The 72089-nt window shown below is 39.1% G+C and overlaps 5 protein-coding genes, 1 long non-coding RNA gene and 2 other non-coding genes across 8 annotated transcripts; 3 read left to right on the forward strand and 5 right to left on the reverse strand.

Moving 5' to 3' along the window:
• Positions 1 to 12101: 12101 nt before the first annotated feature.
• On the reverse strand, positions 12102 to 13716 carry LOC122032833 (zinc finger CCCH domain-containing protein 31-like). The gene is made up of 2 exons (XM_042592151.1): positions 13590 to 13716; positions 12102 to 12846 (listed from the first exon to the last, which is right to left on the reverse strand). The coding sequence occupies exons 1-2, from the start codon at positions 13714 to 13716 to the stop codon at positions 12254 to 12256; spliced, it is 720 nt and encodes a 239-aa protein (XP_042448085.1). The 3' UTR covers positions 12102 to 12253.
• Positions 13717 to 14192: 476 nt separating this feature from the next.
• Positions 14193 to 19152, forward strand: LOC122032069 (protein adenylyltransferase SelO-like). The gene is made up of 8 exons (XM_042591321.1): positions 14193 to 14580; positions 15811 to 15920; positions 16381 to 16437; positions 16519 to 16818; positions 17383 to 17633; positions 17728 to 18034; positions 18181 to 18454; positions 18711 to 19152. The coding sequence occupies exons 1-8, from the start codon at positions 14233 to 14235 to the stop codon at positions 18963 to 18965; spliced, it is 1902 nt and encodes a 633-aa protein (XP_042447255.1). The 5' UTR covers positions 14193 to 14232; the 3' UTR covers positions 18966 to 19152.
• A 4564-nt stretch (positions 19153 to 23716) lies between these two features.
• LOC122032400 (ribonuclease Y-like) lies at positions 23717 to 25108 on the forward strand. Its single transcript, XM_042591690.1, has 3 exons — positions 23717 to 23794; positions 23884 to 24356; positions 24422 to 25108. Exons 2-3 carry the CDS (start codon positions 23895 to 23897, stop codon positions 24926 to 24928), a joined length of 969 nt encoding a protein of 322 aa, XP_042447624.1. The 5' UTR covers positions 23717 to 23794; positions 23884 to 23894; the 3' UTR covers positions 24929 to 25108.
• Positions 25109 to 58090: 32982 nt separating this feature from the next.
• On the reverse strand, positions 58091 to 58579 carry LOC122032836 (CREB-regulated transcription coactivator 3-like). The gene has a single exon (XM_042592153.1). The coding sequence runs from the start codon at positions 58577 to 58579 to the stop codon at positions 58091 to 58093; it is 489 nt and encodes a 162-aa protein (XP_042448087.1).
• Positions 58580 to 60063: 1484 nt separating this feature from the next.
• Positions 60064 to 61027, forward strand: LOC122032748. The gene is made up of 3 exons (XM_042592061.1): positions 60064 to 60174; positions 60239 to 60492; positions 60558 to 61027. The coding sequence occupies exons 1-3, from the start codon at positions 60165 to 60167 to the stop codon at positions 60987 to 60989; spliced, it is 696 nt and encodes a 231-aa protein (XP_042447995.1). The 5' UTR covers positions 60064 to 60164; the 3' UTR covers positions 60990 to 61027.
• Positions 61028 to 62166: 1139 nt separating this feature from the next.
• On the reverse strand, positions 62167 to 65213 carry LOC122031868. The gene is made up of 2 exons (XR_006125889.1): positions 62923 to 65213; positions 62167 to 62588 (listed from the first exon to the last, which is right to left on the reverse strand). It is a non-coding gene; the product is annotated as an uncharacterized LOC122031868 (long non-coding RNA).
• Positions 63151 to 63290, reverse strand: LOC122033227. The gene has a single exon (XR_006126464.1). It is a non-coding gene; the product is annotated as a small nucleolar RNA snoR138 (small nucleolar RNA).
• On the reverse strand, positions 64921 to 65014 carry LOC122033221. The gene has a single exon (XR_006126459.1). It is a non-coding gene; the product is annotated as a small nucleolar RNA R11/Z151 (small nucleolar RNA).
• Positions 65214 to 72089: the final 6876 nt, after the last annotated feature.

Genomic DNA, 72089 nt, shown 5'->3' on the forward strand with positions numbered 1-72089 from the left:
AATTTCAACATATATTTGACTCCATACCCCTTAAAAGCTTCTTGGTTATTTTCTTTCTAAGTAAGACTCGCATGTTGGAAAGATTTCCACTACCAATGAACCCAAAAGTTCATCAGCTACCAATGAATCCTACTCAAGTATAACCTAGCTTTTAGATGCCAAAGATATAATTGGTTCTTTTCTGAAGGTTGCTTTCTCTTAAAATTAGAAGATGTGTTACTAATTTCCATTTGTTGCATCGTGGGAGTTATTGGATTATAAATTGTCAACCATCATACCAGAATAGATAATTTCCTTATTTTTCTTGATAACATCTTTGTTATCAAAATAGACACAATATCTATAATAGTTTAGAAACTGAAATCAGGTTCTTTCTAAACTTGGTACGTAAAGACAATTACTTAAAACCCATATTTTATTCTTATTAAAGGATAAACATCTCCCACTGCAACAACTACCACTTTTACAGTAGTGCCCATGTGGACGGTGATTTACCTTTCATTTAGTTGTCGGGTTTCCTGGAACCCTGAATTGCAGACATGATTAATGGCATCTTGTATCTACACTCCAGGTTCTGGTAGATAACACCACTAGACATGTTTCAACTAATGAATTAAATACACCTAAATTGTTCTTAGTTCTAAGAAGACAGTCTACCTTAATGTCCAAGTCCTATTTCCAATCATTACAATTGGGACTACTAAGTCTTTTTCTATAGTATGACTACTAGGGATTGACAAACATCCTAAGAATCACAAAAATATTTGGTCAAGATCAACTCCTTAAAATCTCCATGAATTTTGTATATACAAAATCGAAGAGGAGATTTTATTCATTAATTTTATTATCTCGTCAACTTTATTTTATGACGAATAAAATTAATAGTTGATCTGTCTTTGATCAAATATTTGGTCAAAACTCTTTGAATTTAAAATAACATTGATTCCTCAAACAATATTATTTAAATTCACCAACACCTCAAACACCGTGAATTTTGCATGCCACGTTAGTGTGGACGTATACAAAATTTAAACATTTGTAAGAGGAGGGTTTTACCCATTAATTATCTTGTCAATAAATCTTTATGACAAATAAAATTACCTCAAACACCGTGAATTTTGTATGCCACGTTAGTGTGGACATATACAAAATCAAACATTTGTAAGAGGGGTTTTTAATTTTATTATCTTGTCAACCTATTTATTTGACAAATTAATAGTTGGTTTTCTTCAGTCACACAAATAATAGCAGTGACTCCGATGGGGAGGATACTATTAGACGTGCCTAAGTGTATACCATTACTTGACACTAAGTCCATTAATAAGATTATGCTCCTTCCGTTGGGGAAGATCACACGCTCTTAATTAACTTCCTATAGTCATTCAAAATTGGAAGTCTGTTCTAGTGATCCACAAACAAGCTCATCCGTTATGGAGGAAGGCACTCAGAGCCAACGCGCAAGCTTGTTTGCATCACTTACAAACCAGTAATGGAGACCATGGGATTTAAAAATCCCTCTCCCACTTAGTTATTTATAAACGAGGAATTTTTAACTATACTAGTCTATGTATACTAACATACACACACAACACAATATAAAAGCAATAAATAGAAAATCTAATTTTCAACTATTATGGCTTTTATCTATTGCTGTCCTCCGTGTGTCACCAACCCTAGTTGCTGCCATCTTTGGCCACTGCCACCGGGTCTAGTTGTCGCATCCATCTTGCTCCTTATTCCGCTGCGCCTTTGGTCCTCAAAAAGTTCCACGCCTTGCAAGATTCGATTTGCGACATATATAGAATTTTTACATTTTTCGATCCTATATTCCTCGAAGGAATGTACATGTATCTAGATCAAAAAATAAAATCCTAATAAAACTAAATACAGCTCCTACTGTATTTTATAATACAATCATGCACACACAATAAAATGCCCTTGACATGTCCAAGGGTCCAATCAGACACATAATAACTATAAGCCATAATAGTTGGATCCTGCATCCACAAAGTTAGCACATCCTACTATTAACCTGCCTAAATTATGTATGACATGTGCATAATTAAACTAATACCAAATACACAGAGGCAAATCCCTATCTCTGATACCAATTGTTGGTTGCTACTCGGAAAGCCTAGAGGTTCCACTGTACAAAAATTTTGTACAAAGGTCTGAACCTTTTCCTAGCTACCATGTGTTCTTTTAAATTAAATTTTGGATCGCCTGCGGAACTTAACACGTTTGATCCAAAACTTAATCTATTTGTTCTTTTAGGTTTTGACTTGGATCTCCTGCGGAACTTAACACGTTCGATCCAAATCACCTAAGTTATTAATTCCATTAAATATTAATTTCCATAATTAGTTCCCAGTACTGACGTGGCGAGGCACATGACCTTCTTGGATATGGGAGCAACCACCACCGACTAGACAAAACCTTTTATAGAAAAATAATATTTAATTTCCTAAAATAACTTTAGGTTAACTAAAAGGAACAATCAAATCACAAGAAAAAGAAGAAAACATAAGAACACTACATCGAAAATAAATTCGAAATACTAGAATCGTAAGCCTCTTGTATTTGGTATTATTTCCAAAAATAACTAGTATGATGCGGAAAGAAAAAATACTAGTTATACCTTTTAGAAAGACCTCTTGATCTTCTACCGTATTCCTCTTCTAACCTCGGACGTTGTGTGGGCAACGATCTTCCGAGATGAGAACCACCAAGCACCTTCTTCTTCCTTCTAGGTTTCGGCCACCAAAATTCTCCAAGAGAAGTAGAGGTCCGGCCACCACCACTAAGCTCCAAGGGATGCAAGAAATAAAACCTCCTTTCTCTCTTTCTTCTCCTAGCTAGAACCGGCCACCATCAAGAGCTCCAAGAGGGATTGCCGCCGGCCACAAGAAGAAGAGAAGAGCAAGAAGCTAGGGCCGGCCACCAAGGAGGAAAAGAGAGGAAGAATAGAATAGAGTTGTTCACCATGAAGCCTTCTCTACCCCCTCTTTTATAATCCTTGGTCTTGACAAATAAGGAAATTTAATTAAAAACTTCCTTAATTATTTTGCCATGAAAAAGAAAATTTTATTTAATTAAAAATAATTTCCTTTTTACAAATACAATGGCCGGCCACACCATTCCACAAATCAAGGAAATTTTAATTCACACAAGAATTAAAACTTCCTAATTTGCTTTCGGAAATTTATAAAAATTTCTCAAATAATTTTTCCCTTCATGGTGGTTAATAAAAAGGAAATTTTATAAATTAAAATATTTCTTTTAAACATGTGGTTAAAAAGAAAGTTATCTCTAAAAATTAAAATATCTTTTAATCTACAAATAAGGAAAGATATCAAATCTTTTCTTAATCTTTTGTAGAAACTTATAAAAGAGAATATTTAATTTTAAACTCTCTTTTAAATCATGAACATGATTAAAATTGAAAGTTTTCTTAAAATTTAAAATCCTCCTTTAATCAACAAATAAGGAAAGATTTCAAATTTTAAACTCTCTTTTAAACATGTAGATGATTTACAAATAAGGAAAGTTTTTACCAAAAATTAAAACCATCCTTTTAATCTACAAATAAGGAAAGAGATTAATCTCTTCTCTTAATCTTTTGTAGAAAGGAAATTTTTAATTTTTTAAACTCTCTTTTAAAATCATGATATCCACATAAGAAATAATTTTAATAAAAATCTTTTTTAATATTCTAGTAGCCGGCCACCTAAGCTTGGGACCTAAGCTTTGGCCGGCCACCTACATGGCTCATCCACTTGGACTTGGCCGGCCCTAGCTTGGGTTCCAAGCTAGCTTGGCCGGCCCCATTGGATGGGTAAGAAGGTGGGTATGCGGTGGGTATAAATCTCTATATACTAGAGGCTACGATAGGGACCGAGAGGAGGAATTGATTTTGGTCTCCCGATGAAATTAAGCATCCCGTGTTCGCCCCGAACACACAACTTAATTTCATCAATAATAATTCATTCCACTAAAGAACTATTATTGAACTACCGCACCAATCCCAAATTACATTTTTGGGCTCCTTCTTATTATGAGTGTGTTAGTCTCCCTGTGTTTAAGATATCGAATGTCCACTAATTAAGTAAGTTACTGACAACTCACTTAATTAATATCTAGCTCCAAGAGTAGTACCACTCAACTTCATCGTCATGTCGGACTAAGTCCACCTGCAGGGTTTAACATGACAATCCTTATGAGCTCCTCTTGGGGACATTCTCAACCTAGATCACTAGGACACAGTTTCCTTCTATAATCAACAACACACACTATAAGTGATATCATTTCCCAACTTATCGGGCTTATTGATTCATCGAACTAAATCTCACCCATTGATAAATTAAAGAAATAAATATCAAATATATGTGCTTGTTATTATATTAGGATTAAGAGCACACACTTCCATAATAACTGAGGTCTTTGTTTCTTTATAAAGTCAGTATAAAAGAAACGACCTCTAATGGTCCTACTCAATACACTCTAAGTGTACTAGTGTAATTATATAGTTAAGATAAACTAATACATAATTACACTACGACCTTCCAATGGTTTGTTCCTTTCCATTATGGTCGTGAGCTACTGTTTATAATTTATAAGGTACTGATAACATGATCTTCTGTGTGTGACACCACACACCATGTTATCTACAATATAAATTAATTGAACAACTACATTTATCATAAATGTAGACATTTGACCAATGTGATTCTTATTTCTAGATAAATATTTATACCAAAAGCTAGGCTTTTAGTATACACTCTAACAACGATCATTTTTAGAATTAATCGTCTCAACAAGGTAGATACTTATGTTAAAAAAATAAATTTGGATATTCTAGCTTCATTTCTCAGTCAAGATGAAGAAGGATCGTACACAAATTTTTATGAAAAGAAAATCAAAGATATTACACAATCACTTAATGAAAAAACAAGACAGACAATCAACTAGCAGTGTTCACGATTCACCCCTTGCTAATTCTTGAACTTGATCACAGTAATAACATTGTCAATTTACATTAATATTTACGAGTTCCCAAAAACGTTTCTGATTGTATAGACACTCAGCCTCCAAAATGGTCTTAATCTCCTCGCAACTCTTCAAAATTGCAGACGATAGTCGAAAATATTTACAGAAATTGAAAATATTATGAATAGTAATCACACAATTGTAACATTATATCTGTACCAACTCGACTATACCCGTGAAGGCAAGTAATCACGTAATTGACTTGCTTATTGGTTGCAATGAGGATCTACATTGCTTCAAAATTTAGATGACCGAAATACTCTCATGAAAACCAATTTCTTCTACTTAGAGCACAAAATCATGTATCACAATTTTAGGTGTGACTAATGGAATGACATTAAAAAAAAATCAAAAAATAATAAGGGGGTTTTACTTCCATTGTCATATAAAGTTGCAAAACCAGAGTTGCCACGTTATGTTTATTTAGGAAAAGTTAAGATTTGAACCTGAAAAACCCAATGCATGGCTTCACTTCGCTTCTTATAACATGTTTATAGGGGTGCAAATAAATCAAGTCGCTCATGAGTTATTCGAAGCTCGATTTGATAAAAGTTCGTTTAAGCTCATTTAATGAGGCTCGTTAAGATAAATAAACTAAGCTCAAGTTTCATAATATTCGGCTTGTTAGCTCGTGAACATGTTCGTTAAGCTCATGAATAAATTTTTAAATAAAAAATAATAGTTTTGATATTGAATTTATAGATTTTACACTCTAGTTATGAAACATATAGATAAATATATTAAATTTATTTATTAGAATAAAATTATAAATTTTAATGAGAATATTATAATTTACTCTAAATATATAATTTTATTTTTAATAAATATTTAAATTTATAATTTATATTTATTAAACTTGTTTAGGCTCGATAAAAGCTCGAATAAGCTTGTGAGTCATGAATATATTCGTTAAATAAAGCTCAAGTTTGGCTCGATTATAAACATTTAAGAGTTCAATTTGGTTCGGCTCGATTATACCCTTACAGGTTGGAAGGAGTCTGTCTCTGTATAGCATTAATTATGTCTCCTTGGTTAAATACTGAACATCTACTCTTGATTGCTCATTATTCATCAAACATGATGCCTTTAGTATTGAAAAATAGTAGAAAGGGAAAAAACACTAGCAGGGAAAATGAAGAAATAAAACAAGATAATTCATAAGTAGATATATACTAGATTTTTGAATTAACAAAGTTTGAACACAAGTTTGTTGTGTCTACATTAAGAAGCTACAACTAAGATTTAAGCTATCAAAGTCTCGATGCAAGTTTTGCTATTGTATACGACCCTGACTGTCATAATCAATGATACTTAGTAAGAAAATGTAAGGACCCTCTAAATCTTTAAAATTGCTACACAATGTTAGTATTAATCCTAGTATTGTAAAAGGTTTCTTTTGTATCATATTTTATTATTAATAAAAATAAAATTGGTTATTATATTTACTTCAATTCAATGCCGAATAAATAAGTATAATAATTTCCTATAGTAGGAGGTTCTAATCTACAACATATCAGTTGGTTGAATTGATAGTGAGATATTATAGATATACATAGAACACTACTTTTAACTATTCCTAGTCAAACATTAATATGCAAGGACAATATTAATGCGTTGAGACTAGCATGTAGGTCAACGAATAACTTAATCTTATAAATCATGAATATGAGATATCAAGTTTACATATGAGTATATATTAGAGAATATATATTGAATGATCTGCCATGAGAATGTTTCATGGGTCATTATATGAGTATCATAAACATTCTCATGTGACTATTAGTATGAATAATCCTTAGACCTGAAGTCATTATAGTTCCCTATATAAGGAGTTGTATACTTTGGTATCGACAAACGTCACCCGTAACAGGATGGACCATAAAGTCGATCACTGGGTATGTAATAAGTTATGCGGAGGGATGTGAGTGATGGAGATGAGATCTATCCCTTCCATATGACGGAAGTGATATTTATGAGCCCCTTGATTAGTAGGACACAAGAATACATGGCCATGCTTAAATGAGTTAATATGCAATATTGAGCTTATTTAATTGAGTGTGTATACTTAGAGATCAAGAAACATAAAGATTGATAAGAAGATGACATGGTCTATGCCTCATTGATCAATCTAGATATCAAGGATAGAAGGATTGAGTCATGCAAGATAATAGACACGGAAAGGTTAAGTTGGATCTCGACATTCTTGTCACTTGGGTAGCAAAGATTCTTTGCTAGATGTCACTCATTGTTTATGTATTTAAATGTTGATTTGGATACATTGCCAACGTTATGAGAACCTATTGGGTTACATACAAAGAACAAGTCAATGGAGATATATTCTATGATCGATCATTGGATTTAGATTAAATCTAATGTAAATTAGACTCATTGAGTTAGACTCAATTGAATACAACTATTGGATTGAGTCCAATTTGAATTAGACTCATTAAGTCAATTGGATTGATGATTAATGAGTTGGACTCATTAAGTGATTTCATGAATTTGAATTCATGAAGAAAGAGGAGTGCACAACTTGAATTACTCATGTATTGGATGCATTGGATGAAGAGTGAACAATTTAAATTGCTCATGCATTAGATGCATTGGATTCATTAGATGAAGAGTGAACCATTTGAATTGCTCATGCATTGAATGCATTGGATTCATTGGATGAAGAGTGAACCATTTGAATTGCTAATGCATTGGATGCATTGGATGAAAACAAATATTAATATCAATTAAGGCAATTGACATTAAGGCATAAAACAATTTCATGAATCTATAAAAGGAGTTTTTGGATTCATTTTTTATGATGAGTTTTTGGTGTTCTTGCTCTTCTTCCTCCTCCTTTCTTCACTTGGCCGAAACTTCCAAGAAGGGTTGCTAGCAGTCTAGCACAACCTTTGGTTATTTCATTCTCCACTTTGTGAGTTTGTGAGACAAACAAGGATTGTTCATGTGAATACCATAGAGGTGCGACCACTTGATCGCACTAAGATCCGCATATAAAGAAACATTGCTATCAGGATTGCGAAGGGCACGCAACAAAGGTATAACTCCCTCTTATGTAGAAACTTAGTATGTGATTTTCCTTCGCATGGATCTTTTGAAGGAACTAGATATTTTCCGCTGCGCTTTTGCGTGTTTAGTACCCTAGTTCCTTACATAGTGAACATAATAAACCAACATTTAAAATGCCTTCTATAAACTGAAAAAGAAGAAGTGAACAACACAGAAATTCCGCTGATGTGGTGGTAAAGGGGTCTGCTCAGTTCGGATCAAAAGCGGGGTTAACTATCAACGTGGAGGTCAAAGTGAAAGTGTTCAACGTCAAGGAGTCAACAAACTCACCCTCGGGTGGCCGAGCGGAAGGCGACTGCAGTTGCCGACCGGAAACTGCGATGCCTGATTGGCAGATGACCTGTTCAAGCAGAACACTGGCTGGCTAGGAACACTACATCAAGATTGTCGGGCGCTCAGTGTGGATCGGCGGAATGTTAAGCAAACCAGATCGCTTGTCCAGATAGTATCTTCAACATAAGACATGGTCAACAGGTAGATCGTACGACCGAAGCTTCCACTGTCTCATCAGAGATTTGCACGCTTTGTTAAGGTATGATGTTAGAGATACTTTTCTGACAGGTCCTGTCATAATATGATTGGGGAAGCATGTCTATGCCTTGGGAAGCGTGCATGTCACCCACCAGGACACTATATAAAGGGAGATCTATACACCGGCGGAGGTACACACACACTATTCACTATTCATGTCTGTGTTACTGTTGCTCTACTTCATTCCATCTTTCCTGTGACTGACTTGAGCATCGGAGGGTTAATGCTAGACCTGACCCCGGGCCGGGTCTGGCCCGGACCCGGCCCGGGCCCGTAACCGGGTCAACGGGCCGGTTGCCCGTTGACCCGGTTCGCCGGGCCGAACCGGAACCGGCCCGGCAAGTTAACCGGCGGTTCAGCCGCAAAAATTATTTATTTATTTTTTTAAAACGGCTTGAACCGCCAGTTAATCGGCGGTTCGTAGCCGTTTGGAGGATTTTTTGGGTATTTTTTTTCAACGGTTAGGATCATTTGACCGTTTTTTGATCAATGACTATGATTTAGTGTCCGTTACTATCAAAACTCTATAAATAGAGAGCTCATTTCATCATTTTTCACACACATCTTCTCTACTCTTAATCTCATTTTCGTATTCTCTGATCTCTACACGCTTTCATTTTCAATTTTCAATTACAATGGAAGGAGGCCGCGGAGGTGCATCATCTTGAGCTCGGAAGGGAAAGCAAATAATGAATCCGCGAGAGGAGGACCCCAACATTCAATCCACCAATGATGAGATCGAGCATCTTCCGAATCCGACACCCGAAACACAAGGAAGTACCGATGCAATTACTTCTAAGGTTCGGGAACTTCCTCCTCTAAAGTCTTCTATTTTTACTAAACATTTTGAGAAGGTCACTCTTCCGTCGGGAGAAATGCGTGCAAAATGTAAGCACTGCAATGCTTCCTACAAATTCCAAGCCGGCAGCGGCTATGGGTCGTTTAAACGACATGTAGAAACGAAGCACCCGACGGAATATGGACTCGACCGTTCTCAAACACAATTATCAAGATTTTCTTCAACTAGCGGTAGTACCGATTCCAGTTTATTTTTATATTCGGATAATAAATTAAGAGAATCATTAGCTAAATTTGTTTCCGTAGAACATCTTTCTTTTAGTTTTGGATCTAAATGCACATTTGAAGATTTTTGTAAAGAATCTCTTAATCCATGTGCTAAACGTGTTCCTAGGACTACACTTACTCGTACAATTAAAAAATTAGTAAAACAAGGAAAAAAGAATTTAATTGATGAATTTAGTAAATTAGATAATAAAGTTTCTTTATGTTCCGATAGTTGGAGTGTTCATTGGCTAAAACATTCATATATGGGTTTGATTTGCCTTTGTATCGATAACTCTTGGAACCTCCAAAACGATTATTAGCTTATAGAGTTTTTGATGAATCACATAATGCTCATAATATCGCACAATTATTATGTTTAATTTTAGAAGAATATGGTTTAACTCATAAAATATTTTCAATATCATTAGATAATGCTAGTTCTAATACCGCTTGTATAGATGATCTAAAATTTGTTTGTCAACCTATTATTGGAGGTTTATTTTTTCATATTCGTTGTGTATGCCATGTTTTAAATTTATGTGTTCAAGATGGTTTAAAAATTTTAGAAAGTTATATTAAACCAATTAAAATTGTAATTTCTTATTTATGGTCTCATCCATCTATAATGAAACAATGGGGTAGGTTTTGTAAAATTAATGGAATGAGACCTAAAAAATTTCCACGTGATGTACCAACACGTTGGAATTCAACATACCAATTATTACAAGATTCATTTCAATATAAAGAATTATTATGTTCATTTTTTGCACAAAACATTAATACTAATATATATTTATTTTCACAACAATGGAATATTTGTAGTAGTATTTGTGAATTTTAAAAGTATTTATGATGCAACCGAACAACTTTCCGGTGTTTATTATCCGCTCAATTAGTTTTAGAAAATTTTTCTAATATAGTATTAGTTTTAAATGAACATATTAATAATGAATCTTTATCTCCTTGCATCTTAGCTATGAAAACTAAATGGGAAAAATATTTTTATTTAATTCTTGAAATTTATTTAATTGCATTTGCTTTAGATCCTAGATTTAAATTAGAAGTTTTACAAGAAATGTTAACTTTATATTATGATGCTTTAATTCCAATTAAAGATTCTTCTTAATATTATATATAATGTTAGAATTTATTTATATGATATTTATAATCAATATTATGCAAAATATGGAACACAAATTAATATTTCTGAAATTCAACAAACTACTAGTAGTAATTTAAAACTTACAAAAGCACAACTCTTATTAAAAGAACGGACAAAACGTCCACGGGGATCCTCAAGTTCCACACAGGAACTTGAGAATTATTTTACAACTTCTTTTGATTTTAATGAAGCAGATAGCGAAAACTTCGATATCTTAAAGTGGTGGTCACAGAAGGCTCAAAGCTTTCCCGTTCTCTCCGTGATCGCAAAAGAAATTTTAGCTTGTCCAGTGTCAACTGTTGCTGTGGAGCAGACGTTCAGTGCCGACGGCAACATATTAGATGAACGACGATCAACTTTGTCTCCCGACTCCTTGGAAGCCCAAGCATTACTGGACGATTGGACCAGAGCGGAGAAAAGAATCCAAGGAATGCAACTTTTAGATGACGAAGTTGAAGATTTTGATACTGAAGGAACAAATACGACAGGAACAGGAAATGGAAGTGAATGAAAATGTAAAAGGATAAAAAATGTAAAAGAACTACGTGGGCTTTGATTCCCCTAAAGGGATACGTAGGCAACTTAAATAAGTGCAAGCCCTTTGTTTAATAAATTTTAATTTCTAATTTTTAATGTTTAATGTTTAATGTTTAATTTTTAATTTTTAATTTTTTTAACATATTAATCTTGAACCGTGACGAACCGTGAACCGGCGGTTCTGAACCGTGAACCGTAACCGTCTTGGACAGTTAAGGTTAAGGGTCGACCTGCCTGGAACCGTCGAACCGGCGGTTCCGAACCGTCGAACCATCGGTTCCGAACCGTGGTCAGGTCTAGTTATCGCTGAGGACCTCCTCCCTGACTCGGCACTGATGTTTCCTGTGTTACAGCGCGGAGGGGAGTCTACATCCAATCAACCTAGAGGCTGCATCCCCTGCTAGTCACCTCTATAATTTTCAGACAGGAGTAACCCTAAAATCTTACCGTAATAATTTTACGTCTAACTCTACTTCACCTTGATAATTATTCTATTAATAAAAAACAACTACCATGATAATTCATGAATCATGATTCAGATATTCTATCTTCATTTCTCAATAAAGATTAAAAGAATCCTACACAAATGTTTATTAAAAGAAAATCAAAGATATTACATGATCACAAATAAAAAAAACAAAACTGACAGTCAACCAGTAGTGTTCACGAATCTTCCCTTGCCAATTCTCGAACTCGATCACAGTTATCAGTGTCAATGTACACTAAGATTTACGAGTTCCCTAAAACGTTTCTGATTGTATGGACACTCAGCCTCGAAAATGATTTCAATCTCCCCGCAGCTCCTCAAAATTTGCAGACAATAGTCGAAACTCACGGGCAATACCATGAAGGCCCCTTCCGCAGCTCGCTCTCCCCGTGAGCGAAATGACAACGATTGCCATAGCTGCAGAAACCCTTAATCCTAAAATTATCACAAATTTTGGTCTTGAATTTGCTTATATGCGGAGCAGGATTCCCGATTTGCAGTTTATCAGTGCTGGCAGTGATGTTGTCGATGAGATCTCTTACCATCCGACTAGCCTGGTCGATCTGGTCACGAGTTCCCTCCAACTCCATGTTTTTGAGTTTCAGATCCGACTCATGGTCCAGTATTGTTAGACTTGCTCCTGTCAGTTCACATATGTTCTTGGCATTGACAACACCCTTACCCAAGACGAGTCCCGCAAGCGATGCAGCGACACTTATCTTTAAGGTGGGGGTTGGATCCACACAATGGGGTGGAGGTGATGCAATCCGAGCACGGTGGTCAGGTGATGCGACTGGCTTGCCAAGCTCTTCTTGACCGTGCGCGAAGAAACATCTCTCCCCAAACATGCAGCCTTCCGCCGTGTTGTATTTATTGCATACAAGAAACTTACGGACAGGGCTTTCGGCAGCCGTCTGTTGAAGGCCGCCCAGAGGTGCTGCAAAATAGCAATTCAGTGTAAGAAACTATTTGGAATAACATCGACTGTAAATTAGATTGAAATTTCGGCAATGGCAAATTAAATAAATATATTAGGAAAAAAAATAGCGTTCTGGGCAGTCATTGAGGCAATTAGATTTTCAAAAATGTAGAAAGTAGTGCTAAGGAAAGCAGAAAGCTCATCGAATTTGTGGTCAATTTGAGAAAATAAATAGAATAGAAATAAATATATGCCTTAGTTTAATTTAGGATTTACCATTTAGGATTTAGGGCAAAGAACTAAACCCATCTCGTGCAAGGCATTGCCTAGAAGAAACTGATCCTTGATTTCATTCTTCAATTGAAGAATTCAAAAATGTATATTCGATGAAATGGCAAGAAGAACATTATCAAGAAGTAACAATTGTATGTTTGTCGATTTCTCAACTGACCAAAAATAAGCGTTATTGAACATCACGGGAAAAATAGCAAACTAAAGACGGGCGTTAAAACCGAGATGCGAGAGATAACATAGACCATCGCAGAGGACGAGAGACGCCGGGATGAAACAATTTGAAGTCTTCCTATTCTTGTACTCCAAGATCGAAAGAGGGGGGAAATGCCTTTGCACAGATAATGCAAGCCAGATTTCCTAATCGTATGACTAACCTTGACGACGCAAACACTGATTGAGAGTGAAAAGAACCCTAGATGACGGAACTCAAAGCAAAGAAAGGGCATCGCCAAATGCGGTCTATTAACCATTTCGCTGCGAGTAAACAAATAGACGGAAGGCGAGAAGAAAAGACTGTTCACCTTTTCTCTGATTCGAATCACCAACATTTCCGTCGGCGGAATCCGGTCTCTCTTTCTTGCTAGTCGCATCCATGGCGGCGACGACCGGATCTGGATCAAAGAGAGGAAGCGACGAAAGAATCGTTGGAAACCCTAGCTATGGCTTGTGGGGGATCTGGACGGCGGAGCAACAGCGTGAGAGGGGGAAGGCGACGACGGGGCCGCGTCGGTGAGAGCGGAGGAGAGGCCGGTACAGAGACTGGTATTTATAGCACAGATTTCAAATGAAGCAAAAGAATATTCGGATTCAGGTTAGGGCGTCACGTGCAATCACGTGAGCTAAATAGGGGGCGCCACGTGCAGCGCAATAATTTCAAAAGAACCGTAAAATTGACCGACCCAATCGACTCCTGTGTCCGGTTCAGGTTGTGATCACCCAAAAGAGCCCGATCTATTTCCTACCATTTTCAGCTGAACCGGAAATTAACCGGTCGATTCTAACTTCGAACCCTGGTTCAGCACGACCGCTTTCTTTGACTGCGTGACCTTCTTCTCCATAGTTCGAGACCAACTCCTACAAAAGGGAAATCTCTCCTTTCACCGCAAGGAGATGCTGCTGCGTTATCGCCTCCCGCTCTCTTCTCCTCTTGCCTCCCTCTTCCCCTCCCAGATCCTCCGGTCCGTTCGTGTTCCCCCTCGGCCAGCGGTCGGACTCGGTTCCTCTCTCGCTCGGAGCCGGCGACCCGATCGCCAGATCGGATTCGGAGCAGTACCGCCGAGGCGAAGTTACGTGGTTGTTGGATCGATGGAGTCCGCCACCGAAGCGAGGGATCCGTCCGCCGTGGTTTCTGATGGTGGCAGCGGCCGCGCGCGGTTGAAACTCGAGGAGTTGAATTGGGACCACTCCTTCGTGAGGGAGCTGCCTGGGGATCCCAGAACCGACACGATCCCCCGCCAGGTGAAGTCCCCTTCGCCTTCCACGGATTTACTTGTGCATAGTTTCTCTGTCATGTTCTTCCCCCACTCGAATCCGGGTTTCGGAGAGATTGTTTTAGATGTTAACTTGGGGAAAAAAATCCTTTTGGGAGGTTATAATATTACTTGATCATGGTAGATTTGGTGTATAGATGGCTGGAGATGATCTTGAATTAGTAGTTTCCTGACATCTGCTTGAAGGAATCGCGTGACTAAATTATGCATGTTTCCAATTCATGTTCAAAGTAGGAAGTTTGTTCATTTCCTAGTTTCTGTCAAGAAATTCGCACTTCGATGTCCCCATTGAGCGGGAGAGTGAAGGAGTGGGTTTTCTGGATCGAAAATACACGGTGGTAATTGTCATGGCCATTTCCGTTATTAATTCTCTGCAAAGTTGGGTCTTTGCTGCATGAACACTTGCGTAGTGCAGTTTGTTTAATGATCGAGTTTAAGGTTGTTACAGATTCCTTAGTCTGAAAGAGTGTCTTATTTATGAGGCCATAAGATAAAATATCTCAAATTTATGCCTCAATATGTGAGGCATATTATGAAAATGATATTTATGTTAGTTTAACTATGTTTTATTTTTCAACTTGAGGCTTTTAGAGAATGACTTAAGGTTGTTGTAGCTGTAAGGGTATGTTTACTTGGAGGGAATAGGAGAAAGTGGAGGAGGGAGATAGAGGACTGGGGAGTAGGGAGTGAGGAAAAAAGGAGAAACTTTCCCTCCTTTTTAATAGAAAAGGTGAGACATGAATGGGATGAGAGGATCCTCTTCCCTCCCTTTCCTCCACAATCGATGCCTTTTTTCCTTTTTTACTTCCACCATTCCCCTTTTTTTAGTGAACAACCAAGTGGTTCATCTCTATCCTCTCACTCCTCCCCTTGCCATTCCACTATCGTTCATCTTTCCCCCACCCTTTCAATTTCCCTCCCCAAGTAAACATAGCCTGAGTAGCCATTATCTTGCAGTGACTTTGAATGACATTGTAGATGACTTGAAACAAGCCACAAAGGTGGAGTTAGTAGTTTGTTGTTTTTAGATGAAAAACAATTTAATGTTTTTTAGATTTAGGATTCAAGAACACTTTCATAGTGACATTGTTCAGCAAAATTAGTTCTCAATCACACTTATTAAAAAAACACTACAATGTATATCACCTGTTCATCATAGCAAATTCTATTAGCTAATCCCTTCTCCAAATGTTTTCAGGTGCTTCATGCATGTTACACAAAAGTATCTCCATCTGCTGAAGTTGAAAATCCGGAACTTGTAGCTTGGTCAGAAAGAACTGCAGAGTTGCTTGATTTAGACCCAAAAGAGTAGGCATCTTTATTGAATTCCCTTTGATGCTTAAGTTACATAAGATGCTGTTCTTTCTGATTCATAAAGTTGGATTTTTTTTTTTAAATTCATGCATTCACTTTTGCATTTGACCTATTCTGTAGATCCAAATTTCTTTTCCTGATTCCTATTCCAAAATTAAACCCCACCATGTGCCCCCTTCTTTCTGGTCAGTACTGATGCTATGTCTCAAGACTTTCTTCCACCTGGACATTGGATCCTGTGCTCCACTGTAGTTTCTGCATCAACTGCCTGTCTAAGAATATTATGGCTAGCATATGCTTATGTTTTCTTTCAGTCTTCAAAAGATACATGGGAACCCTATAGTCTTATTCTTTTAGCGATTTAGATGGGGCTTGCCTTCTAGTTTGCATATTGTATGACTTGACATTTGATTTGTTCTTTTCATCGTGATTCCATCCTCTCTCTGGTTGCTAGGTTCGAGCGGCCTGATGTCCCATTAATATTCTCTGGAGCATCACCTTTGAAGGGAGGGTTAGTTGTGAACTATACACTTTAATTGAGCACCTCTCATGCTTCAGCTAATGAAGATGATATTAAGTTTATCTTTTGTAGGCTACCTTATGCACAGTGCTATGGGGGTCACCAATTTGGGGTGTGGGCTGGTCAGCTAGGGGATGGACGTGCTATTACTCTCGGAGAGCTCCTAAATTCTCATGGTGAAAGATGGGAGTTGCAGCTCAAGGGTGCAGGGAAGACTCCTTACAGTAGATTTGCAGATGGTCTGGCAGTACTTAGAAGTAGCATTCGTGAATTTCTTTGTAGTGAGGCTATGCATGGACTTGGAATCCCAACTACTCGTGCACTCTGCCTTGTTACTACCGGCAAGCTTGTCAGTAGAGATATGTTTTATGAGTATGTCACTGCTGCAAATATTTACATTTGTTTTCTCTTAGCTCTGACATTTGATCATTATTAAGAATTTGTAGTATCATAGATTTTGTAGGTAGACATTAACATAGTTGATTTGATTGTGTTGATAGCAACCTACATTATATGATTATGATCATGCACTTCGAGGTAGCAAATATCATAAGCATTGATATATCTCATTAGAATCATCCATTTAATTGAATTTGCTACATTCAACTTCTAAAGGAGTCTATTGATATATACATTTAGACATATACTGCTAATCGAGTGCTTTTGCCATTCAGCTTTATAATTGAGGTAAGAGCGATAGCACATGATTGATTAGTCATACAATAGCTCTATACCTATGAGTGCTATGCCATCAAATGATTGGATTTTGATAACTAAAAGACTTAAAATCCTCAGCTGTACTTAGTGTTCCCACTTGACCTGGACCTGAAATTACTTTGTATGTATATGCTAAGGAAATTGGAATAGTAACACTTTATTGACAGATTGTGACCTTTTGTTATTATATCATATTCACTTGTGCTGTGGATGTTGCAGTGGCAATACTAAGGATGAACCTGGTGCGGTTGTTTGTCGTGTCGCTCAGTCCTTCCTGCGTTTTGGTTCTTATCAGATTCATGCATCCAGGGGAAAAGAAGACCTTGAACTTGTTCGCACTTTGGCAGATTACACAATCCGCCACCATTTTCCTCACATTGATAAAATGAACAAAAGTGATGATTTGTCTTTTGAGGTCGGTGGTGAGGGATCATCGTCGGTGGTAGATTTGACATCCAACAAGTATGCAGGTACTAATCTTCAATCCAAATTTGTCGTAGTTATTTATTTCGTTTATTTGTACCTAAAAATTCATTAGCTTTGTGTTAAATGGTTCGATATCAGCTTGGTCAGTTGAGGTTGCTGAGCGTACTGCTTCTTTGGTTGCAAGTTGGCAGGGAGTTGGCTTCACTCATGGTGTTTTAAACACTGATAACATGAGTGTGTTGGGTCTTACAATTGATTATGGGCCCTTCGGTTTCTTAGATGCTTTTGATCCAAGTTATACTCCGAATACTACAGACCTTCCTGGGAGGAGGTATTGTTTCGCAAATCAGCCTGATATCGGCTTGTGGAACATCGCACAATTCACAGCTACTTTATCATCTGCAAAGTTGATCAACAAAGAGGAGGCCAACTATGCCATGGAAAGGTGATTTTTCTTTTACTAGAAGATTATGTTTGTGATGATGTGCTTATTCCATCATCACCATCTAGTCTTGTTTGTCCCGACTAACTTGAATTTCGAGTTGCCGTATGAATGTGATCCTTGTTGACATAATTGCTCTTTTTTTGCAGGTATGGAGATAAATTCATGGATGAATACCAGTCCATAATGACCAATAAACTAGGTCTATCCAAGTATAACAAGCAACTCATAAGCACCCTCCTTAATAACATGGCCGTCGACAAAGTTGATTACACAAACTTCTTCCGGTTGCTTTCAAATGTCAAAGCAGACACTACCATTTCAAAAAATGAGCTCCTTGTTCCTCTTAAAGCTGCTTTACTGGACATTGGCCCTGAGAGGAAGGAGGCATGGACCACTTGGGTGCAAGCCTATATTGAGGAGGTATTGTTTTTGTGTCACACCTTTTCACTACTTGAGGCATTTCTAACATCATACTCTGCAGGCATTCCATTTCTCTTTGAACAGATTAGGTCCAATAGAAATTGTTATAAGTGTAAATTATTGAGTTTGATACACTGACTAGTCCTCTTGTTGATTAAGGGGTCGAGAATGTGGCTTGCTTACCTAGTCTCTATGTTTCTTTGATTATTGGATTACCTTGTAAAACTCTTTCCTTACTGCTGCTTTCTTTCTAAAGTTGGTTTCAAGTGGTGTCTCTGACGATGAGCGCAAGGTCACAATGAACTCTGTCAACCCGAAATACATCCTCCGCAACTATCTATGCCAAAGTGCTATTGATGCCGCCGAGCAAGGTGACTACGGAGAGGTACAGAGACTGCTGAAACTGATCGAGCACCCGTATGATGAACAACCGGGAATGGTGAAGTACGCCCGGCTGCCTCCGGCATGGGCTTACCGGCCTGGTGTTTGCATGCTGTCATGCTCATCTTGAGGGTGGTGGTAAGTTTGTATATATAGTTTTAAAAGGGTTATTTTTTTCTTGATGATAAAAAAAAAGGTATATCTTCTCTTTTGTAGTATTGTTTACTTTCACTTATGCTTTTTAGTTTCTCTATTGTACTAGGGACCCCTTAAACTTGTATTTAACTAAGATTTATCAGAAAAAGTGTTAATTTAAATTTACTCGTCCTTATTTACTCTTGCCTTTGGGTTGCCCTATCTCACCTGGGATTGTGTTTCGTTTCATTCATTTTGAATACAGTCAAATCAGTTTAAATAAAGTGATAGAAACTTAGGACTACTGTGGGATGATTTTGGAACAGATTGGATGAGCTGGTTCGGTTGATCAGATTAGATGTCCGAATGAATGGGGTGGGTGGTTTGAGCGACGGGATGAGGTAGAACAAGCGAACAGGGAGTAGAATGGGTGGATTGGATGAGTCAATTGATTCAACCCATCAAATTGTCTATTTAATATTGTTACTGATTTTATTTCTGAACCAACCTCAAAACATTAGCCTTCACCTGAACAGGAAGTGGGCTTGGTTGGCTAGTTTGAGTTGTGTCAGACATCCGGACTGTGCTTGGCTCAGCTTGAGTTAGGCTTGTTCTGGCATGGGCCCGAGGGTCTTGACCCCTCCCCCCGTTACAGACCGATGAGCGTGCTTGGCTGGGCATAACAATTGCATCACTCAAGTCTAGGTTGAACCAAGCTTTTCCATTGTAATTTGGGTCATGCCGTGTCGGGTTGTGTTGCAAGCATCCTTGCCAGGCATGTCCTTGAGCTCTCATCTTTGGTAAAGTTGTGGCAAAAGATGAATATATCGTCCTCAACGTTTTCGTCAATTCGTCTTAAGGTCAACACGGAGGAGGTAAATCACGGACGGTTACTAGCTTTTGGAATAGTGACTAACACATAAAGAAGATAGTTATCTCGATTTTACCGAGATTCAAATCCTAAATCTCATTATAATAATACCTCATACATTGACCACTAGATTCATCCGAGACAATCTCATCTATGGCAAAGTGCTGCTTCGAGTGGTGGATTTTCATCACTTGAATTGCGAAACAGCACAACACAATTGAATTGACTAGGTGAGAGTTTCAGGGCTGTGTGTAATATTTTACTAACATGCAGCAGAAATCGGTCAAGCAAAAAAAAAAAAAATCTTTAATAATAATAATAATTATTATTTGCAACTGAAACCAGTTTCGAACTACCTTAAACATAATTAAAATGATTAGACAGAAAAACCTGAAGGATACATTGACAATTTTAAAAATTCAGTAAAAACAATTTTAGAAAATTTTTTACCAATTCGAATGTGACAAATTAAAATTCAAATAAAATAAATCAATTTTTCCTGGCTTGATTGGTGGTTGTACCAATTCAGAGCAGAACCTGCTCTTATACTACTTGTTAGATCGAGTGACACGTGAGAGGAGGGATAAATTATGTGTTTTTGAAAACTTGTTCTTTTTTAATTTTAAAACATGAGTACACAGCGGAAAACTAAGTATGAAAATGAACATAATAAAACATAGTTGATTTTATTTGGTTAGGAGCCTTCGGCGACTCTTACTCTAAGACTCAAGTCCCGCAGACTTATCCACTAAAATATCTCTTCCGGTACCTCCGGAAGAGGGGATCGAGTACAAAGAAAATAGACGAAGTGTAACACACTACGCTTCCCTTTTTCAGTAATTAAGTATAAGGAAATAACTTCATTATCGACACGTAGGGATCAAAGTGAAAAATGCTCGTGTGTCCATGTCGATTTGCTTGCTGCGATCAGAAATCCTCGGAGCAGTAGTCGAGCGCAGTAGCCTCGCAGCAGAGTCATAGTAGGAAGTTGCAGCAGCTGGAACTTCAAATGGATGTGCAGTAGCTCGTATATTAGTTGTGTTTTGAGCTCTTATAAAGGCCATGGAATGTGCGTTTCATAGCTATTGAAGAAGCCTTCAAGATGGTAAATCTGATCCTAATTTCGCTATGCCTTATCAGTGATAGGGTCCAAAATTTATCCCTTGGAATGCACCTTCAAGGCATTGAAGGCGCCTTCCATGAACAGTACGAAGACACCTTCGAGTATTGTTCATCCAAAGATTTTTTGCTCCTTTTGCTCTGCAAGTTGTGTTAGTCCAAATCTAAAACATTTAACCTGCAAAACACAGTTAACATAGTGATAATAAGAAGTAATAATTAGCTCCCGTCTTCCGAAGATCAAGAACTAATCAAAATCTCATATTAGAGATCTAAAATGGACCTAACTTGAACTGACGCCTACTGTCCCTCAACCAGGATGCGTTCTCACTTAATCACTCTCCTCTAGTGACTTACTTTTAATTACCTGCCAAACATCTGACCCTTCAGATTTGTTTGGACTTTCTTTGGCCTTACTTAGTATCTGACCAAGCTGATCTAATAGGACTTGTCTGCAACACTGAGTTAGCATCATAGATATAATATGGTAAAGACAAAATAATGTTAGCATTATTAATAATTTGCTGGTTCGATCGACCGCACACGGTCGACCAGAAATCAATTGATCACATATTATCTAGGGTTGCCTTCCCCGAGGGATGTTCAGCTTCACTCATTAGGACTTCCATTACCTAGCTTCACTTATCAGAATTTTCACCATCTAACTTCATTCACTAGGGCCCGACTTCGCTTACTAGGATTTCTATTACCTAGTTTTACTCACTAGGGTCCAACTTCACTCACTATGACTTCCACTACTTAACTTTACTCACTATGATTCGACTTCACTTATAAGGATTTTCACTATCTAGCTTCACTCACTAGGATCTAGTTTCATTCATCAGGACTTCTTCTTTCTTAACCTCCAGTTAAAATTAGTCACTCAGTAAACTTCTTATTTGCTATCTGTTAATTTGGGCTTATCATTACTAGTCATTTAGTCTGATAAAACTTTTCTCTTTTAAATATTAAATTATACTTAAATCAAGGTCAATCTTGGTTAAACTGATCAAATTAAAATATATTCTTAAATATCAAAATCGTTACAATCAATACTGGACAGAGCCGTTTATACTAAATTACATTGGATGATAACGTGTCTTGCAATAAAATAGTTAATAATGTGATCGTAGAATTTTTAATTATATCAATATGCTTTCATAGATGACACTGTCCTATGCTAATTTCGGATGCCCCATACGTACGATTGATCCACGGTCATATATAGATCCAATAAATTATAAAATCAGATAGAAGTACATTAGTAATAATCGTCACTTACAAAGTTATTCTCAATGATTACGTCATCTCTTGCTCCCTCTCTCTCATTATCACTTCTCCATCATCCTAATCAGAGAACTCATCCAAATGATACGAAATGGATGACGATGACACAAAGAATCTATACATCATCAGATATCCCAAGACCATCCAGTTAAAAGTCCTCCAGTCAAATCGTAACTTTCGCTTCTTAAACATAAATCATTGCTCAACAATCACTCCGGTTCATCTACCTATCCTCGATCGGTGAATAACAAACTCACAGCCTAATCGACAAAGCTGTCATCCCATCAACACACAGAAATCTAGAGGAGAAAGCAAAAGTAATCCAACTTTATCGTGACACTTGTCAGTCGATGTAAATCATAGGTTTAGATTTTTTTTTTCCCTCAGCGAGGATTGTAAAAGGGAAGGAGGAGGGGGGATGTGCATAAAGAAAAAGAAAAAAAATAAATAAAAACATTAAATTATTGATAAAAAATCTTTTATTTTAGTTATTTTTAAGTCAAAATAAATAAAATTTTATATTGTTATTTAAAATGGAAAAAATTCAAATTATTTTTTAATGTATTAATTAATAAGGATAAAATTAAAAAATTTATTTAATTCTCATTATTTACATTGATTTAAATCAAACACTAATAATACAATCCTTCCCATTCCCATAAATCCCATAATCAAATTTATTATCATTCTAATTTACAAATCCGAACTCATTACCATTCCAATTTACAAATCCGAACCAAACATCCACTTATTTTTTTAAATTTTGATTAAAAAAAATAATTAAAATATTTTTTTTAATTTTCTACTCCTAAGATTTAGACCTAATTACGTTATAATATTCAAATTAAAGAAATTCATGATTTTATCCATTCAATTCAGACTTCCCAATTAATTTCTATTCACCGTTTTTAAAAAAGTTTAAAATAAGAAAAATTTAAATATTTAGAGAGTATTTTACATGATATATTAATATATTTGAGAGTTATATAAATAAATATTAATTTTTTTAATTCAAAATTAAAAAAATAATAAAATAAAAATAAAAACATTTCACTGATTTTCTGCGCGTATGAGTCTATGACGTAAGATTAATATGGTTCATTATATATATTTCCCTCATCTGCTATTCTATATTATATATAATTAAATTTTAATAAATTTTAAATCCAGAAATTATTAATAAAAATAAAATTTAAATTTATAAATTATTAATCATATATATATTTTTAATATTTTTATTTTTAAAATCAGAACAACGAAGAAGGGCTCTCCTCTGCTCCCGAGGCCTTCTCTCTCCATCGTCGGATCGCTTTGCCTTTATGGCGCAGATTGCCTGGGTACGTGCGCCAAATCTCGTGGATGCCGAAGCGACGCCGCTACTCGATCCGACGGTGGAGCCAACGGGGTCGCGAATCAGATCAGACGGCCAGCGGAGGGGGGAGTGGGTTTATTAGTGCAGGTGAAGAAGACCCTCGCCTTCTCAACGTTCTCTGCTTCCTTCCGCCGCCCCGCTCTCTGCTTAGGCTTCCGGCGACCCTGCTACTCCCGTAAGTTTTCCTTCTTCTAGTTTGCTTTTGCCATGGACTCCGACGAAGTCGGAGTTGGATTCTCTGATAATTACTTGTTTTCCTTGCAGCCCACACACTGATGAGGGCCTCCCTGAACAAGCATCTGATGAAATGGATGGTAGCCCGAATGACTCCGCCTTTGAGAATTATTTCTGTGGAGTCGGTTGTCCCTGTTCGACCGGCTCCCGACTCGGCAGCGCCAGTCCCACCTCTGCCTTCCGCCGCCGCAGCCGAGCCGGAGGCCATCTCTTCGGATGGGCCACTAGAGGGCCTCCGAACCCGCAAACGTAGTTTGAAGCAGAAGCAGCCCATGGCTCCTCCGGCCCCTCAAGGGCCGTCCGAACCGAATCCAAGTGATGTCGCCTTGTTGTCCAGTATGTTCGTCGCGGGTGTCTGTTCAGGGGACGATGTTCCTCGGCAACAAAGGTCCTCGCCGTCGCTGAATGGCACACTCGGCCAGATTCTGCCCACTAAGGAGGAAGCCTCGAGGAAGAGAACTCTGCCGGGCATTTGCGACTCCATGAGTCTAAACATGGCTAAGGTAAGTTGAAGAGGCGCCGTCTCTGTGTTTGTCTCTGGGCTAACTGGGTTATGTGGATGATACAGCTTTGGGCCGACCAACGGGAGCTGGCCGTCCGACTGCCCAATTTGTGTCGCCGATATGGTGAGATGCAACGCCGCGGCAATGAGTGCGAGGCCGAGAAGCTAGAACAGGCGAGGGCCGAGTCTGCCTCCCTGGGGGTCCGACTCGCAGAACTCCAAGCCAAACTAGAGGAGTCGGAGCGACGGAGGATGAGGGCGGAGGAAAAGGGGGCGGAGGAAACGGCCCGAAGAGAACTGATGGCGGCAGAAGTGGAGACGGCGAAGGCGGAGTTGGCGAGCTACCGAGCCGGCGAGGAGGGGCGATGGGAGAATCTGAAGAAGGCCTTTATGAAGTCGGAAGAATTTTACAACATAGTCGGCGCCAGGTCCGCCTCCATGCTTGGCTACGGCTTCGACGGGGCCATCCGCCAAATACAGGAGGCCGGGTACTTGCCTGCAGGCGCTCCGCCTGCGTTTCTGAGTCTGCGGAAGGTGGCTGACTCCATCCCCGACGATCAGATTGATGATTAGGAAGCCTTGGCCGCGGTGCAAGGATGTAAGACTAATGAAAATTTTTGGGAAAAACAGACCTTTTGCGACCGAGTAGCTTCTACCATCAATTTTTTCCCTTTTAGCATGATTGTTCTTCGGATAGATGGCCGAGGCGAATGTCACCACTCTTTCGCATCCTTGAAACTGACTATCGTTATCAAAGGTGGTATACTGAACTGACAGACTGTAACGGTAGTATCCGAAATCTAATGGTTAATTAAGATAATTCATTCTATTTAATTAAGAATTTATTAATATAGATAGTTTTAAACTAATTAAGTTAGCTGATAATTATAAAATTTAGATTAATCAATTATATCAAGAAAATAGTATATAAATATATAAAAATCAATAAAGGCTTAGTATTTATATAATTCATGGTATAAATTTTTATATAGCTTATTTATCAAATTAATATAGAAACGAAACATATATTATATATAATTAAATAAAAATATAAAATTAATATATATATATATATATATAGGTTTGATATGCTGGGCGACGCCTTGGGCGTAATCGTGAGCGACGCGCAGACGTGGTATTGCCAATTCGGTTTCCTCACAAATAATATATATTTTAGTTTGTTAATCCACATCGTTATAGTCTACAAAAATTGTATAATTGTATAAAGAATCACCGCGCTGTTGCTTTGCTTCTAAATGTTGCATCAATGACTTCACAGGAAACCGTTCTTGTAACAGCTCATCTTCGATTGGTCGTTGTAGATGGTCGGAAGGAATTATGTTACGACGAAATTATGCTGGGCTGACGGCTGCAACAACTGCCTGCTCTTCGTTGGACCTTTTTTTGCTGCTACAAAGTGTAGCAGCTACACAGAGAGATAGCTGCTACAACGTGTAGCAGTTAACTCTCCGTGTAGCTGCTACACCTTGTAGCAGTTAATTTCGTAAAGTCGTCTTTCTCGCACCCCTATTTTCTAGCAGAGGGATTAACCTAGAAGCCATAGATTTCGTATTGTGTATATCACCATGTTCAAAAAAAAATTTTTGCTCATAGGTTTCCGTTGCCTTCAGCGCCCTTGGTTTGTTGTGCTGCTTCAGATTGCGAATGGCTATTTCAACTCATAACTACTACACCTTGCAGCAGCTATCTTAGTAAGTAGTTTTTCTATTATGCCTATTTTCCAATAGAAATTAACCCAGAAGCCATAGATTTGCTAAAAAAATGATTTAAAAATATTTCTGCTACTGCACCACCTTTGCTTTGCTATCATGCTACACTTTCCGAATGGCTACTTTGACTATATAACAACTTCACCTTGCAGCAACTACTTCGACTCATAATTGCTACACCTTGGAGTAGCTAACTCCCTATGTGTAGCTACCATAACTTGGGGCAGTTAGCTCATTTAGTCATTTTTTAGAAGCCATATTTTTGTAGCATTATATTAACTTGCTAAAAAATGATTTAAAATTATTTACGCTGCTACAGTGCCTTTGATTTTCTTTGCTTTGCTGACATGCTACACCTTGTAGCAGCTACTTTGACTTATTACTGCTATACCATGTAGCAGCTAACTCCCAATGTAGCTGCGACAACTTGTCGCAGCTAAATCGGGGGTAAATATGCTATAACGACGTAACATCTCTTTTTTCGTTGACGCTTCACCAAGATATGACTCTGCATTTTTAACCAATAATTGATCATAGCAATTGTAATTTTTTATATAGATCAAGTAAATGAGGTATCTTACATTTGTTGTAGAAACAAATGTAGCACGGTGAAGCACCTATTCGTCAGAAGCTGCTACATGTTGTAGCATATAATGGTCCAAATAACCTTTTCTTATCAATTACCCTTTTTGCAAATATTGTGCAAATATATATAGTGTCCAATTATATTTTTACCCTCACTGACCAAGTTTTAACCCCTATACTCGCCGTGTGACACATATTTCGAAAGAATTACAATAATAGTATATCGGTGCCCCACGGAATCTTCCTGAATCAACCTCAGTGCGACGATTTGTTTCTCATCTACAGCTGCACCTTCATCATAATTACTGTGAAGGGTTTCACATTCAAAGCTTCGCCTCCTTTGATAGGTTGAATCTTTATGGTTTTGAACCATCATTAGCTGCTACAATTTGGTTTAATGTCTATAGTTCGTTAATGAGTGATGATTTTACTCTTGAGTGAATCGAGGGTTTTAAAGACATGTTTATCTTTTCTGTCGTAGCTACTGTAGTTTAACTGCTACAATGTAGGTAAACTCTATTAATTGATACGTTGTGGTTAAACCCTACACCACGATTGACTTATTGTTATGGTAGTAGCTATTTGACCATAACTGCTACAACGTAATAAGTACCTATGTTGTATAATATACTATTCAGATTGTACTACCTAAGACAAAGAATATACATTGTAATGCATCTAATTATGGTATAAAAATAACAGTTTCATGTATTTTGAAATACAGAACTAAATGGCGAGCCAGAGAACTGCAGCTTCCCGTGCATATCGCAAGAAAGTGCACTGGAAAAGTAACTACCCTCACTTCAAGGGGTTTATATCATCACTACACATGAACGACCGACAGATGGAGATGATCAATGGATCCCCATTTGCTTGGGCAGTAGCCATGCCTGAAATTGTAAATATACGAAGCCTTATTCAAAATATGCTTGACAATTGGGATGTGCAAGCCAGATGCTTCATCTTTCATAATAAGGAGATTAGTTTTACTAGGAAAGATGGTTCATTGATTCTGGGACTCCCAGACCAAGGCATTGAAGTAAATCTGCAACAACATGCAGCCACCTCCCCACTATTTCTTCGACACTTCCAGAATGTGGAGTGTACACAGAAGGAGCTAGAGAACAAGATGATCAACCTCAACAACCAACCTCCCACTGCTGAAATTGATATTCTGTTTTGTCAATTATTAATATTGTATTTCTTTATTACTGTTTATTTACTACTACTAGCAGTATATCTAGATTACCAGTACAATCACTAATAGATTACGTAGATGATTTTGCCAATTTAGATAGGTATAATTGGTGTAAGGCTGTATATGACTATATCAGCCTGCAGCTGGGGGTCATTGGTTCGATGCTTTCACTAAGGCTGAAACCTGAGGGCCTTGCGGGAAAGCAAGCTCCCATGCTCAGAGGGTCCGCACATCTCCTTGCTGTAAGTCTCTAAATATAATGATAGTCTCATAAGATTAACGCAGAAAGTATCATATGTTGATAATTTTCATTATATTGCAGGTCTGGATGTGTGAACATGTCAGAATAATGGATCCTTACAGACAACATGCCCTTCCAAGAATATGCAAAGGAAAGTGGTCATGCTCCCGGGTGGAGACAATAAAGTCTAGGATCGCAAAAATACCGCCTTCCAATATAATTGTTGATTTGCAAGCATCGGACCTAGAGACACACCTACTCTCAAACGATTCTCTAGAGGATCTTGTAGAGCATATTGATCACCAAATTGCAGAGTTTTTACAATTAGCTTGTGAGGGTAATTCTGATCAAATTCCTGAGCAATTTCCTGAAGAGGCAGTCTATGCTCAAGAAATTCCCCACCCAGTTCCTGCACAGGCAGCAGAATTTATGGAAAAGCATCATCGAGTTCCTGAGCCATTTACTGTGGGATTTGTAAAAGAGAAAGAGGCTTGCACAAAATGTCAAGCATGGGAGGCTGAAATTTCTTGACTCGAGTCTGTGGTTGAGGGCAAGGACCAGATCATTACCCAGATGGAGGCCACAATTAGTGAGTTAACTGAGGAGAATAAAAAATGTGTTAGTGATTTTGAAACTTCGATAGATTGCAAGGACAAAACGATTGAGGAAAAGGACAGAATTATTGGAGCAAAAGATAAATTATAGCAGAGCAAGAGAAGAAAATTAAAGATCTTCAAAGTCAGTTGCTTGGCAAAGATATAGTGGCATTACCTGTTAAACAGCCAATAACAAGGGGAAAAAAGAGTGCTAGAAAGATAATCACACCCTCAACTACAAAAGAGATTAAGTTAGTGCACTTGGCCAAAAGAATTAAAAAAGTCACTTTCCGAGATGAGCATGAGCTAGAGGTTGCTAAGGGCAACAGAGAGGAAAATATTGAAGTTCCTGGTAAAGTTCAAGAGGGTTGTAACTCATCTACTGATGTAGCGGCCACAACTTCATCATCTAAACAATTGCATGCGCTTGTCAAACACAAATATAAAATCATAAAGGTACGATTTTGGTTGGTTTAATCTTATGTCTTTTACTCCTATATCATATATAATTAGTCTCTCATTGATATGATGTTCTCCATGTATTTGATCAGTAAACGAAGACATATTTAAAAAAAACCAAAGATGTTGTGGTGGCAGAGGCATTGTTGAAACTGAGTCAGCTCAAGTGAGTTGAAAGTTTGTTGAGTTACACATTTATCGTAATGCAATTATATGATGGATTAAATGTGTATACTTATATTGGTAACACGAGGTTAAATTACTTTTGAAGTGTATTATTAGTTAATTGCAAAACTAACATTTCAATTTGTTGAATAAAATCAACCATGGTAGATATAGAAGTTGGTATGACATATATAAATTCAGTAACTGCTCCAGTTGTAGTAGTAATAGACACTATTGTTGTACAACTTAATTTTGTTAGGATCGTTCGTACGCGGCTAGAGAGGGGGGTGTGAATAGCCGCCCCAAATTACTCGTTTCTTCCTACAATTCGTTATCGCAGCGGAAAAATAAAATAGAAATGAAAGGAAGAATATCAAACCTTAACACAGCGATGTACGAGGTTCGGAGATGATGCTCCTACTCCTCGGCGTGTCCGTAAGGTGGACGAACCCAATCAATCCGTCGGTGGATGAGTCCCCAGAAAACCGACTAATAAAAACACTCCTTCTGGGTGGAGAAACCTCGCCACAGAAACTTCTTGCAACAGCAAGAAAAGAGTACAAGGAAAACAAGAAATAAAGTACAATACAAATGTAAACTTTCTTGCCTTCTCTTCGACTGGAAGAAGCCGCCGCTTCCAAGCGCCTACAACAGCAGGTGACCCAGCCAGAAGCTCACGCGAAGCTTCAAAGCAGCTCAACAAAGCTCAACAGCAAGCTTAGCAGCACCAAGAACAGGAAGAAAGAAGAAGAGATATCTGTACAACAACAGCCCTCGACCCCTTTATACCTGCGAAGAAGAAACAGCGAAACAGCGAAGAAACTAGCCGTTGCGTCGCAACGGCTAGAACCCTGATCGGTCTGTGGACCGATCAGGCAACATCCTGATCGGTCGACCGATCAAGAGACCGATCAGCAGGTTCCCCGATCGGTCCATGGACCGATCAGGGTCTCTGATCGGTCCACGGACCGATCAGAAGCTCCCGATCGGTCCGTAGACCGATCGGGCTTCTTGCTAGTTGCCATCGATCTTCTTCGATCGGTCTCGGGCCGATCGAGATAACCATCGATAGCATCGATCGATCGCGATCGGTCACCGATCGGATGAGCCATGTATCATTGGATCGATGCGGCCGATCAAACTTCGACCCTAAACCTAAGGCTCCCATACCAACATCCGGTCAACCTTGACTGTTGGTACATCCCTAGCATTTGGTCACTCCCTTGACCTGCGCACTCCCGCTAAGTGTCCGGTCAATCCTTTTGACCCACTTAGACTTTTCCCACCGGATGTCCGATCACCCTTGATCCATCTGGATTTTCTGCCCGGCTTCACTCACGGGACTTTCCACATGCCTAACATCCCGTTAGGACTTTCCCACTTGGCTTCACTCACGGGACTTTCAATCGCCTAACATCCAGTTAGGACTTTTTGGCTTCACTCACGGGACTTTCCAACTGCCTAACATCCGGTTAGGACTTTCTCGTTCACCTAGCTTCACTCACTAGGATTTTACGACTTCACTCACGATTTTCCAATGCCCGGCTTCACTCACGGGACTTTCACCTTCACCTAGCTTCACTCACTAGGATTTTCACCTGGATTCACTCACCAGGATTTCCCGACTGCCTGGCTTCACTCACCAGGACTTTTCCCCGTGCCAAACTCCCTGTTTGGACTTTCCCCGTGCCAAGCCTCCATACTTGGACTTTCCGCGTGCCAAGCTCCTGCTTGGACTTTTCCCGAATCAGGTCAACCAGGTCAACCTTGACCTAAGGTTGCACCTACAATCTCCAAACACCTATTCTTGTCAAACATCAAGAATACAACTCTCTTCTCATCAAACATCGTCAAACATCAAAACACAACTCGAGTCAGGTCAACTCGAGTCAGGTCAACCTTGACCTAAGATTGCACCAACAAATTTATGGACATGTTTCATTTTTTTATGTAGGGCTACGACAAAGGCAATATGGTCCAACGGAACGATTTCATTGGATATATCATCTTTCCTATGTGTTTTTGATTGGACTATAGGCACAGATGGCGATTGCATCAACACATATTTTGCAATCATTACAGAGGAAGCCAAAACCTCTGGCATATCGTATTGTCCATTTATATTTTGTGCTGCTGGATTTGTTGTGAGTATAATGTCAACTCCTACTACCTAGTTTTTTATTCTCCAAATATGCCTTTAATAATACTTATTTGCTGGCACAAGAAATGTTTGAAATGTTGTCTTATGAGGCATTTGGGCTATCAGCAATCACTGACACTAACAAGCCTCTCAGGTATATATTCTGTCCATTAAATAATGCAAATGACCACTGACACCTACTTATAATAGATCTCCAAGAAGCTAAATACATGCACTATAACTCCCTTAGATCCTCAGAACTATACACCTCAATGTTTAACAAATCTGTGAGTATCTGCCATATTGAGTAAATCATAATCTACCGGATGTATGTGTGTATTGGTTAACAACTTCATACTCGTGCAAGTTGATTTTTTTAAAAATCTGGACCCATCCTACTATGAAATGTGGTATCCAGGGCTGCAGTCCTTAATGTCAAGAGACTTTGAGGTATCTACGATCTCGGGTCCAACACAAGTAAAATCGTAAGTACATATGTTTATTCATAATTTTTATACGTCTCCATACTTCCGCTAGCAATTATAATATTAACAATGTCAAATTAACTCTATGTTTCAGGTTAGATTGTGCATTTTTTTTAATGCGATACGCTGAGAGTTTAATGTACCGGAGGCCAACAGATTTTGAATAAGCTGGAATGAGAGAATTTAGTTTTATTGTTGGTCATAAAATTTTAATAGCAAACTCTAGATTAATGACAAGGTGGGGGTGTAAACTTGTTGATACACATATTAAAATGACATTATGATTCCCATAAAATAAGCCTAGGATGTGTAAATGTTTTGTAATATACTGCTGTCTCATGCCTTGCGAAGCTAATGCAGGGTATTGAAGCCAAAGATTATGTATATGCTGATAGATATACTGTGAATCTATTAGGCAGTAGCTGCTAGAACGTGTTGCAGTTCATCAGCAGTAGCTGCTATAAGGGTCAAATATAAGCTGATTATTCTAATAAAAATCACCGGTAAATGTACTGTAAAGCTGCCTAGTCCACCTTATAGCAGCTAACATGAGCTGCCGCTTGGTAAGTCCTATTTATAACAAGGGTGCAGCAGTTACTACATGTATTGTGAAGTTGTCGAGTCCACCTTGTAGCAGTACATATAGAGCTGGTAAAAATAATGAAAATAATATTGTTATGTATATTAGCTTGGTAATAAAAAATGTTAAATTATTTTAATCAGCTGTACCTACTACAACGTTGTAGCAGGTATTGATGTAGTTGTTGCACGTTGTAGAAGCTACATCATAAAATATAACGCTAGAGTGAATGCTACATGTTGTAGCAGCTAATCATAAGTAGCAGCTACAACGTGTAGCAGCTTGTCGCCAATAACTGCTACACATTGTAGCAGCTAGTCTTGTGTTGCTTCTATCTGTCGTTGCAGTATCTAGTGCTTTACATTACCGCTGCTAGTCAGTTTGTATGGAATATAGTTTTAGTAAAATTTTTTATTAAGCCATTTTAAGCTGCGACATGTTGTAGCAGCCTTTGAACATTAAATGAAAGGTAGAATTTAATACCCGACGGTTAGTTAATCCTTGTCTTTACTATCTGTCGTATGATCTTTATCTTTTCCCAGTTCGTAATGGGTTGTAGTGAGTGTTTCGATGACCCATTTACTCGAAAAGATGTGTCTGTTTGACTTCTCTTTATCAAGCAACAGGCTTTGCAAGCGCCTCTCTTCCTATAATTAGGTGATTAACCTAACTGACTCTTCCATTCCACGTTGCCTTACCTTTGGTCCACATTATAGCTCTTACATTATCATGTCTATCTTTATCCGGAAGATGAAACCCACTATGGGTGGGGTTAAAGAACCCCCCTATCGAAGAGGATTCAAGCTCTTCGTCTTATTCACCGAATATATCATCTGTATCAGTAGACTCGTCTACTTCCCGGTTGGTATTATTCAATCGTCTTGTATATTATATATATCTTCCTTACCTTGGAGTCAGAAATTTTCAAAAATATTCGTAACAAGTATATCAGTAGAGCCATGGAACATCATGTAGTTTGTGGCTATATTAAGATTCTCACATAACAACGGAACCAGGCGAGGAAAGAGTTAGAAGCTGCCCTTTTTCGAGAGAAAATGAACCAAACTGAACTTGTGCAGCTACGACAACAACTGTCCCAAGTCAATGGGGCATTAGATGACGCTACAAATCGTGAAATATCGTTCTTCGTGAAGCTCAGGCTCACATCTCTATATTGATGCTGCCTTTTACGAGAGAAAAAAGAATAAAATCGTATTTGTCCAAATGCGACAATAACTATGTCTATTTAATGTATCACTAGAGAATGCTATAAAGCAAATGATTTACGGAGTAGTGTTTGTATTAACTTTTTTTGCTTAAGATAATGTTTGTCTTATGTTATTATCAAACCCAACTATAGTCTCCAAACTTGTTTGTTTATGCTGAACAAGAGTTGTAGTCCCTCAATCTCAATTTTGTATTTAGATCACATAAATGAGCTTTACGTTTTATCTATTTGCTTATAATTAGGAACAAGCTGCTACATGTTGTAGCAGCTATAGCAGCACATTGTTGCATTAGCATCAAGGTTATCGAAGATGTTACCACGTGTAGCAACTAATAAACAGTAGCTGCTACATTATATAGCAGGTAATACGGATTAGCCGCTACACATTTGTGGGCAAACTAGCGACACGTAGATCCCACATCGTGTAGCAGTTACAGCGGATTAGCTGCTACAACTCATAAGATTGTAGCATTGGCATCTAGTTGTCGGACGATGCTACCACGTGTAGCAGCTTCTAAAGAGTAGCTCCTACACTGTGTAGCAGTTACTACGGAATAGCTGCCACATCGTGTAGCAGTTACTACGGATTAGATGATAGATCGTGTAGGAGCTACTCCAGATTTGTGAGCTCCCAGAACATGTAGCAGTTACTACTCCAATTGCAATTAAGAAGCCCCCCTTCTCTATTAAAGATTATACGGTCAGTAATATATTGTAATAAAACGTATTTATGCAAACTTATCAATTAATTATATATGACCTACAACATCCGTTCCATTGATCCGTCACATCCATAGAATGACCACTCATAGCTGTCATTTATGAGAGGTGTGACAAGTCATACCTGTCATAAACCCTGACTTTTGTGAGAGAAATCAGAAACTTGCTTTTTCAGATGACCAGCTGTGGATTCGTGAGTACAACTACTCCAACATGGACTACTCAGCGCCGTTGTTTTCCTATATAACAGAGGTAGCCAAACTCATTGCTTAACATCCAAAGATAAAATGAGTAGCTTATAAATGGGATTGGCGGCATTTCCTCACACCACCTTCACCATTTATTTCATGGCATCTAGTCTACATCTTCAAGTGTGTATTGCTCTTAAAGCGGGAATGAGAAAGCGGCCATGTTGCCTTCCACAATCTAGTGTATGCTCCCGTATTGCTAAAGGAATTTCGTTAATGCGAACAACATTCTATGACCCGGATCAATGTACGTGCCTGGGTTTAGGCCGCTCAGGGAGCGGTCTAAATTCTGTACACTTTTCCATGTCTGCAAAGCTCGGTCATTCACTGTGGAATCGTCATGGAATAACAAATAGATTCTGTGCTTGACGATCTTCTCCCAACCCCGAGCAAGTGACTTGAGGGAAATGTAATATTTATTTGACAATTTTATGTTTTCTATGGATTATCTGTCATACTGACAATAAATGTATTAAACCAATTTTATTTCGTAGCTATGTTGTGATATGTTTATGCGGAAAATTAACACAGATTCATTAATCAATATAATACACATGAACAAGGATCAAGGAACATTTGGTCCTAAATTGTAGCAGCTACATTATAGCTGCTACACCAATGTAGCAACGGGTGGGGATGGCGAAATGTAATTATAATTAAAATACTTGATGGTGTAGAAGTTACTGGTCAGCATCAACAAATGACTTCATGTTGTAGCATATTATCTATCAGTAGCTGTTACAACACAGCTTGCGGTATTATGCAAGACATCTCAGATCTTTACTAGGTCAATAGCGTATAATCCGTATAAATCGGATGTGATGCAAGACATCTCTTGGGAGAATCTACTATAATGTGTAGCAGCTTATATGAAGTAACTGCTATACGATGTGGCAGCTCTCGAGTATGTGGTTTCTTAGAAAATGTGTTGCAGCTAGTCCGTAGTAACTGCTACACTGTTTCTACTCTTGATAAACTGCTACATAGATGCACCGCTAGTCGGCAGCACTCGTGATCCCCCACCTGAGTACCGAAATCTGGGGATTTGAGATATGCTTCTCTGCTCAGTCGGCAGCACTCGTCTTCTCCTGCCCGGTAGATTTCTAAAGCTGTGGTAACGCGAGAAAGCCCAGACTGGGCTTGGGATAGTTCAATTTTCAGGGCCAACAGTTTAGCGGCTTGGGACTCCAAAGTTTTGTGTTGCTCTTGTAAGAGGGTTTCTTTAGACTTCAGCTCTTGAGTCAGCTGATCTACCGCTTGCTTATGGAGATTTTCAGCTTGGTTTTTCTCTTCGCGGAGATTTTGTAGCTCCTGAGCGGCGTTCATCAGAGATTGCCTGTGATGAACATTGGCCCTCTTCAATGTCGCTATCTCATCCCTCTGTGCTCAATTGGCTGCCGCTGGATTATTCAGCTGAAGCTTCAGCTTAGCTACCCTGTCCTCCAGTATTTTGTTACGGTGATAATGGAGATGAAGCGTTCTATTCAGCATAAGTGATTCAGCATGAGCCTGGGCAAGGAAAAGAATCTTTAGGAAGAGCAAAGTAAGCTATATATTGGGAAAGATTGAAGCTCACCTAGACATATAGCTTAGCGAACCTATCCATCCTATCGGGGGCAGAGAGATTCTCCATTTGCTCAATGCTTTCCTCGCAGCAAGTGACCAGTTGACCCTCAGAGTAAGGATGTTGGTAGGAGCATCTTGTCGATGCATTAATCTCTTATCAGAAGGTCTGGTGGCGTAGTACCGATGATAGGAAGGACCTTGGGGCTGGGACGCTTTTGCAGCAGCCTCAGGGGGATCAGGAGGAGCTGAATGGGAAGGCCCCGGTTGCGCTTCATCAGATCGGAGGGGAACGGATGCATCGGCTGCAGCTCCATGGGCTTTGGGCGATGGGGTAGTAGGCAAGGTTGGGGAAGCCGGTCGAGGAGAAGGTCTGGGAGGCACAGCAGAAGACACGGGGGGAATATGAGAATCGCCTGTGGGGTCCCCCCCTCTCAGGGGCAGGAACCGTTCCCCTTGAAGTCTGAGAAAGGGTTTCAACAGCGTCTGCAAGGGTAGAGCTGACAGGAGCAGGAAAACCCTGGGCACGAGGTGTTGTTGTGGGGATGGGAGAAGACCGGGAGGCTGGTCCAGCCGGAGAAGCTTCAGGACTCAGGTCTAGATCAATATACCTTCTGCGGAGCCTACGTACCAGTGGCTAATTGTCTAAATCTGAATCTTCAGGAGGAGATTGGGGTTGAGGAGCCATGGGTTAACGAGCACCTCGGCCTGGGGGAGAACGAACGGAATGGGCGCGACGGGCTGATCGGGAAACTGTGCGAAAGGTTGAACTGGCGGGAGGTATAGTAGTCGACCTGGTAACTGGTCAATGTGATGACTGAGGGGATGGGTCAGCCGCTGGTCGGGAAGTGGACGACAAGCCCGACCTGGGAGCTGAGCAGGAAGCGAGGTCAGCAGCAGGCTGAGAGGCAGTCGAGGGGATTGTTTGAGGAATAGGTTGAGAAGTTGTTGTAGAGACAGCTCCTGGCAGGGCAGATGCAGAATGGGGAAATGGCCTTCTTTCCAGGATGATTCTACCCCTTCTCATTATCTCATGCTCGTCCAGGGGAAGAGGTTGAACATCTGAGGCTTGAAGCAAAGTGTTGGCTGCATGAAAGAGATTGGAATCGTGAGGGCAATATGAAAAACAGAAAGGAGTCAGTTAAAGTTAAACCAAACTTACCCAGATGATGAGGCAATTCGGAAGAAATATTGCTCAGCCTGAAATAACATAACACATCCTCAGTTAGCAACCTGGTTAAGTCTATCCTCCAGCACCTCAGTTGAGCCGAAGCTTCGGCGAAGAGAGGATCAGTGCTGGTGTCTCTTAAAGGAGGTGCGGAAAGAAGGGTTCGCTGCCATCGAGTGGGCCACTCCACCTCAAAGGGGAACCGAAGAAAAAAATAGTTGTCCCTCCAGGTTACGCCAGAAGGAGGAAGTGGACAAAAGGAGGTTGTGTGGTTATGTGCTTCAAAATGGAACACCCCATCGGCCTGCAGACAAGGGGTGTAGAAATAATGGAATAGGCGAGCAAACCAAGGTATTTCACATACCTCACACAGAATGACGAATCCGCACAAGATTCTTATGGAGTTAGTTGGTTTAAGGAGAATCTGAAGTATTGGCTCACAGAGGGAAACAGAGGATGCAAGGGAAAACGAAGCCCAGTTACTAATTGCTCTTTGAAGAAGGTAACATACCCCTCTAGAGCAGAGGATACCTTGTACAGGATGTTGGGCATAATAATGTGCATGTTTTCGGAGATCCCATAGGTATAGCGAGCGTCGTCTAGATCTATACCCGTGAAAGAAGAAACTCCGGGGGGGGGGGGGACACTATATTGGGAAAAGTCATATGAAGGATCAGGTGCTAAACAGAAAGGGAAAAAGAAGCTAAGTGTAAAGGAAACTCAGAATCTGAAGGCGAAGAGCCTAAGGGGAAGAGCTGAGTTCGAGAAGAAGTAGTGAGAATAGAAAGAGAGCCCCAGCAAGAAAAAGTTCTGAAAGTGAGGAGGGAAGATATATTTATAGTCGCCAGGCGGGAGGGAAAAATCGTCAGCTATCATCCAACGACTCCCAAAAAAGCGGACTAGGGCATTAAGGAAAAGAAGGACGCCGGATTGTCATCGAAAACAAAGCCACGAGGGCATTTTGGTAAATGTAATGGCGGAAGAAACGAGGATTATCATGAAGCGAGGGAGCCTCGGGGAAGGGCGTTACTGTAAGTTGAGTCCTTTGGCATCCCGATGTCACTCTCTCGTTAGCTCCATTTTTCTACTAAAGTTGAAGAATCGACCGGGGCCTTAAGTCAAATCGAGGCAGTAAGCCATACCAGGGCAATGGGTCAGATGGGGTAAAGTTAGCCAAGCCAGGGCATCCGGCAATTAAAAATCCCGGCCTGCGACACGGGGGTTGGGTGTTTGCAAGACTAAGTTAGGGCCTTGGTCGTTGAGGGGGCGCTGGTAAGATTGAGATAGGGCCCTGGTCACTGAGTAAGTGGGCCTTGGCACGGTAATCGCTTAAGACAGGTGGTTTCACGATAATTTTTCTAAATAATATCATATGAGAGCAGACTTAAACATAGGAAATATAATAGCACCAATAAGTAATATGTAAAAAGTTTCTACATCAGGGTTGAGCTTCAGGAGGAGGAGGTAGAGAAGAAAGGAAAAGATCATCGTCGTCCTTGAAAGAGTGGTAAGCTTCTACCGGCAGCTCATTCATGAGGCGAGCCCTATCCAAGAAGTTTTCTGAGGGGGCAGAATGAAAAAGCCTTGCTCGAAAAGTTGACGAGCAGCGCCAGCAGCTCCGTAACACAACATGGTGTCCATCAAGCCACTAATTTTCTTCGTGAAGAAGGGAGAGCGTACGTAAGTCAGCCTGTATGCCCTGAGGCGACCGGCCTCACCCACCTGGTATTCCACTAGCTCAACCTTTATTTTATGAGCGCCCCCTTGCGCCCAAGCTAGTTCTTGTTGGCTTTGGGAGGCCACCTCCTGGGCTTTTTTCAGATCGGCCTGCAGAGACTTAATGGTGGTTTGAGCCTCCTTCCACTGGCGTTGCAGAGTTTTCTCCCGGTCAGAGCTGGCAGTCAGCTGCGCACGACCATTATCCAGATCTTACTGAAGGGTTTCATTAGCCCCTGCAACACCTTGAATTTGTCATAAAGCACAGCTAGCTCTGCATTTTTGTCGTCCAGCTCAGACAAGATTATCTTGCGATGCTCCCCTTCTGACTTCACTTTGGACTCGCTCGTATTCAGGGCCACTTCCAGGGTTTTATTTAGTCAAAAGCGGCATGAGCAATACCCCGGACGGACTGCGCGGATTCCCCTATCTCTTGGAGATATGAGGCCAAGTCGTTAGGGCCGACGTTGAGCGGATCTCGAGGAATAAGTGGTAGTTCTGATTCCTGAGTGCGAGCCTTCAGTAGCTCATTCTCTCTCATCAAATCTGTGGCGTATTGGACTGCGCTCAGACTCGCAGAACAAGCCTGCATAGAACAGAGAGAAGGGTCAAAGGGGATTTCAAACGGTTAAGTCAGGAAAAAGGGGACTCACAAATATTATGTGTCGAGAGACTAGGTCCAGTCCTTCTATCGGCGAACCTCCCCAAAATTGCTGATTGGCCGACCGCCAAGAGGTGGCTAAGGGGCCATGCAAGTGAACTTAGCCAATGATGGGAGGGGTGTTTTCAGTAGCTTCAGCGGCCGGTCCGGTCAGGGATGGTAGGCGCCAGGAAGTAGAGAAGGCATATTTCTTTGAGGGCCTTTCCCTGGTACGAGAGGCGGAGGCGGTAGTAGCGGGTTGTGTGGTCGGAGCGGCCGCAAAACTCCCGGGCTTGGCCCCAGCAGGAAGGCCGATTGGCTCAGGGGCTAGCACGCGAACAAGAGTAGGGTCGGGAACTTCCACGATAAGAGATGACTCCCGGACGAGGGTTTTAGCCTTAGCCTTAGAGGACTTGGAGGCCTTGGAAGAAGTCCGCCCTAAAGGAGGAGGTGGGGGAGACACCTGAATCGCGGGCGTGACTCTTTTCCTCTTGCGCTGAAGGCGTTGGCGTTGGTTGGGAGGAGGAGAAGGAGCTCGATCCTCCTCCTCGGTCTGCTCCAACAGGGCAAGATTAGCAACTTCAGGAGCAGCAAGAGCGACAGCCTCAAGAACAGTGGCCTCTATGAGAAGAGGGGCGGAGGTCGCCGTCGAGGCCGTTGCGGAGGTACTTACAACAGGCACTGAGGAAGCGGCCAGGCCTTGCCTAATTTCCTCACTGACGGCCTTCAGAACTCCGTTGGGCAATTTGCGGGAGTCGAATGAATACTCCCGATACATAGCAGCCTCTGTAAAGTCAAAAGAAAACACCTCAGTTAGCAAAGATTGGTAGAGGGAAAAATAAGGTCTTACCGAATAGAGCTCCTATTTTAGCGACAATAGGGCTAAGTTCAAAAAAGTGCAAAAATCCTTCTCGTAATATAACTCATAAAAGGACGCGGATGCCCTGCAGTTTCTCAGAGGCTACATTGCACAAGGATTGGTGCCTGTGCTTGGGTAGCTCAGAAGGAGGAAGGTCAGAATGCCATTGGGTCAGCTCGATCAGGGGCTCGGGCAACATGATGAAGAAGAAACGGGATTTTCAACCTTTGTTGGAAGAAGGCATATCTGAGAAGAACTTATAACCTACCTTGGATTGCACCATAAGTACTCCTGGCTCGGAGCGCTTAAAGGAGTAAAAATGGTGAAAGATTTTAACAGTTAAAGGAATTTGATAGACTTGGCACAGAATGATCGTCCCGCATATAGCTCGGAAGGCATTGAGGGTGAACTGGGAAAGAGGAATACTAAAGTATTGACTTAGGGAGGAGAAAAAGGGATGGAGGGGAAAATGAAGACCTTCCAGTAGTTGGTCCTTGAAAACAGTCATAAAACCTTCTGGAGGAGAAGAAGAGTGTTCATTTGGCGTGGGAAGTTGAAGTACATAATCTTCGCCAAGGTTCAGATTGGACTGGATCAGGAACAAGTCGCTATTGTCTAAGTCGGAAATGTAGTATGAATACCAATACGCTTCCTTACCATCAACCATGATTGAAGGGAAGAGAATTGAAATGAAGAAACGGGCGAAAGGAGGAAGATCACTAGTGGACGGCAGGAGAGCAAGAAAACTTAAAGCTTAAGAGCTAGGAGAAGTGGAAGAGTCGAAGGCAGTCGAAGCAATGGAAGGGCGACGACGGACAACCTTTAGGGTTTATAAACGGTAATTCCTAGGAGATATCGAAAAGAGGTTCGAGTATCTTTTTGGGTAGGGCGTCTGATCACCGTTGGATCAAAAAGAGACGCATGCATATTGGGAGTCTTGTACAAAAGGGGCTAATCAGGAGGAGTCATGCGGCGTAAGCAATAAAGGTAGGGGACACGTGTCATTACCCTAGGAAGCATATTAATGATGGACGTGACAAGGAAATCATGAAAAGTGATATGCGTACAGAAGCGCCTTACTTCTAGAAGACTGGGCAAGATTGAGGTGGCCACGTAATCATCTCGGGAAACGACAAAGGGAACGGCGTGAAGCAATTCGAATTCTACAACACGACCTTGCATCATTATCTCAAAGGCGGAGTAAGATTTAAACTATTCTTCATTTCACTAAGTTTGATACTTTCTATTTCGCGATTACAGAAGGGTGTCAGGATGTGCCCAGTAAATCACACCTGGGCAGGAGACCAACACCCGCTCAATATAATCCTTCCTCGGTCGGGTCCTTTAAAGAATTCCCAGTCGGCATCCCAGACTCTCGCCCCAGTGCGAGTTATAAGTGAGCATGCTCTCATGCCCAACAACCGTTCCCGGTCGGTGTCTAGACTCTCGCCCCAGTGCGAGTTATAAGTGAGCATGCTCTCACGCCCAACGATCGTTCCTGGTCGGTGTTTCAGACTCTCGCCCCAGTGCGTGTTATAAGTGAGCTATGCTCTCACGCCCAACGACCGTCACTGGTCGGTATCCCAGATTCTTGTCCCGGTGCGAGTTATAAGTGAGTCTGCCATCACGACCAACAACTATACAAGTTAGGCCGTCGACAACTCAGCCTATTCCTGACTAATGAGTAGCCTACCAGGACGGGCGAGATAGCCCGGCTCTAGTGATCCTTAAAACGCCTGGTAAGTAAATTACTTTCATTAGAAAAGAATATTAGTAAGCTCTTTGCAGGAAAATTCATCCAGAGGAAAACAAAGATATACAGGGCACAATGGAAATATGAAAACAACATATGATGCGGGACTTTTCATTATTGTTTTGGCACAATAGTACACAAGAAACACCAAAAGCATCCGTTCATATATCAATTATCGGCCGATTCGGGAGGGGCTCAGGCCTTTTCTAAATCGTCCTTTAGGAGTTGGATATAATTCTGATGTTGTGCGATGGTGGTGTCTTTGATGCTTAGTTGTTCCTGAAAAAGAGCTATATCATCCTCATGGCTAAGTTTCAGATAGACTTGGTGGTGGACCTGACTCTCCAGGTCAAAACGGGCTTTATGCTTCAGTGCCATCTCAGCCCAAATTCGTGATTTCGCATATAGCAATGAGGCTTCAACGTCTTGGCGGAGGGAGATCTACAGATCACGATCTCACGTCATGGAAGCTAATTCTTGATCCCTTTGTGCCAACTAGGCCTTGAGGTGATCTAGTTGTTGTTGGAGGTGCTGCAACTCATCTGCACTAGGATTTGGATTCATGATTTCAAAGTAGAAGGAAGAAGGAAATGTAGATGCCTCCCCGAAAGCTCAACCTCCTTTTAAAGAGGGTAATGTAGCAATCAAGGGGACTCTATTTCCCAAAGTCCGAAGATAATGCTGCAGTTAAGGAGACATTATTCCCCAGGGTAAGTGCGTAATTAAGGGGGATAGTTAATCGAGGTTTGGTGAAGACTAAAAGAGAAGTGGAAGTCAGAACGACGGATTCGGATCAGGGTCTAGTCAGTCGGACCTAAGCCTCCTTCGACTATACTTGAGGGAGAGGCTTGTGATACGGTGTATGATAGGGGGGGCCCAGAACGGAAGGGGAAGAGAAGTCAGGGGGACGTGACAGTCAGAAGTCGGGGGACGTGGCAGTCAGAAGTCAAGGGGGTGTGGTAGTCAGAAGTCAAGGGGACGTGGCGATCAGAAGTCAATACAACGTGGTGGTCAGGAGTCAAGACGACATGGCAATTAGCTGTCAAGACGACGTGGCGGTCAGAAGTCAAGACGACATGACGGTCAGAAGTCAAAACGACGTGACGGTCAGAGGTGGTGGGGGGATGAAGGTCAGAAGTCAAGAGGGTGAAGCGGCCAGGATTAGCAGGTCGGGAATTGCAGAGGTTTACACAGGTTGCGGGCCTACGCGCGAAAGCCAGGATTAACAAGTCAAGAATTGCACAAGTTAAGATCCTACGCGTGAAGGCCAGGATTAACAGATCGAGAATTGCAGAGATTTACACAGGTTGCAGGTCTACACGCGAAGGCCAGGATTAACAGGTCGGGAATTGCAGAGGTTTACACAGGTTGCGGGCCTACGTGCAAAGGCCAGGATTAACAGGTCGGGAATTGCAGAGGTTTACACAAGTTGCGGGCCTACGCGTGAAGGTCAGGATTAACATGTCGGGAATTGCACAGGTTAAGGGCCTACGCGCGAAGGCCAGGATTAACAGGTCAGGAATTACAATGGTTTACACAGGTTGCGGGCCTACGCGCGAACGCTAGGATTAGCAGGTCGAGAATTGCACGGGTTACGAGCCTACACGCGAAGGCCAAGATTAACAGGTCGGGAATTGCGGAGGTTTGCGGGCCTATACGCGGAAGCGTCGAACAAGAAGTACAGGTCGGGATGTACCGGGTCAGCGGAAGCAACAATGGGGACGTCAGGCAGGAATTGCAGGTCGGGACGCACAGGGTCAGCGAAAGCAACATTGTAGGCGCGCGAGCCAGGATTTTATACGCAGGTCGACTAAGTACTACACGACAAGGCATGAAATCGTAACGGCCTGTCAGGAGAAAATCATTACATGTCAGGGAATATGCTATCGGTCCGGGGCTCTCTGTTCCTCGATTTTGCCGCCAGCCTATGGGAGAAGGACACCTGTCACTCACCGCTAGACAAAATCTGACACCCAACATTCCCTGATACTTGTCAGGCACCAGAAGTACCCACTAGCACATAAAAAAAAAGACAAGTTCTCGCCCTTACGCAGGTACGCTGACTCGTCTCTCTGCATTCGTCCTTTACTTTCTTTCCGTTTTCATTGTTCTTCTGAGGAAAAAGTACCTGATTTGAGCGTCGGAAGACCTGATCCAGGGACTTTTTCCCTGGTTCTTGGTCTATAACGCCTCGTGCGATCGTCTGAGTATGTGCAGTGTCCTCGCTTCACCGTCCTCGTCACCACTCCTCGTCATCCGCCCGTTTGAACGCCTGTATGAAGGATCCGGACAGGGAGGAAGGACTTTCCGTCAACTCCGAACACGGCTCAGCCGGCCTCAGTCCGACGCAGCTTCCAGACAAGATCAACAATCTTTTAACGTTTTCTAATTTTTAAAAAATGATATCTCATTTTCTAAAAAACAGAGATAAAAATTATCAACCAAACATGTTTCTATTTTCATATTTAAAAATGATATCTCATTTCCTAAAAATCAGATATAAAAATTATCAATCAATCATGTTTTCTATTTTTATAGAAAACAAAAATAGAAAATACTCAAACCAAACGTCTCATAATATTTTTACTGATTTGATTTCTGAACCAATCTCAGAAAGCTGGCTCGGTTGGCTAGATTGATTTGTGTCAGCCATCCGAACTGTGCTTGGCTCAACTTGAGTTAAGCTTGTTCTAGCATGGGCTCGTGTACGAACTAAGAATTGATAGTTTTGAACTATAAATCATAATTATCGTAGACGATTAAGATTATGAATAGATCTAATGATTTCTAATGTCTACCTATCAGATTTTGAATCATGATAAGGTCTGTTAGTTGGCGACTATTCTCAGAAATTGTGAAAATACATTTGGGTCAGTAGAGAAACTCCCCAAATACGTTTGAGAATCTTTAGAATATTAAAAATAAAAAATAAATAAATAGATTATAAAAATCAAGAGATGGCATAATCCTAGTGTTACTACCTTCGTAAGTTTCACAAGAGATGGCATACCAATATTGATCCGGTCCGAAAGCTGAGTCAGACGGACCGTCAGGTGGGATAGATGAGATGTTGACGAAGTCGCGACGTCTCGGATGGGGGTGTGCTGAGATGGCTCCCGTGTTGACCAAGTCTTCAAAAGTCCTCTGGTCAACGCTACCTACAGCCAGTGACCGGGTTGGCCCGGCCCCCGGTACCCCGATACTCGAGGCAAATCCAACGAATATATGAGCACCCGGCTAAGCCATAAAATAATGAAATGCGTGTTGGTTGCTACTCGGAAAACCTAGAGGTTCCACTGTACAAAAATTTTGTACAAAGGTCTGAACTTTTTCCTAGCTACCATGTGTTCTTTTAAATTAAATTTTGGATCGCCTGCGGAACTTAACACGTTTGATCCAAAACTTAATCTATTTATTCTTTTAGGTTTTGACTTGGATCTCCTGCGGAACTTAACACGTTTGATCCAAATCACCTAAGTTATTAATTTCATTAAATATTAATTTCCAAAATTGGTTCCCAGTACTGACGTGGCGAGACACATGACCTTCTTGGATATGGGAGCAACCACCACCGACTAGACAAAACCTTTTAAGGAAAGCTAATATTTAATTTCCTAAAATAACTTTAGGTCAACCGAAAAGAACAATCAAATCACAAGGAAAAGAAAAACAAAAGAACACTATATCGAAAATAAATTCGAAACACTAGAATCATATGCCTCTTGTATTTAGTATTATTTCCAAAAATAACTAGTATGATGCGGAAAGAAAAATTACTAGTTATACCTTTTAGAAATACCTCTTGATCTTCTACCGTATTCCTCTTCTAACCTCGGACGTTGTGTGGGCAACGATCTTCCGAGATGAGAACCACCTAGGCACCTTCTTTCTTCTTCCTTCAAGTTTCGGCCAAGCACAAGAACTTCCAAAGGATGAAGAATTTTCCACCAACCAAGCTCCAAGGGATGCATGCTTTCTCTCCTTCTTCTCCTTCCTTGATCCAGCCACATCCTCCAAGCTCCAAGAGATGATAGATTTCGGCCACAACAAGAGGAGAGAAGAGAAAGGGAAGGGCCGGCCACCACACCAAGGAAAAGAGGGAGAAAAATAGAATAGAGTCCTTAGCCTTGAAGCCTCCTCTACCCCCTCTTTTATAATCCTTGGTCTTGGCAAATAAGGAAAATTTAATAAAAACTTCCTTAATTCTTTTGTCATTGAAAAGGAAAATTTATTTAATTAAAAATAATTTTTCTTTTCAATTTGTAATGGCCGGCCACCACATAAATTCTCCAAGCAAATAAAATTTTAAACAAAAATTAAAACTTCCTTATTTGCTTCCGGAAATTTATAAAAATTTCTCTAATAATTTTTATCCCTTCATGATTGGTTTATAAAAAGGAAATTTAATAAATTAAAATCTTTCTTTTAAACATGTGGATAAAAAGAAAGTTATCTCTATAAATTAAAATCTCTTTTAATCTATAAATAAGGAAAGATATCAAATCTTTTCTTAATTTTTTGTAGAAACTTATAAAAGAGAATATTTAATTTTAAACTCTCTTTTAAATCATGAACATGGTTAAAAAGGAAAGTTTTCTTAAAATTTAAAATCCCCCTTTAATCAACAAATAAGGAAAGATTTCAAATTTTAAACTCTCTTTTAAACATGTAGATGATTTACAAATAAGGAAAGTTTTTACCAAAAATTAAAACCATCCTTTTAAACTACAAATAAGGAAAGAAATTAATCTCTTCCCTTAATCTTTTATAGAAAGATATAAAAGGAAATTTTTAATTTTTTAAATTCTCTTTTAAAATCATGATATCCATATAAGAAATAATTTTAATAAAAATCCTTTTTAATATTCTAGTGGCCGACCACCTAAGCTTGGGACCCAAGCTTTGGCCGGCCACCTACATGGCTCATCCACTTGGTCTTGGCCGGCCCTAGCTTGGGTTCCAAGCTAGCTTGGTCGGCCCCATTGGATGGGTAAGAAGGTGGGTATGCGGTGGGTATAAATATCTATATACTAGAGGCTACGATAGGGACCGAGAGGAGGAATTGGTTTTGATCTCCCGATAAAATTAAGCATCCCGTGCTCGCCCCGAACACACAACTTAATTTTATCAATAATAATTCATTCCACTAGAGAACTATTATTGAACTACCGCACCAATCCCAAATTACATTTTGGGCTCCTTCTTATCATGAGTGTGTTAGTCTCCCTGTCTTTTAAGATAACAAATGTCCACTAATTAAGTAAGTTACTGACAACTCACTTAATTAATATCTAGCTCCAAGAGTAGTACCACTCAACTTCATCGTCATGTCGGACTAAGTCCACCTGCAGGGTTTAACATGACAATCCTTATGAGCTCCTCTTGGGGACATTCTCAACCTAGATTACTAGGACACAGTTTCTTTCTATAATCAACAACACACACTATAAGTGATATCATTTCCCAACTTATCGGGCTTATTGATTCATCAAACTAAATCTCACCCATTGATAAATTAAAGAAATAAATATCAAATATATGTGCTTGTTATTATATTAGGATTAAGAGCACACACTTCCATAATAACTGAGGTCTTTGTTCCTTTATAAAGTCAGTATAAAAGAAACGACCTCTAATGGTCCTACTCAATACACTCTTAGTGTACTAGTGTAATTATATAGTTAAGATAAACTAACACCTAATTACACTACGATTTTCCAATGGTTTGTTCCTTTCCATCATGGTCGTGAACTACTGTTTATAATTTATAAGGTACTGATAACATGATCTTCTGTGTGTGACACCACACACCATGTTATTTACAATATAAATTAATTGAACAACTACAGTTATCACAAATGTAGACATTTGACCAATGTGATTCTTATTTCTAGATAAATGTTTTATACCAAAAGCTAGGCTTTTAGTATACATTCTAACAATCTCCCACTTATACTAAAAGACTAAGCTGCCATATCTGCTGCCATACATCTGATTCCCATGCCTTTCAAAAAGCTCTTGCCTTAAGGACCTTAGGTTATCATCTGATGCAATCTAGACGGCAACAACTTCTCCTCGTTATACAATTTCTCGTATTGGGTAGTACTTGCGCTCTATAGTGTTTACTTGCCTTATAGACTCATGGTTTCTTCGAGTTTGCTACTGCACCATTATTATTACAATAAATTGTAATAATCTTTGGACAAACTAGAAATCATATCTAAGTCTATCTTGAGGTTATTTAAGTCATTCAGCTTTTATGGCTACCTCAGAGGCTTGCCATATACTCAGCTTCTATGGTGGAGTCCAGAAAAACACCTATGCTTATCACTCTTCCATAGTTATGACTTTTCCTCCTAAAGTAAACACAAAACCCCGAGGTCGACTTATTATTTTCCCTATCCGATTGGAAGTCAAAATCCGTGCAACCTACAGGAACCAAATTAACTGCCTTGTAAGCTAGCATATAATCTCTAGTGCCTCTAAGGTACTTTTAATATATGCTTTACTGCAGTCCAATGTCCTTGTCTAGGGTTACTTTGATATCTGCTAACTATGCCCTTGGCAAAACAGATTTCTGATCTCGTGCATAGCATACATTAGGTTGTCTAACTGCCGAAGCATAAAGAACTGCCTACATGTCCTCAATCTCCTTTGATGTTATCGGAGACATCTCTTTAGATAAAGACACTCCATGCTTAAAAGATAAGAAACCTTTCTAGGAGTTTTGCATGCTAAAAACGAGCAAGGATTTTTCCGATGTATTAAGCTTGGGATAAGTAATATATATATATATATTTTTCCGATCCCTTATTACTTTGATCTCAAAAATATATACATTCTCCCAAGTCCTTTATATCAAATTATTTGGACAATCATACCCTTACTTCTGACAACATTTTGATATTGTTTCCAACAATCAAAAATGTTATCTACGTATAGTACAAGAAACACCACCACGTTTCCATCACACCTTTTGTATACACAAGACTTATCTGTTTACTCAATAAATCCATAGGTCTGGATTACTTTGATAAACTGGATGTTCCAAGACCTTGAAGCTTTGCCTCAGTCCATAGACTGATTGAGCTTGCACACAAGATGCTTTTAGCCCTTTACAATGAACCCTTCTGGTTGCTTTATATGGATGCTTTCTTCAAGACTTCCATTAAGAAATGCTGTCTTGACATCCACTTGCCAAATAGATAAAACAATCCGGATAGACTTAAGCATGGCTACCCGTGAAAAAGTTTCCTTTTTCATCTAGCCTTGCTTTTGAAAGTTTCTACCTTCCTGTCTATCCCTCTTTTCCTAGTATAGACCTTTTTACACCCAAAGGCTTTTACACCATTTGGTGTTTCTACAAGCTTCCAAATTTTATTAGAATACATATATTCTAATTCTGTTATTCATTACTCTTTGCCAAGACATTGCATCTTTATCTTGGAGTGCTTCGTCATATGTCCGGAGATCAGGTTCATGTCCTCCAGGGATCGAGTCCAAAAACTCTCCCAAAACATGAATCCTTTTAGGTTGCCTAACAACCCTCCCACTACGACAAGACACTTTCTGCAATTGTGTATCATTTGTGATACGTGTTGCAGTTTCCTTGTGGTATCTCATCTTGTACAGTTGGTACTAGATTAGACATGTCTTTTATTATTTCCTTAAGAACAAATTTTCTTATGGGCACATGGTTTATTACATAGTCCTTTTCTAAACATTGGTCATTGATGCTATCAATGACCTTCTGATTTTTAAGACTATAAACCTACTTTCATTTCTCTAGGATAACCCACAAACAAGTGAATTCCTGTCCAACTTATCATTGTCTCTCTTCTGCATATGTGCTGGACTACCCGAATCCGAATATGCTTCGAAATAGGCTTACACCTATTCAGCAATTCTATATGAGTAGAGAGTTCTGTCTTTGGAAGGTACTATATTCATTTCCATTTCCATAGTATATCCTTAAAATGATTTTGGTAATATTCTAATAACTCATCAATCTACTTATTTCCATAAGAGTCCTATACCTTCCTTTTTCTACACCATTCTGTTAGGGTGTACCAGGTGCAGTTAGTTGGGATTGAATCCCTACTTCTGATAAGTGACTCCTAAATTCTCCCAAGAGGTACTTGCCACTACGATCTTACCATAGTGACTTTTACTTTAACATTTCTCCGCATCAGCCTTGTACTCTTTGAACCAATCAAAGTACTTAGTCTTGCGGTACATTAAGTAAATTTATTTGTATCTTGAATAGTTGTCTATAAAATAGACGAAATATTCAATACTACCTCTTGTCTGGATAGTCATAGGATCACACAAATCAGAATGAACCAATTTCAACATATCTTTGACTCCATACCCCTTAGACTTAAAAGCTTCTTGGTTTTTTTTCCTTCCAAGTAAGACTCGCAGGTTGGAAAGATTTCCACTACTAATGAACCCAAAAGTTCATCAGCTACCAATGAATCCTACTCAAGTTAATATAACCTAGCCTTAGCTGCCAAAGATATAATTGGTTTATTTCCGAAGTTTACTTTCTCTTAAAGTTAGAAGATGTGTTACTAATTTCCATTTGTTGCATCATGAGAGTTATTAGATTTATAAATTGCCAACCAACGTACCAGAACAGATAACTTCCCTCTTTTTCTTAAAAATAACTTTGTTATTAAAAGAGACAGAACATCAAGTTCTTTGAATAGTTTAGAAACTAAAAACTAGTTCTTTCTAAACTTGGTGCGTAAAGACAATTACTCAAAAATCTATGTTTTATTCTTATCAAAAGATAAACATCTCCCATTGCAACAGCTACCATTTTTACAGTAGTGCTCATGTGGACGGTGTTTTAATTTTCTTTTAGTTGCCGGGTTTCTGGAACCCTGCAATGAATTGCGGACATGATTAATGACATCTGTATCTACACTCCAGGTTCTGGTAGATAACACCACTAAACATGTTTCAACGAATGAATTAAATACACCTATATTATTCTTAATTCTAAGAAGATAGTCTACCTTAATGTCCAAGTCCTATTTCCAATCATTACAATTGGGACTACTAAGTTTTTTCTATAGTATGACTACTAGGGGATTGACAAACATTTTAAATCCTAAGAATCACAAAAATATTTGGGCAAGATCAACTCCTTAAAATCCCCATGAATTTTGTATGCCACGATAGTGTGAACGTATACAAAATCGAAGAGGAGATTTTATTCATTAATTTTATTATCTCGTCAACTTTACTTTATGACGAATAAAATTAATAGTTGATCTGTCTTTGATCAAATATTTGGTCAAAACTTTTTGAATTTAAAATAACATTGATTCCTCAAACAATATTATTTAAATTCACCAACACCTCAAACACTGTGAATTTTGCATGCCATGATAGTGTGGACGTATACAAAATTAAACATTTGTAAGAGGAGGGGTTTACCCATTAATTACCTTGTCAATAAATCTTTATGACAAATAAAATTACCTCAAACACCGTGAATTTTGTATGCCACGATAGTGTGGACGTATACAAAATCAAACATTCGTAAGAGGAGTTTTTAATTATCTTGTCAACCTATTTATTTGACAAATTAATAGTTGGTTTTCTTCGGTCACACAAATAATAGCAGTGACTCCGATGGGGAGGATACTATTAGACGTGCCTAAGTATATACCATTACTTGACACTAAGTCCATTAATAAGATTATGCCCCTTCCGATGGGGAAAATCACACGCTCTTAATTAACTTCCTATAGTCATCCAAAATGGAAGTTTAATCTAGTGATCCACAAACAAGCTCATCCGATATAGAGGAAGGCACTCAGAGCCAACGCGCAAGCTTGTTGCATCACTTATAAACCAGTAATGGAGACCGTGGAATTTATTTAAAATAAATCCCTCTCCCACTTAGTTATTTAAAGTGAGGAATTTTGCCTATGCTAGTCTACCTAACATGCATACTAACAAGCAAACACAACACAGCATAAAAAGCAATAAATAGAAAAATAAATTTTCAACTATTATGGCTTTTATCTATTGTTGTCCTCCGTGTGTCGCCAACCCTAGCTGTTGCCATCTTTGGCCACCGCCACTGGATCTAGTTGTCGCATCCATCTTGCTCCTTATTCCGCTGCGCCTCTGGTCCTCAAAAAGTTCCACGCCTTGCAAGATTCAATCAGCGACAAATAGAATTTTACATTTTTCGATCCTATATTCCTCGAAGGAATGTACATGTAAACTAGATCAAAAACTAAAATCCTAATAAAACTAAATACAGCTCCTACTGTATTTTATAATACAATCATGCACACACAATAAATGCCCTTGACATGTCCAAGGGTCCAATCACACACATAATAACTATAAGCCATAATAGTTGGATCCTGCATCCACAAAGTTAGTACATCCTACTATTATCCTGCCTAAATTATGTATGACATGTGCATAATTAAACTAATACCAAATACACAGAGGCAAAACCCTAGCTCTGATACCAATTGTTGGTTGCTACTCGGAAAACCTAGAGGTTCCACTGTACAAAAATTTTGTACAAAGGTCTGAACCTTTTCCTAGCTACCATGTGTTCTTTTAAATTAAATTTTGGATTGCCTGCGGAACTTAACACGTTTGATCCAAAACTTAATCTATTTGTTCTTTTAGGTTTTGACTTGGATCTCCTGCGGAACTTAACACGTTTGATCCAAATCACCTAAGTTATTAATTCCATTAAATATTAATTTCTAAAATTGGTTCCCAGTACTGACGTGGCGAGGCACATGACCTTCTTGGATATGGGAGCAACCACCACCGACTAGACAAAACATTTTAAGGAAAGCTAATATTTAATTTCCTAAAATAACTTTAGGTCAACCGAAAAGAACAATCAAATCACAAGGAAAAGAAAAATAAAAGAACACTATATCAAAAACAAATTCGAAACACTAGAATCGTATGCCTCTTGTATTTAGTATTATTTCCAAAAATAACTAGTATGATGCGGAAAGAAAAATTACTAGTTATACCTTTTAGAAATACCTCTTGATCTTCTACCGTATTCCTCTTCTAACCTCGGACGTTGTGTGGGCAACGAGCTTCCGAGATGAGAACCACCTAGGCACCTTCTTTCTTCTTCCTTCAAGTTTCGGCCAAGCACAAGAACTTCCAAAGGATGAAGAATTTTCCACCAACCAAGCTCCAAGGGATGCATGCTTTCTCTCCTTCTTCACCTTCCTTGATCCAGCCACATCCTCCAAGCTCCAAGAGATGATAGATTTCGGCCACAACAAGAGGAGAGAAGAGAAAGGGAAGGGCCGGCCACCACACCAAGGAAAAGAGGGAGAAAAATAGAATAGAGTCCTTAGCCTTGAAGCCTCCTCTACCCCCTCGTTTATAATCCTTGGTCTTGGCAAATAAGGAAAATTTAATAAAAACTTCCTTAATTCTTTTGCCATTGAAAAGGAAAATTTATTTAATTAAAAATAATTTTTCTTTTCAATTTGTAATGGCCGGCCACCACATAAATTCTCCAAGCAAATAAAATTTTAAACAAAAATTAAAACTTCCTTATTTGCTTCCGGAAATTTATAAAAATTTCTCTAATAATTTTTATCCCTTCATGATTGGTTTATAAACAGGAAATTTAATAACTTAAAATCTTTCTTTTAAACATGTGGATAAAAAGAAAGTTATCTCTATAAATTAAAATCTCTTTTAATCTACAAATAAGGAAAGATATCAAATCTTTTCTTAATTTTTTGTAGAAACTTATAAAAGAGAATATTTAATTTTAAACTCTCTTTTAAATCATGAACATGGTTAAAAAGGAAAGTTTTCTTAAAATTTAAAATCCCCCTTTAATCAACAAATAAGGAAAGATTTCAAATTTTAAACTCTCTTTTAAACATGTAGATGATTTACAAATAAGGAAAGTTTTTACCAAAAATTAAAACCATCCTTTTAAACTACAAATAAGGAAAGAGATTAATCTCTTCTCTTAATCTTTTATAGAAAGATATAAAAGGAAATTTTTAATTTTTTAAACTCTCTTTTAAAATCATGATATCCATATAAGAAATAATTTTAAAAATTTCCTATTCCACCCAAGCTTGGGACCAAGGTCCTAACACCACCTACATGGCTCATCCACTTGGTCTTGGCCGGCCCTAGCTTGGGTTCCAAGCTAGCTTGGTCGGCCCCATTGGATGGGTAAGAAGGTGGGTATGCGGTGGGTATAAATCTCTATATACTAGAGGCTACAATAGGGACCGAGAGGAGGAATTGGTTTTGATCTCCCGATAAAATTAAGCATCCCGTGCTCGCCCCGAACACACAACTTAATTTTATCAATAATAATTCATTCCACTAGAGAACTATTATTGAACTACCGCACCAATCCCAAATTACATTTTGGGCTCCTTCTTATCATGAGTGTGTTAGTCTCCCTGTGTTTAAGATAACAAATGTCCACTAATTAAGTAAGTTACTGACAACTCACTTAATTAATATCTAGCTCCAAGAGTAGTACCACTCAACTTCATCGTCATGTCGGACTAAGTCCACCTGCAGGGTTTAACATGACAATCCTTATGAGCTCCTCTTGGGGACATTCTCAACCTAGATTACTAGGACACAGTTTCTTTCTATAATCAACAACACACACTATAAGTGATATCATTTCCCAACTTATCGGGCTTATTGATTCATCGAACTAAATCTCACCCATTGATAAATTAAAGAAATAAATATCAAATATATGTGCTTGTTATTATATTAGGATTAAGAGCACACACTTCCATAATAACTGAGGTCTTGGTTCCTTTATAAAGTCAGTATAAAAGAAACGACCTCTAATGGTCCTACTCAATACACTCTTAGTGTACTAGTGTAATTATATAGTTAAGATAAACTAACACCTAATTACACTACGATCTTCCATGGTTTGTTCCTTTCCATCATGGTCGTGGACTACTGTTTATAATTTATAAGGTACTGATAACATGATCTTCTGTGTGTGACACCACACACCATGTTATCTACAATATAAATTAATTGAACAACTACATTTATCACAAATGTAGACATTTGACCAATGTGATTCTTATTTCTAGATAAATGTTTTATACCAAAAGCTAGGCTTTTAGTATACATTCTAACAAAGCAGAGCTCACTTATAACTCGCACTGAGGCGAGAGTCTGGGGCTACCGACCTGAAAGGTCATTGGGCATGAGAACAGAGCTCATTTTTAATTCTCGCATGGGAGCCGACCTGAAAGGTCGTTGGGCGTGAGAGCAGAGCTCACTTATAATTCTCGCATGGAAGCCAACCTGAAAGGTCGTTGGGCATGAGAGCAGAGCTCACTTATAACTCGCACTGAGGCGAGAGTCTGGGATACTCCGGTCTAAGACCGGTGGTCCGAGACCAGTACTGATACTCCGGTCCGAGACCGGTGGCTATGACTCGACCCCGAATGGGGGAGATAAGAAATCCAATAAACTGGTCCGAGACCAATGACAATCACTCGACCCCGAACAGGGGAGATATGAAATCTGATAAGCTGGTCCAAGACCAGTGAAAACCGCTCAACCCCGAACGGGGGAGATATGAAATCCGATAAGATGGTCGAAGACCAGTGAAAACCGCTCAACCCCGAACGGGGGAGATATGAAATCTGATAAGCTGGTCCAAGACCAGTGAAAACCGCTCAACCCCGAACGGGGGAGATATGAAATCCGATAAGCTGGTTCAAGACCAGTGAAAACCGCTCAACCCCGAACGGGGGAGGATAAGCCTTGAAGCCCATAGAAGTGAAGCCTGTAGCAATATAAGGGAATAAAGCATTTATCATACCTGATCACGGAGCGGTGTCACCTGACTGAGGATCTGTCCCGGTCCCTCAACTTCCTAATACCCATGGAGTGAGGGGAGAGACTGATAATATGAGCCCTGTCGGCCAGAGGGGGTGAAGTCCATAGCCACACAAGGGAGCAGAGTCCGTAACAATAGGAACAGAGCACCGTGAATGTAGGGAGTAAAACCTGTAGGCGGAAGATGCTGCAAAACAGGTGAAGACAGAGCATATACTAATGATAGAGTAAAGTGCCTAAAGCAGCAAGAGGCGACTGAGCCCCCTGATGAAGGGTGCAAAGCCTGTAGTAGTAAGAGGATGCAGAGCCTCACGGTAAAGGATGCAGAGCCTATAGCACACATGATCGAGGAACTGGGCTCCTGGTCCCTGATCGGAGAGTAAGGTTCCTAGCTTGTAATCAAAGAGCGAGGCCCCTAGATCCTGATCAGGAAGTGGTACTGCAAGTCTATGATCGGGGAGCTGTGTCCCAAGTGTATCAGTGGGGAGCTGTGCCCCTAGAGTATGAGCGGGGAGCTGTGTCCCAAGTGTATGAGCGGGGAGCTGGGCCCCTAGTGTTCGATCAGAAGTTGAAGGCTCTAGTCTTTGATCAAGGAACTAGGCTCTTACTCTTTTATCAGGGAAATATAGCAGTTCCTATAATCGTAAAAATAAAGCAGAGCTTGTAGCGTACATGATCTGTTAGCCAGACCAACCGGCTAAGGATTTGTCTCGGTCCCTTAACTCCCGAATACCCGTGGAGTCAGGGAAAAAACATAACGAAAAAACTAACCTGTTAGCCGACTGAAGCTCCACTCGATCCCTCGACTCCCGAATACCAGTGGAGTGAGGATAGAAAATAATATGCCTGTCGGGATCCTCCGGGACTGTGATATGATAATTGTAGAGAACCTCCCGACGTTGTCCCTCTTCACGTTCCGGAACAGGTTGTTGTATTCCCACAGACGGCGCCAAATTTGATCCGGTCCGGAAGCTGAGTCAAACGGACCGCCGGGTGGGGTGGATGAGATGTTGACAAAGTCGCGACGTCCCGGAGGGGGGTGTGCTGAGATGGCTCCCGTGTTGACCAAGTCTTCAAAAGTTCTCTGGTCAACGCTACCTGCAGCCAGTGATCGGGTTGGCCCAGCCCCCGGTACCCCGATACTCGAGGCAAATCCAACGAATATATGAGTAACCGACTAAGCCATAAAATAATGAAATGCGTACAAAGAATATGAACGGAGAACGTACCCTGGCCCAGGGGGGCGCCCTCGGATGGGACGCGGCTCGAGTTGTAGCGACCCGGAAGAGTGGTTGACTCCGATCAGAATGGAGAGCTGGATCTGACGACGGGAGACTAAACGATGCACTGACCCGGAAGACGAGCTGCAGATCGGGATAAAGCACCGGCACGCAGATCGGGCTACAAGGTCGGCACGTAGACCGGGATAAGCACTGGCACACAGACCAGGCTACTAGGTCGGCACGCATGCCAGGAAAACTAGTTCGGCACGCAGACCGGGACACGACTTCGACACGCAGGCCGAGATACGAGATTGGCACGTCGGCTGAGGTAAAACATTGGCACGCAGGCCAAGACACAACACATCAACAACAAGAGTAGCATATAGGTCAGAACATGGTGAACAAGCCAGGTCAGCACTAAGTCGGAGCACAACAATGACACGAAGACCGAGACACCAAGCGGCACGAAAGCCGAGAACACCATAGTGACACGCAGATCGGAAGCATACGACGAAGAGGATTCTCAAAGGTGGCAACACTCGGCCATCGTGTGGATGGGGCAGCGGCTACGGCACGAAAAGGTCGATAGCGTCGGCACGGCGAAGGGGGATATGGACGGGCGTGTACAGTGCCGGTAGCGGCGCGAGTCCCGCGTCGTCGGCCGAGGAGAGGAAAGAAGGCTGCTGGCCACCTCTTTGGTCATGGCAGCGTGGAAAAGAGGGGGTGGGGACGGCTGGCGGTTGCTGTCGGCGAGGAGACTGGCGGCGTCGAGAGGAGAAGAGGCTAGCGGCGGTGTAGCGAGGAGCAGGGCAGGGAGAAGGAGGAGAAAATGAGGCGGAGCTGTGGCCGGCGTCAATGTCGAGAGGAGAAGAGGAAGAGTCGTAGCTGGCTGCGTCTTGATGAGGAAGAAGAAGAGGTCGTGCTGTGGCCGGAGGTTGACGAGGAGGAGAACAGCCGTTGGCTGTCCTCGGCGCCGGTGAGGAGGTGAGCGTGAGGGAGAGAAGCTGGGGTGTCGCAAAGAGGAGAAGGAAAGGAAGAGGGTTGGCAGCCGGCATCGGCTCCGGCGAGGAGAGTCTCCGGCGAGAATCATGAGGAGGAAGGAGGAGTTGGTGGCTTGGTGGCGGCGCCCGAACGAAGCCCAGCCCCCCTCTTGCATGCTACAGTATTCCCCCCTTAAAGCCCTAGTTAGCGAAAAGACCTAAATACATTCCTTCTTTTCTCTTATTTTTTCTCTACCCCCTATCAAATATGATTGTCCATGAAGAGCATCCATAATAATTATTTTTAAATTTTGTTTTAAAAATATATCAAAAGGGAAATAATCGGATCGGATATACGTAAATTGCTTTTCTCATCCCTCTACTGCTCACCCCTCTCTCTCCTCTATTAAATGACCTTTTCATCCCTCTTTCTTTAAATAACAAGTTATTTTTTTTTCTAATTTTATTTACTTCTCTAAATTTTTTTTCAATTTTATTTACTTCTTTAGTTTTATTTTTTAATAAATTTTATTTATTATTTTTACATCAATTTTTTTATTTTTTATCCATATTTTACTTTTAAATTTTTTATAAATAATAACCCCTAAAATCTACTATTAAAAAAAATAAAAGATTATAAGAAATCAAATCCTCTATTCCAATATCACCTTCTCTTGTTCACACTCGTCGCTTCAGTCCACCGTCGGTGGCACCATCGGAGGCCCTCGGTCGTCGCCTCGATTAAAATTATATCATAGGGTGAAGGTGAACATAGTGAGGTCGCATCAGCGCGATCAGCGCCAAAATTTGGTCGAATCTGGACAGACTTTCTTTCACCATCGATCTGAGTCCCTACTCAGATTCGATCGAATACCGATGTCGATCGTGTCGATGGCGATCCCCTTGGGTTCACCTTCCCCTAGGGTATAGTTCTGGTCGGGACGATGACCAGAAGTCGCCGGTAGTGGACTGGAGACGACGAGTGGAACACGGGGACAGAGAAAATTAGGGACATAGAATCCGATCTGAGATTAGAAATATGATATTTTTATCGAGAAAATACTTAATAAAAAATAAAAATAAATAAAAATAAATGGAATAAAAAATAATATAAAGGTAAATAATATGATGGAACTTGAAGAGAGGGTGTGGAATGTGAAAATATACAACTAAAAATAAATAAAATATTATAAATATATAATAAAAAATTATTTTAAAAGAATAAAATTGATAAAAACGGATTAAAAAATAAAACCGTTAAAAAAAATTTGATAAAAAAAAACTGATTAAAAAGAAATAAAAATTTGTAAAAAAAAAACGTCAACACTGAATCAGTAAAAAAAAAGGGTGAGACCGGGAAGTGAGGGTGTCAGTGAGGGAGGGAGAAAAGCAGGTCTCATTCATATCCAATTATTTTAAATGATTTAAAAATATTCTTTTCCAATATAGGATATTTAAAATTAGAAGATATTTAATGAAACAGATTGTGGCCATCTTGGCGATCGCATTGCCTTTATGGGCGCCGAAGTTGTCGCGTTTTCGCGCATCAGATCTGACGGCCAGCGGAGGGGGGGAGTGGGTTTTATTAGTGCAGGTCAAGACGGAGAGCCGCTTCACCCCGCGCCGCCTTCTCGACGTTTTCTGCGGTTCTTCTCATAGCATGCCGCTGGGTAAGCACACTGTGGCCTTCTCTTTCTGGATTCTCTGTCAATTACTTGTTTTCAATCCTTGCAGTTCACACAATGCTGAGGGCCTCCCTGAACAAGCATCTGACGAAATGGGTTCCAGCCCGAATGACTCCGCCTTTGAGAATGATTGCTGTGGAGTCGGGTGTCCCTGATCGACCGGCTCCCGACTCGGCAGCACCAGTCGCTCTTCTGCCTCCTGCAGCCGCAGCCGAGCCGGAGGCGATCTCTTCGGATGGGTCAGGACAGCGCCTCCGAACTCTGCTGGGCATGTCCGACTGCATGAGTCTAAACATGACTAAGGTAAGTCGAAGATGTGCCGTTTCTTTGTTTGTCTCTGGGCTAACTGGATCCTGTGCGTGATACAGCTTTGCGCCGATCGACGGCAGCTCGCCATCCGACTGTCCGATTTGTATCGCCGTTGTACTGAGATGCGACGCCGCGACAGTGAGCGCGAGGCCTCGCCTGCCACCAAACAAGCGAGTGCCGAGTCTTTTGTTCAGGAATTGAAGCTGCTGGTGCTTGGGGTCCGAGTCGAAGAGCTCCAAGCCAAATTAAGCGAGTCGGAGCAACGGAGGCTGAGGGCTGAGCATAGGGCCCGAAGAGAACTGATGGCCGTAGAAGTGGAGGCGGCGAAGGTGGAGTTGAAGTTGGCCAACTACCAAACCGGCGAGGAGGTGGAATGTGTGAATCCGAAGAAGTCCTTTATGAAGTCGGAAGAATTTGAAGAATTCGACATATATAGTCTATTAGAATGTGAGGAGGATATGAAACACAATAATTTCTCATATTTCTATTAAATCGTAACATATTTATAAGCTATTTAAATAACTCATGACAATCTACTAATTTCATAATTTACCCCACTAATTCCACAAATATAAATACATTGAATATAGGCTTTTTCTTTAAAATACTACTATCACTCATTGTCATCCTTATCAATCCACTAATTTAATTATTAATTTTGAATCATTTTATCAATAGACTCATTTGATTCAAAATTATCATTAACTCCTCTTGTTCATGTGTGTTACAGTGTTCTAATATAATTTCATTATGTGTAACTAAGTTTCAATGAAATGTAGATAAATATCAATATGTTTAATCTTCGCATGAAAAGTCGAATTTTATATTATCATAAAATAATAGTTGTATCTTTTTATTGGTCTCGTGAAGATTTGCCAATAATCTTCTAACTCAAATTGCTTGACATGCTGCTAAAGTTGCTGTTACATATTAAGGCTATAGTAGCTTGCTTCTTTGAACTCAACAAAATTACTCTTAATCCAATATTAAAAACACTAGTTGAGGTGTTCTTTAAATCATCCACTGAACTTGCCCAATCACTATCAATGAATCCGCAAAGATCAAATTTTAAAACTTTAGTATAATAAATTCCATAATCTACTGATCCAGCAACATAACGTAAAATTCTTTTAGCGGCACATTGAAACCTACAACTAGGAGGGCTGAGGAAAGAATTAAGCAAACCTTAGCTTGATCCATAGCATTACAGACATTCTTCTGCTTCCTGCAAATGGTAACAGTGAACGGAACTAGGGTTTATGGGAATTTATAAGTGGCGGGGGAGACGATGGTGAGCTTCAGTGGCAAGTCTCCGACTGTCCATGGTGAGCTTCAGTGGAGAGATCCATTTGTGCAAGTTGTAACTTGTAAGCCCCGTTGGTAAGTGTTTTCTCTAAAGAAAATTATTTAAGATTCAGCTTAATTAACAAATGTTGAGGGTGAAGCTGGAAAAAGTTGGAATCTCCAACTTACCAAATGATGTTTAAGCATTGTTTAAACAAATCAAAATTTTCATTTCTTTATTAATATCAACGAAATGAATCTCGAATCTCATCATATTTAAACAAATATAAACCCGAATAAGAACATAAATACAATTCAAAAGACCATGTACAAACTCATATTCATGACACAGAATACACATATTAACTCAACAAGGTTCCTTCATGCCCAAAAAACCTCAAAACGGCTCACTTCAGCTCATAGCAACTGTAGAACAATCTGACAGACAACACAAGGAAAAGGGAGAAATAAAAGTGATTTTTGGAAATAATCATTTAATCAATCTTAACATGTATCTTAATTCAAGGGGCAGAAATTTTATATCATCTCATACTTAACATGGATTCAATCAATATGAAATTCAGACCACCGCCACAAGACATTCACCAACATTCACCAACGGAAGAGTTAGGTCAGAAACACCAACTTTGGGTTCTTGCAAACGAAGAAATTGCCACAAAACATGGGTCAAGTTGAGGTTTTCGGACAGAGTGCATTTGCTTTATGATAACAGAAGGAGCTCAATTTGGAAAACCCAAAAAATCATAAGCTTAGCTTGAAGGAGAGCAAATATGAAATCTTGAACTCTGGAGGAAAAAATAAGGATCAAGATAGATTAAACTCAAAATATTTATAAAAAAACAAAAATATTAATGACAAACAATGCTTAAAATAAATTAAAAATAGTTCACTGCACAGACATCAATTTGTTTGCCCACACAAAAAAGATTAGGCAAACCACAAGTCCAGAACAGATCTTGCAGGGAGCCTTAACTATGCATGAGTTTAATTCAAGGTAACTATTTCAATCAAACAAGAGAACACATGAAACATAGAACTCATAACATGTTCTACAGAATAATTGTGAGAGTGAGTATTAAATCAGTAAGTAGTGATCTGTAGTAGTATTCAAGTGACTACCTGCAGCATAAGCAGAAATTAGTTTATGCTGCAAAGGGAGAGTTACTCTGATTCAGTCTTGCACAGAAATGTAAGGTGGAGAACAATGGATCTTGCTAGGAAGTATCAGTGCTGTATCTAAATAACTACTCCCATCACCTATCATAATTAGCTGAAATGCTTCAATCAAAATGAATAGATAAAACAGTTTTGTGTACATATTTTGCATCCTTCTAAGAAAAAATAAATAAATAGCTGAAGCAATCTAAGAAAAGAATGATTAGATAAAACAGTTCCTTTCTCTCAAAATGATTCATGTTGTTTTGCACCTCCGTCTGAACTATAAGCCCATATCTGCATATCTTGCATCCAGTTATTCAAAAGGTGTTTTATCAACTGTTTATAAATAATTCTGGAAGAGAAAGAATCAATGAAAGACAGGAAAGAAAGCAAATTAAAGGGTTGGTATAAGATTGACTGTGAACCATATTGAGAGCCATAATGTATGAGAATCAACAAAATTCACTCTAATGTATAAATCTTTTTTTTATGTAAATGATTATGTAAGCCAAAAAAGAGATATAAATATCTTGCTCATGTTACCAAAAATTACTTGTGAAATTGATATCTGAATGTATTAATATGTAACATTGTTGGGTAAATACAGGCAGCATAAACACAAGTTCATTTGTGCTGCAAAGCGCATACCCTAATCTATTCTTGCACAGAGGTTACGCATCCGGATACTAATATTAAACAGAGCGTCAGTACTCGTGCACCAAATCAAGTTATAATAAATACTTCTTTTAGCTACTGGTGCATATCATTTATCAAGTTTATGATTTAGTTTTCATATTGGCTACCTGTCACCTATAACTTAACTAATGTAAATGTACAATAACAACAACAACTAGTAACCAAAACCAACAAACATAAATCAGAAGATGGAACAACAATGATATAATATTTAGTGTTGGGAGATAAAGGACAGCACAAACATCAATCTATTTGTGCTGCAATGCTCATCCCATAATTATTCTTGCACAAAAAAAGTAAGTAGCCAAACAATTGATTTTGCAAGGAGCCTCAGTCAAAGTTTAACTTTCAATCATCTAATTGTATTTTACTCATGAAAATTAGCACATACAAGAAAATTTATGTTTCGATTTCCTTCAAACATAATATTAGATGTTCTCTGATCTAAATGAACAACTTACATTTATAAGTCCAATAAACGTATAGTAGTAAAAATCTAATATAAGATACAACATCTCCCACAATTAAAAAGCACCCAAATGACTATTTCAAAATATGCCACTGTTATCATAGGATCATAATGTGACCTAAAAAACATGCATAGGTTCAATCAAAAAATAATACTAAGGCCTAATTAATAAATTTATCTAAACAGATAGTTTTTTATATTAATCAAACTGAAATGAAACATACTTTCGTGAGTGCAAGGATGACAAGTGAAAATCAATGTCTCAAGTCTCAATTAGGGAATAAAGGTTTCTACCGAGCAAAACACATTAGAGTGAAAAATAAGAATGTCAACAAGATAACATCAAACCATATGTTAAGAATTAGTTGCATTGTTAACATAATTACATACATGTTGAATGAAACCAAAAACAACAATGCATTGGTTAATTAAATAAAATTGAAGGTCGAGATTGATAATAGTGTAATAAAAATAAATAATGTTATTGAAAAAAGACTTTGTGTGAAAAAAAAAATCATTCAACACTTCATGGAAGGAAAAAAATTGTGAGCTCAGCGAAAGGGGAAGTCATATTAATGTGAGAGAGGCTCACGGGGATAACAAACAATATGCTATCACCACTGCCCACACCAACTCCTAAACTCATCATGGCGACAACCGATACCTCCTATGCCAAATGCACCATAAAACAAATAGAAAAATCCATAAATCAGAAAGAGCAGATTAAGCATTGCACCAAAAATGATCTTAACCCCAACAGGGTAGAAAACTATCATTTTGCTGTGAAATAGAGTAGGCTTCAGTGTGTGTAACAACAGTGGAAAGATCATAGACCAGAAAGCCTCACTGAAATCCGCTAAGATCTTAAAGATCACTCATCATCAGCCAGCAAATCTCGGGAAGAGAGGTCGAAATCCCTAACACGACGAGAAAACACTCAAACTATAAACACCTACCGCCACGAGGAATAAAGAAACCATGAAAAGTCCACCGGAGCGGTGAACCATACCTGACGGCCATCGCACCATGAATCAACGACGGCGGCGGAGCCCAGTAATTTATAGCGACGGGATTAGATATTAGGGTTCCGAACACTTGCGGCGGGTGATGAAAGGGAATCGATGGATTTTGGGGTTTGACGGGGGCGATAGGCGTATCTCGACCGTCCGATGGACTTTTTTTTATGACCGTCCGATGGACTAATTATCACATTGTTGCCGTTATAAAATTTATATTATTTTAAATATATTAATAAATAATTATTATTTTAATATTAAAGAATAAATATAAATAAACTTTTATTAAACAGACCAAAATGATGGATTACACGAGAACTAATATTCTTCAAATTCGAAGACTATTTTATCTGGCCGAACTTAAATACATCAAAAAAAAATAATTAAATATTATTTACATTATCAGTTGTGAGTTAATCAAAAATCATCTCTATCAATTTATTACAATAACAACTAAATTTTTAATAATAAATTATCCTAAAATCTCTAGAAAATTCAACTTCTTCCTTAGTCTCATCAGACAAATTTTATTCTCACTCTTTATATGCAATTTTTTTTTTTACTTCAACACCCAATACATATTGATTTATGAAATTGTCCTTATTTTTTTAGATATAAAATGTTCAAAATAAAGTATAATTTCTCCTAAGTACAACATATTTAAACTAAAAATATAATATATTTTCTATCAAATTGAGCATCATTCTTTTTTCGCCTGACTAATCGATTAATATACTCCATTCTAATTAAATGATTTTGAATTTAGGATGAATTATATCCCATTTTAGATTTTTTATACTTATAAAAAATAATTAGGGATTCTGGTTAAAAAAATTATATAATTCAACCTTATTTAACTAGAATAGAGTATATCAATTGATTGGTCATGCAGAAAAAGAGTCGTTCTTAATTTGATAGAAAATATACTAAATTCTATTTTAAATGTTCTGAATTTAGGAGAAATTATATTTTATTTTAGACTTTTGTATCTAAATAAATGAAAACAATTGGGTAAATTGGTGTACATTAGGGAGTTGAAACAAAGAAGAGTTTACCTACAAAGAGTGAAAATAAATTTTTTTAATACAGGGACTGAGAAAGAAGTTTGTATGCAGGAAGTTTAGGACAATAAATTTGATTATATGGATTGTCAAATTTAATCTTGTCCTATATTTTGATTTATATTTAAATAAAATTTATAATTATTAATCATCCTATTAAATCTTTTATTTATTAATTAATGTATGCATCTGTTACCCTTTTTTATCAAATAAAATAGCTAAGTTTTCTAAATATTCAAATCATATATCAAACTTTTAAAATGATATTATATATCTATTTTACCCTCTCATTTACACCCGTCAATTTTAAAAAATATATATAGATTTTTTTAAAGACTATTCATATTTAAAAGAGTATTTCTTGGAGCCAAATCACTACAACAAAATCCCTCATAGACATCAGTGGAACAACAACGGTTTTAGGCTAAAATCGATGTATTTGAGTATTTTACACCGGTTTTTCTAAAAACCGATGTCTATGAGCACAGATTTTCGCTCATAGACATCGGTTTTTTAGGCGATGTCTATGAGCGCCCTTTTTTTCGTTAATAGACACCGATTTTAACATCGGTTTTTAAAATCCGATGTTAATGAACCAAAATAAAATATTTTAATTTCCCCACAAGCCAAAATCTGCACACTGTGAAGTTCCCTCCAAACCTAAATCTTTATCCCGCCCCTTCCTCCGCGCGACATCTCTCGCGTAAACCTAAACCGAGACATCTCTCTCAGCCTAAACCTAAACCTCCGACCATCCGACCATCTCTCTCAGCCTAAACCTAAACCTCCGACCATCTCTCTCAACCTCATCTCTCTCTTCCCCCTTCCTAGATCCTCTCCCGATCAGGATCAAGACACGACGAACTTGCTTCTCCGTCCAACCACACCGCATCTCCTCCAACTCCTCCATTTGGTTGAGAAGAGGAGGCCTTCTTCGCATTCCAGTAGTTTTTGCTTCATCCATCTCCGGTCCAGCATTCACTGCCACCGCTCGAGTCCTTCTTCACATTCCGGTAATTTTTCCTTTATACATCATCGCTACTGAATTTCTTCCTCATCTTCGACAGTTGCATCTTCTTGATCTCTTGTTTGCAAGTATTAATTGATTGATGCATGCAATGTGTTTGATGAATTTCCTCAAACACTACCTTGAGTTGATTTTATCATTTTTGTTTGATAGATTGAGGAGTTGTTAGTTCTTGTTGCTAAGTTGGTTTTATGTAATCCTTGAACTATCAAGTTTCTTTTATGTCTAGGCTAATTGTTTTCTCTGAAATGTCATGGTTTCTAGTTTAGAAATTTATTGGTATAATGATGAAGTAGTTGGTTTCTGGTTTATGAAATTTATTCGTATCCTTTTCTTGGTAAGCGTAGTTGGTTTCTTGGAGGACCCGCATAGTTAATTTATTTGTATAATGATGGATTAAGAATTTTGGCTCATTGTTGTAATTGTCTTGATATTTTTGATTGATTTTAGATTCATTAGTACAACAAAATGGACAAGGCATGGATGGCAAAGGATAGATTATCACATGAATTTGAACTTGGACTAGAATCTTTCTTGCAATTTGCGCTGTAACATGCTACTAATCCAACTAGTATACCTTGTCCTTGTACGAAATGTGGCAATCTATGGAACACTAATATTAACAGCATAAGGGCACATGTGTACTGTAATGGTATAGACTTAACATACAAAAAATGGATATGGCATGGGGAAGAATCTGTATTAGGAGATTTAAAGAAAGAGAATGATGCAGCTGGAGAAAGTGAAAACTATTTTGCTGATAAACTTATAGATATGGTACACGCTGCATATGAAAGTTCAGAGAATCCAGATCAATTTATAAAATTACTTGAGGATGCTGAGAAACCCCTGTATGTTGGGTGTACTAAATTTACAAAGTTATCTGCAATTGTGCAATTATATAACTTCAAAGCGAAATACAGATGGAGTGATAATAATTTTACTGAACTACTTGTCTTGTTTGGAGAAATGCTTCCCGTTGACAATGAATTGCCTTTATCTTTATATGATGCAAAGAAAAGCTTATGTGCAATGGGGATGACTTATAAGAAAATACATGCTTGCCCTAATGATTGTGTCTTATACTGGAAGGAGTATGAGGATTTTACCGATTGTCCTACTTGTGGGTTGTCAAGGTGGAAGTTGGCCAAGAATTCTAGGATAATTGAAGGAGTCCCTGCAAAAATTTTATGGTACTTTCCTCCTATTCCTAGATTTCAAAGAATGTTTCGGAGCAAGGAAATATCTAAGGAGTTAATTTGGCATGCTAATAAAAGAGTATGTGATGCCTATATGCGACATCCAGCTGATGCACCTTGTTGGAGACTTGTGGATCATAATTGACCAAATTTTGCTTCTGAGACAAGAAATCTAAGGTTGGCCATAGCAGCTGATGGGATCAATCCTCATAGTTTGATGAGTTCTACATATAGTTGTTGGCCAGTTATAATGATCACCTATAACCTTCCTCCATGGTTGTGTATGAAGAGAAAATATATGATGCTCACGTTGTTGATTTCTGGTCCTAAACAGCCGGAAAATGACATTGATGTGTACTTGGTGCCTTTGATTGACGATTTAAAAGAATTAAGGGAAGTTGGTGTTGAAGCATATGATGCACACCGAGAAGAAAGATTCTTGCTTAGAGCTGTCCTATTGTGGACAATTAATGATTTTCCTGCATATGGAAACCTGGCAGGATGCACTGTAAAAGGATATCAAGCATGCCCTATCTGTGGTGAGGAAACTTGTGCAAAAAGGTTGAAGCATAGTAAAAAAATGTCATTTACAGGTCATAGACGGTTTCTTCGTAGAGATCATCCTTATCGAAGGCAGAAGAAGGCATTTGATGGGACGCAAGACTTTACTATGGCCCCAAAACCACTAAGCGGTGATGAAGTTTTAAAAAAAGTAGAAGGAATTACATGCCGATAGGGAAAAATTAGAGCAAATTTTCAATCAAAGGAAAATGATGGTAAGTCCTGCTGGAAAAAAAAATCGATATTCTTTGAACTTGAGTATTGGAAAGATCTGCATGCTCGACATATTCTTGATGTGATGCACATAGAGAAAAACGTTTGCGAAAGTTTGATTGGTACATTACTTGATATGCCAGGAAAGATAAAAGATGGAATTGCAGCAAGAAACGACCTAGTGGATATGAAAATTAGGGGAGAATTAGCACCACAAAAAGGGGAGAAAAGGACATTTTTGCCCCCAGCATGTTATACATTAAGCAAGGATGAGAAAAGAAGACTTTGTAATTCATTGTTCGGAATTAAGGTTCCCACGGGTTACTCCTCCAACATCAAAAACTTTGTCTCAATGAAGGACCTAAAACTGGTTGGTCTTAAATCACATGACTACCACACCTTAATGCAACATTTGCTTCCAATTGCCATCCGTGGTGTTCTACCCAAGCATGTCAGAAATGCTATCACAAGGTTTTGTTTCTTATTCAATGTGTTATGTAACAAAGTAATAGATGCCTCAAAGTTGGATAAAGTACAAATAGAAATTGTGACGACATTGTGTCTGTTTGAAAAGTATTTTCCACCTTTATTTTTTGATATAATGGTTCACTTAACAGTTCATCTCGTGCGTGAGGTCAAGTTGTGTGGACCAGTTTGGTATAGATGGATGTTTCCATTTGAAAGATATATGAAAACATTGAAAGGTTATGTGCGGAATAGAAATCGACCAGAAGGATGCATGGCTGAATGTTATATTGCTGAAGAAGTTGTAGAGTTTTGCTCGAATTTCTATCTAATATGAACACGATAGGGATTCCATCAAAGCATCGTGAAACAATACTCACTAAGTCCTTGTCGGTGCCAAGGTGCACTTCATTGTCACGATGAGTGGGAACAAGCACATCGGTATGTATTGGAAAATGAAGCTGAGGTTGATCCTTACATTGTGTAAGCCCTCTAATTTAGTAATAATCTCCTGAAATTGTTTAAAAAAATATCTGATTAATCTCTTCAAAATTTTTTGATTAGGGAACATATGACACACTTGAAGCAAAAATTTCCTATTAAAGGTGCAAAGTGGTTACAAGATAAACACCACAGAAGTTTTATTTCTTGGTTCCATGAATATGTAAGTACCATAAATATTAGCATGTTTATTATTGAACACAAGAACTTTAAGACTTTTAATAATTAAACCCCCTTATGATGAATTGTAGGTTACAAATACAACATCATCTTCCTCCAATCAATTATCAGAAAAAGTGAAGCTGTTGGCAAATGGACCTAGCAAGCAAGTGCTAAAATACTCTAGTTATATGATCGATGGGGTCACTTATTACACGAAAGAACGTGATAATGTTACAGTTGTTCAAAACTCGAGTGTAAGCTTGCTCACACAAACAATGCAAGTTGCAAGTTTAAAGGATAAGAATCCAATTATATCAGACATGATGTATTATGGTGTGATACAAGAAATATGGGAACTCAATTACCATGATTTTCGAGTTCCAATGTTTAAGTGTGATTGGGTAGAGAATAACACTGGTATTAGAGTAGATGATAATGGTTTCACCTTGGTAAATCTTAAGAGAATGGGATTCAAATCCGACCCATTTATCTTGGGCACTCAAGCGAAGCAAGTATTTTATGTAGAAGACCCTCAAGATCCCACATGGTCTATTGTACTTTCAACTACAAATAGAGAGTATTTTGAATACGTCACTGATGATAAGTTGGGAGATCCTTCAATCCACTACCAATGCTTCACAAAAGTATGTCATCAATGGATATTGACGAAACTGATGACAATGAACCATCCTGTATTCGTGGAGATTGTGATGGGATTTGGGTTGACAATGAGAATTTTTAGTTTGGTAACTTTATTTATGGTTTATATATGTGACTATTTACTTTATTTTGGTAACTTTGGTTAATTGTTTGGTAGTTGTTTTTTTTTTAAAATATACGAATGTTTATTTTGTTGTGATTTTGAATGATATGCTCTGCTCTATTTCAAATTCTCACTGTTATGATTAGGTTTTCAACACAATGAACACTAGAAAAAAGGCCAATTTAGCACATGATGATAAGTATTCACACACAAATGCAAAAGACAAAGAACAAGATCAAAAAGAGGGTGCTGAGGATAGCCAGGACATAGGATCAGATGGGACGGCCCAAACAACAAGATCAAAAAGAGGTCGTACACAAATGAATAAGCTTGTTGTTCAAAGGATTCAGGGAGTCAAACAAAGTGTCAAATTTAATGAGTATGGACAGCCAGTTGGCCAAAAGGCTTCTGAATTGCAAAGTTTTATTGGTGTGTTTGCTCGGGAAAAAGTTAATATTAATTACAACTCTTGGAAGCAAGTGAAGAATGAAGTTAAGAACATGATATGGGAATCTGTCAATGTAAGTAACATGAAACTTTCTTATGTGAAGCATTTTTTTCTGTTCTTTTATTTATATACTTCAGATATTTGTTTGTGTAGTTGACATACTAACTGGACCCAAAATGGAGGAATGAGTGTTTGATCTCTGCAAACACCAAGTGGCGTCAGTATAAAACTCACCTCACCAGGACATTCATCCAGCCAAATAGAAATAATCCGAAGCTTCTCAATAAGGTACCTTAAGGGCATTGCATTTCACGTGAAGATTGGAGTAGTTTTGTGATTAATCGGATGTCTGAAGACTTTATAGTAAGTTGTTTAAGGTGGTCTTTTTAAATTCTAGTTGATATATGTGGTTATAATTCATCTATCACTATGTAGAGGAAAAGTGAACTACAAAGTCAAAGAAGCAAGGCAAACTTATACCCTCATCGTCTTTCTCGAAAAGGATATACGGGTTTGTCTGAAGAAATAGTAAGTATTTAGTTAACAT

The sequence above is a fragment of the Zingiber officinale genome, chromosome 11A, assembly GCF_018446385.1.
Source record: "Zingiber officinale cultivar Zhangliang chromosome 11A, Zo_v1.1, whole genome shotgun sequence".
NCBI lineage: Eukaryota > Viridiplantae > Streptophyta > Magnoliopsida > Zingiberales > Zingiberaceae > Zingiber > Zingiber officinale.

What these genes read in the sequence shown, in the direction of transcription:
- LOC122032400 (XM_042591690.1), top strand. Translation starts at nt 23,895, where the DNA reads ATGAGGGCCTCCCTGAACAAGCATCTGATGAAATGGATGGTAGCCCGA. An exon ending in TGAGTCTAAACATGGCTAAG is followed by an intron (nt 24,357 to 24,421) that starts GTAAGTTGAAGA and finishes TGGATGATACAG; the next exon opens with CTTTGGGCCGACCAACGGGA.
- LOC122032069 (XM_042591321.1), top strand. Translation starts at nt 14,233, where the DNA reads ATGCTGCTGCGTTATCGCCTCCCGCTCTCTTCTCCTCTTGCCTCCCTC. An exon ending in GCATCACCTTTGAAGGGAGG is followed by an intron (nt 16,438 to 16,518) that starts GTTAGTTGTGAA and finishes TATCTTTTGTAG; the next exon opens with GCTACCTTATGCACAGTGCT. An exon ending in GACATCCAACAAGTATGCAG is followed by an intron (nt 17,634 to 17,727) that starts GTACTAATCTTC and finishes GTTCGATATCAG; the next exon opens with CTTGGTCAGTTGAGGTTGCT.
- LOC122032833 (XM_042592151.1), bottom strand. Translation starts at nt 13,716, where the DNA reads ATGGATGCGACTAGCAAGAAAGAGAGACCGGATTCCGCCGACGGAAAT. An exon ending in TGTTTACTCGCAGCGAAATG is followed by an intron (nt 12,847 to 13,589) that starts GTTAATAGACCG and finishes GCTATTTTGCAG; the next exon opens with CACCTCTGGGCGGCCTTCAA.
- LOC122032748 (XM_042592061.1), top strand. An exon ending in TGAGTCTAAACATGACTAAG is followed by an intron (nt 60,493 to 60,557) that starts GTAAGTCGAAGA and finishes TGCGTGATACAG; the next exon opens with CTTTGCGCCGATCGACGGCA.
- LOC122032836 (XM_042592153.1), bottom strand. Translation starts at nt 58,579, where the DNA reads ATGCCGGCTGCCAACCCTCTTCCTTTCCTTCTCCTCTTTGCGACACCC.